This window comes from Nicotiana sylvestris, chromosome 11 (genome assembly GCF_000393655.2).
Source record: "Nicotiana sylvestris chromosome 11, ASM39365v2, whole genome shotgun sequence".
Taxonomy (NCBI): Eukaryota; Viridiplantae; Streptophyta; class Magnoliopsida; order Solanales; family Solanaceae; genus Nicotiana; species Nicotiana sylvestris.
In genome coordinates, this window is record NC_091067.1 from 87,712,912 (window position 1) to 87,785,000 (window position 72,089).

The following is a 72,089-nucleotide window of genomic DNA, read 5'->3' on the forward strand; positions in this document are numbered from 1 at the left end:
TGCTATGACGTGGAATTATCTATTTTCTTTCTTCTCAGCTTGCATTTACTTTTATTACTTATTGAGTTGGCGTATTCACATTACTCCCTGCACCTTATGTGCAGATCTAGGAGTTGCGGGTCGAGATAGTGAGTGCTGATCATTCTTCCAACAGGTCTTTAGAGTCGGCAAGGTAGCTGCTTGGCATTTGTAGCTCGTACTTCTCTTTGTTACCTTATTCAGACTGTTCTTATTATTTTATTTCTAGCTATGATAGCCTTTGTTGTACTTAGACAGATATTGTAGTTGCTCGTGACTTGTGACACCCCGATGTTAGGCTTGTGTTATTTTCTTCCACACAGGTTATTTAGACTTACGTTATGAGATTTTTGTTAATTAATAGCTTAAAATGACTGTTTATGAATTACTGGTTGATTTGGGAATTGTGTCAGCTGGCTTAGTTTCATGATAGGCGCCATCATGACCGGATTAGTTTTAAGGGTCGTGACAAGTTGGTATCAGAGCCTAGGTTACATAGGTCTCACGAGTCATGAGTGGGTTTAGTAGAGTCTCACAGATCAGTACAGAGACATCTGTACTTATCCTCAGGAGGTTGCAGAACCTTTAGGAAAAACCTGACATTCTTGAATTCCTGTCGTGCGACTCTGTTGATTTTGCTAACTAAACTTTTATTTTTCTATTCTCGCACAGATGGTGAGGACACATACTACCGGTCAGGATGGACGACCACCAGTTGGGGCCACTAGAGGTCGAGGACACGGTCGAGGTCGTGGTAGGGGCAGGGGTGTAGCCCGCACAACTGCTAGGGCAGCACCTACAGAACCACCAGCCGCCCCAGTTCAGGATCAGGTCCTAGTTACGGACGCTCCAGCAGTACCAGCTCAGGAACTGGTTGTGCCTACTGTTATTCCAGGCCTTAAGGAGGACCTGGCCTAGATTCTATCAGTGTGCACTGCCCTATCTCAGGAGGTATCAGTTACTACGACCACAACTACTTCTCAGGTTGCGGGAGGCACTCAGACTCCTGCCGCTCGCACACCTGAGCATGTTGTGTAGGGACTTTAGACACTGGGGACACCTCCAGCCCAACCGGTTGTAGCTTCTCAGGAATATATAGACTGGTTATGCCAGAGGATGAGCAACGCAGATTGGAGAGGTTTGGTAGACTTCAACCTCTGTCATGTAGTGGTGCTGAGGGTGAGGATGCGCAGGGTTTCTTGGATAAGTGTTAGATGATGCTTAAGACCGCAGGTATTCTAGAGACCAGTGGGGCCTCATTCACTACTTTCCAGTTCTCTGGGGCTGCACTTAGTTGGTGGGAGGCTTACGAGAGGCGTAGTCCGGTTGGCATAGTGCCCCTTTCTTGGCAGCAGTTCTCCGTTCTATTCCTGGAGAAGTTTGTACCTGAGTCTCACCGAGAGGAACTGTGCAGGCAGTTCGAGCAGCTTCGTCAGGGTGATAGGTTTATTATAGAGTATGAGATGTGATTCTCCGAGTTGGGTCGTCATGCAGTCTGGTTGGTTCCCACAGACCGAGAAAGGATCAGGAGGTTTATAGATGGCCTCAGTTTTTAGCTTCGATTGCTCATGACCAGAGAGAGAGTATCTAGTGCTACTTTTGATTAGGTTGTTGACATAGCTCGACAAATTGAGATGGTTCATGGTCAGTAGAGGGTTGAGAGGGAGGCTAAGAGGCCTTGTGGTCAGGGTGGATTCAGTGGTGCTCCTCATGGGGGTTAGTTCCAGCACGGTAGAGGCCGTCCATTCAGTCATGCTCAGTCAGCTCGCCTAGCTTATCGTGGGGCATCATCGGGCCATGGTTCTCACAATTCTCATCAGGTCCATTCCTCACTAAGTGCCCTTCCAACCTAGAGTTCATCCTGTGCTCCATTAGTTTAGGGCTATTTCATGCTAGGTTCTTCTACTAGTCATCTCGATACTAGGGGTTCCCTTCAGTCCCTGTCTCCAGCACCAGGGGGTTGTTATGAGTGTGGAGAGCTGGGGCATATGTGGAGGCAATGTCCTCGTCGTCTTGGGGGTCCGTCTCAGTAGAGGAGTCAGCCATCGACTTCAGCACCAGTTATTTCACCACCCACCCACCCAGCTAAGGGTAGAGGACACTCAGTTAGGGGTAGCCCTAGAAGAGGAGGTCGATAAGGTGGTGGTCCGACCCGTTTCTATGCACTCCCAGCCAGACCCGATGCTATTTCTTCAGATGCCGTGATTACAAGTATTGTCTTAGTTTGCCATAGAGATTTCTCTGTGTTATTTGATCCAGGTTTCACTTTTTCATTTGTATCGTCATATTTTGCTCGTTATTTGGATACGCCTCGTGAGTCTCTTGTTTCATCTATTCGTGTATCTACTCCGATAGGCGATACTGTTGTTGTGGACCGCGTATATCGGTCATGTGTGATGACTATTGGGGGTTTGGAGACCCGAGTGGACCTTTTGTTGCTTTATATGATAGACTTTGATGTGATATTAGGCATGGATTGGTTATATCTGTGTCGTGCTATTCTGGACTATCATGCTAAGATAATGTTGTTGGCTATGCCGGGTGTGCCACGGATTGAGTGACGAGGTTTGACTGATTTTGTTCCTAGTAGGGTGATTTCATTTTTGAAGGCCCAGTGGATGGTTGGGAAAGGTTGCCTTTCTTACTTAGCCTTCGTGAGGGATGTCAGTACTAAGACTCCTACCATTGATTCAGTCCCGGTAGTGAGGGACTTTCCGGATGTGTTTCCTGCAGACCTATCGGGCATGCCACTGGACAGAGATATTGATTTTGGTATTAATTTGGTGCTAGCACTCAACCCATTCCTATTCCACCATATCGTATGGCACCGGCAGAGTTGAAGGAACAACTTCAGGAACTCCTTGATAAGGGGTTTATTCGGCCTAGTGTGTCGCCTTGGGTGCGCCTATTCTATTTATGAAGAAGAAGGATGGCACGATAAGGATGTGCATTGATTACAGGCAGTTGAACAAAGTTACAATCAAGAATAAGTATCCTTTGCCTCGCATTAATAATTTACTTGACCAGCTTCAGGGAGAGAGGGTGTTATCCAAGATTGATCTCAGGTTAGGGTATCACCAGTTTAAGATCAAGGACTTGGATATTCATAAGATGACCTTTAGGACCCTCTATGGTCATTATGAGTTCCTTGTGATGTCTTTTGGGCTGACCAACGCCCCAACAACGTTCATGCATTTGATAAACAACGTATTTTGGCCCTATCGCGACTCGTTTTTTACTGTTTTCATTGATGATATTCTATTGTACTCGCATAGTAAGGAGGAGCACGCTGAGCATTTAAGAGTTGTATTGCAGCGGTTGAGGGAGAAGAAGCTTTATGCAAGTTCTCCAAGTGTGAGTTTTGGCTCAGTTCAGTGGCTTTCTTGGTACACATGGTGTCCAGTGAGGGTATTCAGGTTGATTCGAAGAAGATAAAGGCAGTTCAGAGTTGGCCCAGGTCGTCTTCAGCCATAGAGATTCGCAGCTTTCTTAGTTTGGCGGGTTATTACCATCAGTTCGTTCAGGTATTTTTATCTATAGTATCACCCTTGACCAAATTGACTCAGAGGGGTGCGCCTTTCATGCGGCCGGATGAGTATGAGGTGAGCTTTCAGAAGCTCAAGACTACCTTGACCACAGCTCTAGTGTTAGCTTTTCCATCAGCTTCAGGTTCATATGAAGTGTATTGTGATGCTTCGAGAGTTGGTATTGGGTGTGTGTTGATGCATGAGGGTAGAGTGATTGCTTATGCTTCTTGTCAGTTGAAGCCCCATGAGTAGAACTACCCGGTTCATGATCTAGAGTTAGCTGCCATTGTTCATGTGTTGAAGATTTGGAGGCATTATCTTTATGGTGTGTCTTGTGAGGTGTTTACTGATCATCATAGCCTCCAGTACATGTTCAAGCAGAAGGATCTCAATTTGAGGCAGCAGAGATGGTTGGAGCTACTAAAGGACTATGATATCACTATCTTGTACCATCCGGGGAAGGCCAATATAGTGGCGATGCCTTGAGTAGGAAGGCGGTGATTATGGGCAGTTTGGCGTATATTCCTGTTGGGGAGAGACCTTTTGCAATTGATGTTCAAACCTTGGCCAATCGGTTTGTGAGGTTGGATATTTCGGAGCCTAGTCGGGTCTTAGCTTGTGTGGTTTCTCGGTCTTCCCTGTTTGATCGCATCAGAGAGCGCCAGCATGTTGATCCTCATTTGATTGTACTCAAGGACGGTTTTCAACATGACGATGCCAGAAATGTGACTATTGGTGATGATGGGGTATTGAGGATGAAGGGCTAGATATTTGTGCCCAATGTAGATGGGCTTCGGGAGTTGATTCTGGAGGAGGCCCATAGATCGCGATATTGCATCCATCCGGGTGCCACAAAGATGTATTAGGATTTGAGATAGAATTATTGGTAGAGAAGAATGAAGAAGGATATTTTAGGATTTGTAGCTTAATGTCTCAATTGTCAGCAGGTGAATTACGAGCATTAAAAACCGGGTGGCTTGCTTTAGCAGATAGATATTCCAGAGTGGAAGTGGGAGCGGATCACCATAGATTTTATAGTTGGACTCCCACGGACCTTGAAGAAGTTCGATGCGATTTGGGTGACCAATTCTGCGCACTTCATTCTTGTGTGTACTACCTATTCTTCAGAGCAGTTAGCACAGATTTATATCCAAGAGATTGTTCGTTTGCATGGTGTCCTAGTTTCCAACATTTCAGATAAAGGTACTCAGTTCACTTTGTAGTTTTGGAGATCCGTGCAGCGAGAGTTGGGTACTCATGTTGAGTTGAGCACAACTTTTCACCCTCAGATGGACGGGCAGTCCGAGAGCACCATTCAGATATTGGAGGACATGTTGCACGCTTGTGTCATTGATTTTGGGGGTTCATGGGATCAGTTTCTACCGCTCGTGGAGTTTGCATGTAATAACAGTTATCAGTCAAGTATTCAAATGGCTCCATATAAGGCTTTATATGGGAGATGGTGTATATCACCAGTAGGTTGGTTTGAGTCGAGTGAGGCCAGGCTTTTGGCTATAGACTTGGTGCAGGATGCTTTGGACAAGGTGAAAATGATTCAGGAGTGGCTTCGTGATATGCTCAAATTATACTTTAATTAAATAATGTAAGGCGGACGGTGTCAAATATGATAACCCAACAAGGTTGGGGTCGAATCCCACAGGGAATAGGTGGGAAAAGGTTACTCAAATAGTGTGTTACTTGACTAAAGTCGTAATTCTATTCGGTTAATGGTAACAAGAGTATGAATTGAGTTTGGTTTAAAGAACTAACTAGTTGTCATATTGAGAATGTAAATAATTTGATTAAAGAAACCAAGGTTGTGTCCCCTTCAATGAAGTGTAATGCTATCGGTATTAATATGATATATTTCTAATGGAAGGTTCTTTTGATATGCAAATAATTTCTAAGTGACTACCCAATATTTTTCAATAGTTGGGTAGTATTTCCTCTTTATGATTTTTACAAATATAAAAGAGTTGCAATTAAGAACAATCAATATATGCCAAATAAAACCCAATTGTTCCTAAGCGATTCTATTAAACAAGGTTTAAATCCTTGAGTCTTTGATATTTACTTCTACCAAATTCTAACCCACTTTCCCAAGCAAAGTAATAATTTAATGGCACTTGTTAATGTTTGCAACCACCAACAATAAATGAAGAATGAGAAGTAATAAATATCAACCAACTATTATACATATATTCAATATTAAACACCCATTAACATAACACCCATTTAGGGTCCACAACCTTAGTATTTAAAGCTAGCTACACATACTAGAATACAAAAGGAAGAGAATATTTAATGTCATAAAGCTTACAAAGTGAAAGATTCTTGACCCAAAAGCTTCCAAAAGAGAGGAATATTAAAGCCTTGTATTGTAGCTCCAAAATCAGACCAGATGCCCTTACAAAACCCCAATAAATCTATTTATAGTGGGTCAAAACTCGGGATAAAATTTGGAAAAAAATGCCCTTTCCGTTTAAATATGCGACCGCATATCTATCACATAACAGACATGCAGTCCGCATTCTTGACATAGCCATAACATCTTCAAACCCTAGTTTTCAGGCCTTCATCGCATTGATATTTTGCGGTCCATATTGCAGATATGCGATCGCATTTCGCGTCGCATTTTCTACCTTCAACTGCCTTTATGTCGAGTTTGCGGTCCATTATGCAGATCACAAACAGGTTATGCCATCGCAGACTGGACCGCATTTCTTGCACTAGACTTTGCCCAGAAATCTGTTGTGGTTTGCGATTCCCTTGAGCATTCTGCGGCTCGCATGTTGGATTTGCGATTGCATATCCATATTTGTGATGCCTTTTTGCTCTTTTCTTGTCTTTTTGTGGATTTTTGATTTCATTTCCATATTCTTAAGTCCTTAAACCTCATACACTATAAAAACGTTAAAATTACATAAGTATAAAAGATAATTGCATCTAAAACAAGCTAAAATCTAAGCAATTTGTATCAAATGTGCCGAAATTCTTCGGCATATCACTTCGTACAGCGCAATCGAGACAAAAGAGTTATGATGATAGGAAGGTTCGTGATGTGTCTTACATGATTGAGGAGAAAGTTCTACTAAAGGTTTCACCCATATAGGGTGTTATGAGATTTAGGAAGAAAGGTAAATTGAGTCCTCGGTTCATTGGACCTTTTGAGGTGCCTCGAAGGATTGGGAAGGTGGCTTATGAGCTTGATTTTCCATCTAGCTTATCAAGCGTGCATCCGATATTTCATGTTTCTATACTCCGAAAGTATACTGGCGATCCGTCTCATGTTTTGGACTTCAGCACGATTCAGTTAGGCAGTGATTTGACTTATGATGTGGAGTTAGTGGCTATTTTGGAGCGGCAGGTTCGAAAGTTGAGATGAAAGGATATAGTTTCAGTGAAAGTGTAGTGGAGAGGTTGGCCCATGAAGGAGGCTACCTAGGAGACCGAGCAGGAGATGCGGAGCACATATCCTCACCTATTTGAGGTTTCAGGTATGTTTCTTGACTCGTTCGAGGACGAACATTTGTTTAAGAGGGGGAGGATGTAACGACCCAACCGGTCGTTTCATGAGTTACCGCTCCATTTTTTCCCCATTTCTGCTTCCTTGTGTGGTTCAACTGTATTTTACCATATCGCATTGGTTGTGTTGTGTTCGGAGTGATCTTATAGTAGAATGAGATACTTAGTCTCTTATTTGGAAGCTTTAGTTGAAAAAGTCAACTGGAAGTTGACTTGTGGGTAAATGATCTCGGAATTTAGTTTTTATGGTTCGGATAGCTTCGTTAGGTGATTTGGGACTTATGAGCATGATCAGAATGTATTTTGGAAGTCCGTGGTAGATTTAGGCTTGAATTGGCAAAATTGGATTTTTGGCATTTTCGGTTGGCAGTGGAAATCTTGATATTGGGGTTAGATTGGAATTTCGGAAATTGGAGTAGGTCATTGTGTCATTTGTGGCGTTTGTGCAAAATTTTAGGTCATTCGGATGAGGTTTGATAGGTTTTGGGATCGGTTGCGGAATTTGGAAGTTTGGAAATCCTTAGGCTTGGATCCGAGGGTGATGTGATGTTTAGATGTTGTTTTGAGTATTTTGAAGGTTGGAAAAAGTTTGAATGATGTTATATGACTTGTTGGCGTGTTTGGTTGAGGTCCCGAGGGCCTCGGGATGGATTTGGGTGGTTGACGGAAGGTTTGGAGTGGATTTGGAGTTGCAGAATTTTTGTTGCTTCTGTTGTTTCTGCACCTGCGGAGTGGGGACCGCAGGTGCGAGGATCGCCGGTGCGGTGAGATGACCACAAGAGTGGAGATTGTCACTGGAGCGAAAGGATTAACCACACATGCGAGCCCGCAGGTGCGAGGACTGGGGCGCAAGTGAGGAAGCAGGTGCCTTAAGGGAAATCCGTAGAAGCGGAAGCGCAGGTGCACTTATGGGACCGCATGTGCGGAAACCCCTGGGTAGAACATATAAATTCTTTCCTTCACGAAATTTGGTCATTTTTCCACCATTTGTGTTCGGTCTTAGAGCTTTTTGAAAGGAATTGAAGAGGCATTCGAGGGGTAACACTTTGAGGTAAGGTTTTTGAACTCAATACTCGATTCTACGGTAATTTCTAACTGATTAGACATGAAATTAGTGGGATTCAAGGGTTAAAATTGAAGTCTAGGGCTTGAGTTTTTAGAGATCTTTGAGTGGGGATTTGAGGGGGAATTTGAGGTCCGATTTCGATGTTTTTGGTATGCATAGACTTGTGGGAGGATAAGGATTCTAGTGATGTGATTTTTTTTGGATTTTGAGACGTGGGCCTAGGGGTCGGGTTTGGCCAATTTCGGAATTTTTGAGTTAATTTGATTATTTTCACTTGGGCTTCGTTCCTTTAGCATGTACTACTGATTTTTTGTTAGATTCGAAGTAATTGGAGGCCGATTCGAGAGGCAAGGGCATCGCGTGTTAGAGTTTGGACCGGTTTGAGGTAAGTAATGATTGTAAATATTGTCCTAAGGGTATGAAACCCCAGATTTTACATCGTTTCACTACTTTGAGGTGACACACATGCTAGATGGCGAGCGTGGGGGTGTGCACTATTGGAGATTATGAATTGGTCTGTCTCGTACGACTAATAAGTCGCATATTTGACTAAAAACTATTTGATATCATTGTGTTTTTGAAAGTATTACTATGTTTTGGGCTAAATGCCATATTTGGGCCTCGTGCCATGCAGTTTGGACTCTTAGGGGATTTTTATTACTATTCCTCACTGTTTTGATTTAATATTTGTACTCAGTCATGGCGTGATTTACTGTTTTCACAATTCAGTCTTATTACTTTGTTTTGAAAATTATAAATGATATTTTTGAGCTGAGCATCCTGTTTTACTGTAGCCCGAGTGTCTTGAGAGGTTTTTGACTAAGTGAGGCCGAAGGCCTGTGTTGTGAGGATATCATAGGATCGGGTTGCGCCGCAGCATGTTGTACTGATTGTGATATGTGAGAGGCCGAGGGCCTGATTTATTATTCCACGAGATGGCTTGTTATAGAGCTTGGGCTGTATGAGCCCCTCCGGAGTCTAAACACCCCTAGTGAGCGTAGGTACCCAGTATGAGTGATGTGATGTTGCCCGAGGGGCTGTTTCTGATTTATGTTGTTGCCCGATAGGCTGGTTCTGTGGATATTTTGCCTGAGGGGCAGTTATGGTACATGTCTTGCCTAAGGGGCTGTTTACGTTTTGATCATTTTACTCACTGTTTCATCACTTATTTGAAACTATTGAAAGATGTTTTTTTCTTAAACGAAAAGGTTTTTTTATTGAAACTGAGTTTGTTTTACAAGGTAATCGATTTCTATACTATTTTGGAAATTTACTGTATTTGTTGTAGTTCTATGATATGGAATTATCTGTTTTCTTACTGCTCAGCTTGCATTTACTTTTATTTCTTACTGAGTTGGCGTAGTCACATTACTTCCTACACCTTTGTGCAGAACCAGGAGTTGCAGGTCACGATAATGAGTGTTGATCGTTCTTCCAGCAGGTCTCCGGAGTCGGCAAGGTAGCTGTTTGGCGTTCACAGCCCTGCACTTCTCCTTATTACCTTATTCAGACTGCTCTTAGTATTTTATTTTCGGCTATGATAGCCTTTCTTGTACTTAGACAAATCTTGTAGTTGCTCGTGACTTATGACACCCCGATGTCGGGCTTGTGTTATTTTCTTCTGCACTAGTTATTTAGATTTATGTTATGAAATATTTGTTAATTAATAGCTTAAAAATGATTTTTTATGAATTACTGGTTGATTTGGGAATTGTGTTGGCTGGCCTAGTTTCATGATAGGCGCCATCACGACCGGGTCGGTTTTAAGGGTCGTGACACTCTTGAACCTCAAGCAAATAGACGAGGTTGGCCTCCTCAAGAGAACATTCTCGTTACATCCCCATCTCCTCCAAGAGCGGCGACACACCGCGTGTTGCCGAATGAAGGATACGCAAGTTCCATAGTCCCACCCCGCATTAGGGCGGGAAATTTTCAAATCATAAATGTCATGCTTACATTGTTAGAACAACATGGATTCTTCACCGGGGCTCCGAATCAAAATCCGTATAAGCACTTGAAAGGGTTTGTTGATACTGGCTGGGGGAGTAAACAGACAAACATCTCTGAGGATGCTTTAAGATTGAGGCTATTCTCTTTCTCTCTATGGGGGAAGGCTTTGGATTGGTTAGAGAGGTTGTCAAATCATTCTATCCATACATGGGATGCATTAGCTGAGAAATTCATTTCCAAGTTCTTTTCTCCTAGGCATATGGCAACTCTTAGGGACAAGATTCTAGCTTTACAACAAGAACCCAATGAGCCTTTGCATGAGATATGGGAAAGGTGTCATACTATAGTGAAAGAGTGCCCGAACAATGACATGACGGGGGCTATGATTCAACAAACTTTCTATAGGGGATCAATACTACCAATCAATGTGTGGTCAACCAACTTGCCGGTGGAAATTTTATGACAATGCCGTATGAGGAAACTTGTGAGATTCTTGATGAAATGGCAGATACTTCATCGGTATGGCAAAGTAGAGCAAACGTTCCTCAAGGCGATCCAAATGTGATTCACTTGCATAAAGAATTACATGATCATGGACAAGCAATTGCTGAGTTGATCACCACAATGAATCAACTAGCCAAAGATAAACTTCAATAAGTGCAAGGTCCCAAGCAAGTAAATGCAATGAAGGGAGTTAGTATGATGGTAAACAAGAGAAGGCAAAAGGGTCCTCAAGTGCAAAACTAGATTGAAAACTGTGTGCAAGATGATAGTGGATTTAATCAAGATGGACAATACAATGAGCCTGAGGAAGAAGTGGTACAATATGCGAACAACTTCCAAGGGCAAAGAAACAACAATCAAGGCCCAAATCAACAACAATGACGACTACAAAGAAATCAATGAAATTGGAATTCAAGCAATCAAGGTAGTTGGTACAATCAAAACAACCAATGGAATTGGAACAATCAACACAATCAAGGAAATTAGAATGGTCAAAATAACCAAGGCAATTGGAGTGGCAATATGATGATAGGTTATAATTGCATATTTTAGTCGCTTATTACACTCTAATTTACTGCACTTTAATTTAGTTTGAGCTTTAATCGCTAGCGTTTTGCACTAAATATATGTTTTATGCCTTGCAGGAGTGATTTCGAGCTATGTAGGCATTATGGAATGAATTCAAGTGATTTGGAGCTTTGAAGTCTGAGTAAAAGACTGTCACGACCCAAATCCCGATCGTGATGGTGCCCAGCATACTACTAGGCAAGCCCGACCATTATTCAACACTTAACCCAATTTATCAAAAATAGCGGAAAGAAATATCAATTAAGCAAGATTAAAGTACTGAATAATTTAACAAAATACACAATATAATCTCACTAGGACCCGGTGTCACGAATCTGAGCCTCTAGAATACAGAATATCATCCTAATACATGGTATATCCAAAGTCTGATAATGCGGAAATAAAGAGATAGGATAGGAGGGAGAAGATCAATGGCTGCGAACGCCGTGCAACTACCTCGATACTCCCAGAAGCTGGATCTGCTGATCAACTGGATCTACTGAGCCTGAGACTGCCCTGGATCTGCACACAAGGTGTAGGGAGTAAAGTGAGTACTCCGACCCAGTGAGTAATAAAAGTAACTACAGTCCGAAGATAAGAAAATTCAGTAAATACACAAAGTAAGATAAAATCCAAATATACAGCAACATATAGAACTGAGCAGCTAAACAACAGTATAAATAGAAATACATGAATGCAATGCATATGATGGTACATTCCAGTACCCACTGCGGCGTGCAGCCCGAGCCATCCATATTTATTTATCGTCGACGGCGCTCACTGGGGGTGTGTACAGACTCCGGAGGGGCTCCTACAGCCCAAGCGCAATATCTTGGTCAGTCATTGTTACCTGACCGGTCAGCCATTGTTACCTGACCAATTTATATCATACAGTGCCATTGTTACCACTGTTCAAGTATATCATCCAGTGTCATTGTTACCACTATTTCAAGTATATCACACAGTGTCATTGTTACCACTGTTTCAAGTATATCACACAGTGTCATTGTTACCACTGTTTCAAGTCACTTTATAATCAGTCCAGAAAATAATATAATAAGCCCCTTGGGCATTTACAAAACAGAAGTTCCCAGCCCGGAATACATTTAAAAATATCATTTAAGTTTTCAACACTTAGAATTATGGCTGAGTTTGCAAAACAGCATTTAAAACCTTGGACTGAAATTAAATGATATGCAAATCATGCTAAGCAGTAATATCAATCCTCGAAGGATTTTACAAATCGGTACAAGGCCCCAAACATGGCATCAAGCCCCGTAATATCAATGAAGTATGTGTATCAATCACCAGTATAGTATAAACATCACACGGGATGGACCAAGTCACAATCCCCAATAGTATCCGACCCCGCACTCGCCATGGAGTGCGTGTCACGCCTCAATATAGCATTACGATGTGAAAGTCCGGGGTTTCAAACCCTCAGAACATCATTTACATCTATTACTCACCTCAAGACGGCCAAAAGTCTACTCCGCGATGCCCTTTCCTTTCGAATCGACCTCCTCGCGCGTCGAATCTTGCCAAAACCACAAGGAATATATTACAATAGGCTAAGGGAATATAACACAATCAAAAAGACTCGAAAAATATCGAAAATCACGAAATTTGCAAAACCCGAGCCCCGGGCCCACTTCTCGAAAATTACGAAAGTCAAATCACCGAATTCCTCGTCTCGCCACGAGTCCGTACATATAAAATTTACCAAAATCGGAGTTCAAATGACCCCTCAAATCTCCATTTTAGAATTTCAATCTCAAGCCCTAATTTCTTATAATTTGGCTATGTTTTCATGGATTTCAAGGATGATTCTTCAATAAAATCATGTATTTAACTCATAAAACTTACCTCCAATCGATCTCAGTTGAAACTCCCTTCAATCCCCGTCCAAAAGCTCTCAAAATGATTGAAAATGGTGGAAAAATGACCCATAATCGGATATAAACTCACTGCTCAGATTTTCGCAATTACTGTTCACCCGCGCGGTACTGTTCACGCGTGGGTTACTGTTCACTGCTGCTAAAAAATGCACCAGCAGCCAATTTAAATTGCAGCACAGCTATTTTTTACTAAAATGGCTCTAACTCCATCATACAAACTCGGAATTAGACAATTCTTGTTCCTATGAGTCACAAATAATAATACGAACACAGCCCTTCAATCAAAACTCAATTCGGAGCTCATTTTCCCAGTGCGATATCCATTTCGCTCGTTAAACAATTACTCATATTTCGCGTCAAAAACCTAATCGCGACTTGATGAAATTAGACAAAAATTTCCAGATCAGTCCTATAATTCATTATCAAAATTTCGGAAGTCTCGGAATCAAATTTGGATCTCTAGAACTAAAAATGAACCTTTAGATCATTACATTTATGCTCAAAACGGCAAAAATCTTCCAAAAACTCTTCCAAAATTTGTCCGAGCCTCATGGGATCCCAACAAAGTATACTAACAAGTCCCATAATATGACACAAACTTAGTTGTTCCTTCGAATCACCAAAAACAACGCAAAAATACTAAATTCACCACGGATTCAAGCCTATGAACTTTGAAACTTCAAATTTTCACATTCGATGTCGAAACACGTCAAAACTAGTCCGAATGATCTAAACTTTTGCAGACAAGTCCAAAATGACATAACGAAGCTACATCAACTCTCGTAATTCCGTTCCGAGCATCGGATCAAAATCTTACCTATCAACCGGAATTCGCCAAAATACTAACTTTGCCGATTCAAGCTTAATTCTACACCGGTCATCACAAAAATATTCCGGACACACTCCTAAGTCCCAAATCACCTAAAAAGGCTATCCGAACCATAAAATTTGCATTTCGATCGCTCTAACACATAAGTCAATATCCGATTGACTTTTCCAACTTAAGCTTCCTTAAAAGAGACTAAGTGTCTCAAACCTTACCAAAATCATTCAGGAATGACTTCAAATTTTGCACACAAGTCACATTCGACATTACGGACTTGCCCCAACTTTCAGAATCGCATTCCGACCCCGATATCAAAATTTCCACTTCCGGTCGAATTTTCTCAAAAACCTTCAAATTTCTATATTTAGCCAAACGGTTACAAAATGACCTACGGACCTCCGAATTCACTTCCGATCGCCCTCCCAAATCCAGAATCACCATACGGAGCTACTCCCAGTCTCGAAATTCCAAACGGACATCAATAACACTGAAATGCATTTTAAGCCAAACTGATGCAATTTCTTCTAAAATGCTATCTTCCACAATGGGCGCCAAAACGCTCCCGGGTTATCCAAAACTCGATCCGGGCATACGCCCATGTACGAAATCATCATACGAACCTGTTGGAACCTTCGGATCCCAATTCCGAGGTCTTTTACTCAAAATTCCAATCCTAGTTCATTTCATCAATTTTAAGCTTTTAAAATGAGAATTTCCATTTAGATTTGACTCCAAACTTCCTGAATTTTAATTCTGACCATACACTCAAGTCAATATACCTGAGATGAAGCTGCTCATGGCCTCAAACTGCTGAATGACGCGTTGGAGCTCAAAACGACCGATCGGTCGTTACAATCTCCCCCACTTAAACATAGGTTCGTCCTCGAACGTGCTGAGAACTACACTAAAGTAGTCTGAAATCACTTTTTTAATACCTCATGCACCTTCCCATGCTACCACCACTCAGTTTAGCACATTAGCTCGACAACTCTGTAGGTATACTCCCTTATTCAAGCAAATAAGCCATTAGCTCCAATTCCAACATCCTGAATTTCTTGCCAAGCCTGTTTCCATCATACGACCACCATATCAATCTCCACACACTATACCCCACATGGCTGCATAACTTTGTTGAATTCACACTTTGCATCACTTTACTCATAGGACCACAATAATATTCTTTAAACATAATAGTCGAAATTTCACTAATCTGATGCTCCCATTGCATCTCATGACCTACATAGGTGTTGCTCTAGTTTTTACAACACCGATACGACTGAAGAGATGAGCCAAAATTCATAATCAACTGTTGAATCAACAATTCATTGGATCTATACTCCTGACAAGTTCCATTACCTTGTCTCAAACCAAAGAATGATCTTTGCTCTATAATATACTTCATATAATCAGTTTGCACTGACCCCAAATCTAGTAACCTCGTCTCACCCAGTACGAACTACTCAGGCAATAAGTCACCTCGGACATAATAAAAAAACCCACAAGACGCCACAATGTGCCAGTGGGCTACCAATTCGAACGCGATACAAAAGGAAGGCGAACTCTGGGAGGAACTACTCAACTCGCACACTAACATGGACTTCCTCAGAAAATAGGGAAACAGAACACATAAAAGGAAATATGGGCAATGAACTGAACATCACACTGTTGCGGCGCACAACCCGATCCAAACAACATACTCATGGGGGCGTGCCACCCGATCCACATATAGGACTCACATAAGGAGATACACGTCGAGCTGAATAGCTCACCACATCCAAATACCGAATATCGGTCATAAACACACTAAGGTGCATAATACCATTCCCAAGGAAACATATAGCGTTATAGGCTACAACTAAAGCACAACTGAGGTGCGATACATGATCTAAGTCTCAAGAGCCATCCTGCTCATATAACATCACCGCTGAGCGGAACCTCAACACGTAAGGAATTTACCAAGCCATCTCACAACTCATATATCGCAATATATCTTTACATGAATTATCTGACCACGAAATAAGACTGCGACTATCCTTCCATAAAGAGCGCATTGCTGAAATAAACACAACTGGCCTGACGTAAGGCTCACTTCCACATTTAAATCTATCCCCCGACCTCAAGTCGATCCTGATAGTGCCAAGCTAGGCCAATAATATTTCACAGGTCTATAACCCAATAAGCAGAGTGCCCTCCAGGCATAAATTCTCAAATGGATAATATTACCAATATCCTCATACTTGGTTTAAATTTCTAATTAATCAAGTGACTACATGTCACACTTATACAATCTTCTCGCGGGACAAGCTCCCACTATCTTCCGAAATAATTAACAGGCCTGCACATTCAAACTACCGGCTGCACTAACACTGAAAAGCGATGAGGAATCCCTAACCAGGATGCAAGCCTTTCTCACAGAACACCGATCTCAGGTGATACTGACGCCAATACCCATCTTACTCAAAACACTGAAACTCCTTTCCTGCTCATCCGAGCTCTTGACATCACATTCATTGACCAAACTACGACCTTGGTCCTTACTTCAAATTCCATACCACTCACTGCACCTCATGTGCCGATATACGATAGACACGATCTCCATCACAACTCTGGAACCGACGATAGGCTAATACTTCATCACATAAGACCTTCCATTTAACTCACTTCAGGAGAACTATAGCAACATACAGGCGAATTCTCATAACCGTCGAATATGCCAATTTCTAAGTAGTGGTCCAAGCCGCCATAACTCTTTTCGGGATCCGCCTACTCATAACAGGCCCTAACAGAAGAATGATTCAGAATAACATCAATCACTACGGCCGACAAGCCTCACACGCACCGCCACAAATCACATGCATAACTCGATCACGCTGAACGAACCGATCACTAACACCAATATGCCAACTCAACTATGGCTAATCAATCTACTTCCTTCCATTTTATCCTTGATTTCCTTAGAAATAATAATATCTCCCTTCAACACCTAACTTATTCCAACCGCACTCACCCCGAGTGACCTTAAATCATGAGACCATGCTGTCTCAAAAACCATGACCATTTCATGTCTCTCAATGCTACACCGCAAGTCAAAACATCATAGAACATTCTGTGTCTTTCTTCATAAGCTGCTTCAAAAGCTTGACTCTTAACTGTACTTATAGACTCAGAATCATCAGGCACCACACTTTGCCTCTTGAATTCACTAGGACCGCTATTGAGAGCCACCCAGCTCTGACTTGGCCCCGAATGCAACCAACTCTACTGAATTTTTTAACATATGAATACCATCTCGATAAAGCACCCAACGGAATCACTTCCCTCGAAGCCTACACCTATACGAGGCATAAATCATGAATCTTCCCTCAAGTCTAAATATGAGCCAATAAGGCTAACCATAGCATGCATCCAACAATTCATTTACTCAAATTACCACTCATGGTCCTTTTCCGTAGCTGCAATAACCCACCAATACGCCAATAACCAGAATTCACGCAGGTAATAAACCGTGCAATCAGCTAATCAACAGCAAGCTCCCCAACTTGGCTCGAAGCCATAGATCACAACACATATACTCTATTGCTGTCGTAATATCATGGTGAGATTAAACTCACTCCATCATAAGCTCGTGGAAACACGAATCATCTGGAATTTTAACTCTTCTGCAATTCTTGCATTTACTCATACAACAGTTAAGCACACTCTCTAGGCGACCAATATATTTTTTTTTACTAAGTCCTAAATTTTTCAAAAATTTCGGCAGAGCCTCCTTTGTAATTGGTCCTATCCACCTGCCAGAGAATCACCAAAACCATCCTAACAACACATCCACAACTTGACAAAGCATCACAATGCATATCAATTACATAAATCTAAATTGATACATGGACATGCGTTGCACCTATTTGAATCATAACACATAGAAAATACCCTTCAACCCTCCATTATTGGGCTATTCAACCAAGTAGGAACATATTCTTTCTTTAATATTTTCGACCTTCAAGGTGGTCTCCTTGACTCAACGATTTCGTCATAATACATTTACGGAAGCGATCTCAGCTCCCAGGCTTATCTAACGAGGAGACACAAAAAATATTCTTCACGCGCCCATAACTCGGGCTACTCAATAGATCACAATAAGAAACGAATCACTTAACAGTTCATCTACTATCCAGTAGGCTTCTTCGCCACTACCAAGTCGTACAAATACACCTCGCAACACTAATATACTCATCACGTGGATATCCAACCGCCATTCCGGCTAACAAGGACAATAATGAACATATAAGTTCAAAACACTTGCTCACAAAATCAGCACCTCGGTGCTCAAGCCATTAGCAAAGATTTGGCCTCAAGTCCTCCAGACTGGTCTAATTTCAAACTCACAGAGATTACACCTCGCCCCTCGATCGGGGAATCAAAGCCATAGAGACACATCTGATACTGAGTGCCCGTTGGTGCATACGATCACGTAGAAGGAATCTCAAAAGTTTCTTTTCAAGCTGAATCAAGGACGCACGATAAGAATTCAAGAATGTGAAGTTTTCCTAAAGGTTTGGCAGCCTCTCGAGGATAAGTACAGACGCCTCCGTACCGATCCGCGAGACTCTACTAAACTGGCTCATGACTCGCGAGACCAAGTAGCCTAGGCTCTGCTACCAACTTGTCACGACCCAAATCTCGGTCGTGATGGCGCCCAACACACTACTAGGCAAGCCCGACCATTATTCAACACTTAACGTAATTTATCAAAAATAGCGGAAAGAAATATCAATTAAGCAAGATTAAAGTACTGAAGAATTTAACAAAATACATAATATAATCTCACTAGGACCCGGTGTCATGAATCTGAGCCTCTAGAATACAGAATATCATCTGTATATAAGGTATATCCAAAGTTTGATAATGCGGAAATAAAGAGATAGGATAGGAGGGAGAAGATCAATGGCTGCGAACGCCGTGCACCTACCTCGATACTCCCAGAAGCTGGATCTGCTGATCAACTGGATCTACTGAGCCTGAGACTGCCCTGGATCTGCACACAAGGTGCAGGGAGTAAACTGAGTACTCCGACCCAGTGAGTAATAAAAGTAACTACAGTCCGAAGATAAGAAAATCCAATAAATACACAAAGTAAGCTAAAATCCAAATATACAGCAACATATGGAACTGAGCAGCTAAACAACAGTATAAATAGAAATACATGAATGCAGTGCAATGCATATGATGGTACATTCCAGTACCCACTGCGGCATGCAGCCCGAGCCATCCATATTTATTTATCGTTGACGGCGCTCACTGGGGGTGTGTACAAACTCCAGAGGGGCTCCTACAGCTCAAGCGCAATATCTTGGTCAGTCATTGTTACCTGACCGATCATCCATTGTTACCTGACCGGTCATCCATTGTTACCTGACCAATTTATATCATACAGTTCCATTGTTACCACTGTTCAAGTATATCATGCAGTGTCATTGTTACCACTATTTCAAGTATATCACACAGTGTCATTGTTACCACTATTTCAAGTATATCACATAGTGTCATTGTTACCACTGTTTCAAGTATATCACACAGTGTCATTGTTACCACTGTTTCAAGTCACTTTATAATCAGTCCAAAAAATAATTATAATAAGCCCCTTGGGCATTTACAAAACAGAAGTTCCCAGCCCGGAATACATTTAAAAATATCATTTAAGTTTTCAACACTTAGAATTATGGCTGAGTTTGCAAAACAACATTTAAAACCTTGGACTGAAATTAAATGATATGCAAATCATGCTAAGCAGTAATATCAATCCTCGAAGGATTTTACAAATCGGCACAAGGCCCCAAACATGGCATCAAGCCCCGTAATATCAATGAAGTATGTGTATCAATCACCAGTATAGTATAAACATCACACGGGATGGACCAAGTCACAATCCCCAATAGTATCTGACCCCGCACTCACCATGGAGTGCGTGTCACACCTCAATATAGCGTTACGATGTGAAAGTCCGGGGTTTCAAACCCTCAGAACAACATTTACATCTATTACTCACCTCAAGACGGCCAAAGGTCTACTCCGCGATGCCCTTTCCTTTCGAATCGACCTCCTCGCGCGTCGAATCTTGCCAAAACCACAAGGAATATATTACAATAGGCTAAGGGAATATAACTCAATCGAAAAGACTCGAAAAATATCGAAAATCACGAAATTTGCAAAACCCGAGCCCCGGGCCCACTTCTCAAAAAATTACGAAAGTCACATCACCGGATTCCCCGTCTCGCCACGAGTCCGTACATATAAAATTTACCAAAATCGGAGTTCAAATGGCCCCTCAAATCTTCGTTTTAGAATTTCAATCTCAAGCCCTAATTTCTTATAATTTGGCTATGTTTACATGGATTTCAAGGATGATTCTTCAATAAAATCATGTATTTAACTCATAAAACTTACTTCCAATCGATCTTAGTTGAAACTCCCTTCAATCCCCGTCCAAAAGCTCTCAAAATGACTGAAAATTGTGGAAAAATGACCCAAAATCGGATATAAACTCACTGCCCAGATTTTCGCAATTACTCTTCACCCGCGCGGTACTGTTCACGCGTGGGTTACTGTTCACTGCTGCTAAAAAAATGCACCAGCAGCCAATTTAAATTGCAGCACAACCATTTTTCACTAAAATGGCTCTAACTCCATCATACGAACTCGGAATTAGACGATTCTTGTTCCTATGAGTCACAAATAATAATACGAACACAACCCTTCAATCGAAACTCAATTTAGAGCTCATTTGCCTAGTGCGATATCCATTTCGCTCGTTAAACAATTATTCATGTTTCGCGTCAAAAACCTAATCGCGACTTGATGAAATTAGACCAAAATTTTCAGATCAGTCCTATAATTCATTATCAAAATTCCTGAAGTCTCGGAATCAAATTTAGATCTCTAGAACTAAAAATGAACATTTAGATCATTACATTTATGCTCAAAACGACAAAAATCTTCCAAAAACTCTTCCAAAATTTGTCCGAGCCTCATGGGATCCCAACAAAGTATACTAACAAGTCCCATAATATGACACAAACTTAGTTGTTCCTTAAAATCACCAAAAATAACGCAAAAATACTAATTTCACCACGGATTCAAGCCTATGAACTTTGAAACTTCAAATTTTCACATCCGATGTCGAAACACGTCAAAACTAGTCCGAATGATCTAAATTTTGCAGACAAGTCCAAAATGACATAACGAAGCTACAACAACTCTCGGAATTCCATTCCGAGCGTCGGATCAAAATCTTACCTATCAACCGGAATTCGCCAAAATACTAACTTTGCCGATTCAAGCTTAATTCTACACCGGTCATCACAAAACTATTCCGGACACACTCCTAAGTCCCAAATCACCTAAAAAGCTATCTGAACCATAAAATTTGCATTTCGAGCGCTCTAACACATAAGTCAATATCCGGTTGACTTTTCCAACTTAAGCTTCCTTAAAAGAGACTAAGTGTCTCAAACCTTACCAAAATCATTCAGGAATGACTTCAAATTTTGCACACAAGTCACATTCGACATTACGGACTTGCCCCAACTTTCGGAATCGCATTCCGACCCCGATATCAAAATTTTCACTTCCGGTCGAATTTTCTCAAAAACCTTCAAATTTCTATATTTAGCCAAACGGCTCCAAAATGACCTACGGACCTCCGAATTCACTTCCGATCGCGCTCCCAAATCCAGAATCACCATACGGAGCTACTCCCAGTCTCGGAATTCCAAACGGACATCAATAACACTGAAATGCATTTTAAGCCAAACTGATGCAATTTTTTCTAAAATGCTATCTTCTACAATAGGCGCCAAAATGCTCCCGGGTTATCCAAAACCCGATCCGGGTATACGCCCAAGTACGAAATCATTATACGAACCTGCTGGAACCTTCGGATCCCAATTCCGAGGTCTTTTACTCAAAATTTCAATCCTAGTTCATTTCTTCAATTTTAAGCTTTCAAAATGAGAATTTCCATTTAGATTTGACTCCAAACTTCCTGAATTTTAATTCTGACCATACACTCAAGTCAATATATCTGAGATGAAGCTGCTCATGGCCTCAAACTGCTGAATGACGCACCGGAGCTCAAAACGACCGATCGGGTCATTACAAAGACCAAGGAATCAAGCCGGGATCGTGTTCGGGGATCAACGGATGATAGTTAAGAAGGACACGGAGAATCGAGCGGGCATACGGCGCATTGTCTAGTAAAATGTACATAACGTTTTCTTAGAACTCCGTTTGGGCTCCAAAATATATCGTTGGAAAGCTATTTGAAAGGTATACAACTTTCATGCTTTGCATTTTTGCAAATGCTCAATGCCACACCACATAGGATGTCGCAGGGTGCGGCACAATAGTGTAAAAGCTAGCCTGACAAAAAATGCAAGGCTGCTGATAATCTGCACTAGCGCGCCGCCGGGTGCGTCGCGCTTGTACAAATTTTATAGATCCAGAGTCCTATTTCGAGCAGGAAAGAGTGTTTCGTCTGGGCCCGACCCTACTTGGTATAAATACATATAAAATGCTATTTTTGGGACCTTTGACACATCAGAGACCTAGGGAACATGATTTTGAGAGGAAAACAAAAGGGCAAAACACTAGGGAGCACGGATTTGATGAATTCTTCCATCTCTTTTCTAGTACTCATTGATTTTATGTCTGAAACCCTTATTTTTTATGATTGCATGAACATGAGTGGCTAAGAACCCTATTGTTCTAGGGTCATGGGAGAAACATGAATGTTGACTTTTGAAGATTAATTTGACGAAGTTGATTTTATCATATTGGGTTATTTATTTAACTTTGTTTTTAAATATTTTGCTGAGTACCTAACAGTGAAATACTATCTATGATTTTGGAGTTGAACTAAAAATTGAGAACTCTAGATTGCATATGGAATTAAATAGAGCAAGTTCTTAAACTCGGGCATCGGGGAACGGATTCGCAATTAGGATAGATATATACCTAATTGTCTTGCTTGATTGAAATACAGGAATTGTAAATACATTCTCGTTAATCTTAATTTCAGAGACATATAGGCATTAAGTTAACTTGAATAGGCGAGTAAGTACTCGACAAATTCTTATAAGTAATATCAACCCTGTCAATCAACAATCCAGATAAATCAAATAGTCATTTTAAGCCAAGAACGCAACATGATTGTTAGCTAACTCGTGACCCTAGAATATTCTCTCCTACTGATTGTTAATCGAAATTATTTATTTGTTTTGGTTGATTTCTAGTTAATTCATTGCTTGTTAATTTTAGGTAGTAAATTAGTCACTTCTATATCTTGTGAAAAATCTCTTGAATCAAAAAGTTTATTGAGTTTGAATCAGTCAAAAGTTAATCATAAGTTTTCGTGGGAAACGATACTCTACTCACTACTTTATTACTTGACAACCGTGTACACTTGCGTGAGTATTTTTGGTCGTAACAAGTTTTTGGCGCTGTTGCTGGGGACTTAATAATTAGCTACTTGATTGACTTAAGCTTTTATTAGTTATTTTTTCAAGTTTTAATTTTCAGTTTACCTTGTTTGTGTTAACATAGGGTCTTCTCTTGAATGCGGAGGAGTGGAAGCGCAAATAATCTCCTTCCTCTTGATCCTGAAATTGAACGAACACTTCAGAGAGTGAGGAGGGAAGTCGAAGCTAGAATTAGAATTTAATGAGAGTTGGACATCGTAGTTCAACCATAGCCAATAGAGATGGCAGGTAACGTAGAGCGTGCAGTGATAGAAACTGCAAGGCTCAATCTCGCTAATATGACTCAGGCTATTGTGAAGCCTGAGATCACAAGGCATTTTGAACTCAAACAGTACGTAGTACAACTGATTCAGTCCATAAGACAATATGTTGGTCTATCTCATGAAGATCCACAGAGGCACATTCAGAATTTCTTGGAAATTACGGATACCTACAATTATCTGAACATTTCCAAGGACTATGTCAGGCTGACACTTTTTCCCTTTTCACTGCTGGGGGAAGCTAAGGAATGGTGGCAAAAAGAGCCTGTGAACTCAATCCACACTTGGTATAATCTAGCTAGGAAATTCTTAATCAATTTTTTCCCACTAAGAAGACAAAGTCATTGAGGAGTCAGATTCTTGGGTTCAAATAACGGGATGGTGAGACACTTTGTCAAGCTTGGGAAAGATACAAGAAGCTACTCAGAGACTGCCCGCATCATTGCCATACTGATGAGATATTGGGACACACTTTTGGTGATGGGCTAGATGAGGCATCAAAGATGAATCTTGATTCAGCTTGCGGGGGTAGTTGCATGGTGAAACCGTATAGTGAAATCCAACTCTTGCTAAATAACTTTACTTCTAATGATCATAACTAGCAAGGAGATGGGCATTCACAAAGGGCAATTAAATAAAAGGCAGCTGGGTTGATTGAGCTTGACGACTTCTCAGCCGTGAGAGCTAATATATCAAAATTGGCTTATCAGATGAATAGAATGACAATGCAACAAACACAACAGATGCAACATGTACAACAGTTGTCTCTTTGTTACGAACTATGTGGTGAAAATCATATGAGTGACATGTACCCCATGAATCCTGAATCTATATACTATGTTGGACAATAGAGCAGGGGTCCAATGAATCAGAATGCACAATATGGGAATACTTACAACCCAAATTGGAAGAATTATCCCAACTTCTCATGGGGTGGAAATAGGCCGAATCAAAATCATTATAGACCCCAAGGAAATTTCAATCAACCTCAGAACCCACCCCAACAAATAGAAGAGAGTATGAATGACTTGCTAAAGAAGTTGTTGCTTGACAATCTACAACTCAAGACCGATTTTATAAATCTTGAGAAACAAATGGGGCATTAGCAGCAAAAATACTAGACCTGCTGAAGCTCTCCCGAGTGATACTGAGCCTAATCCTAAGGCTCAAGTCAATGCGGTTACCTTGAAAAATGGAAGAGAATTAGAAGAAGTTCCCAAGAAAAAGAAGTATACAGCTAGACCTGAAGGAGAATTGGTTCTTAAGCCCGTTGAGGAGAATAAGAAAGAAAAGCCACAAATTGTGACAAGACCACCACCTCCATTTCCACAAAGACTTCAAAAGCAAAAAATGATGCTATGTACAAGAAATTCTTAGATATTTTGAGCCAAGTGCATGTGAATTTGCCATTGGTGGAAATTTTGCAGGAAGTGTCTAAGTATGCAAGGTATCTTAGGGATATTGTGGCAAACAAGCGAAGACATACAGAGTTTGAAATAGTTTCACTTACTGAAGAGTGTCGTGCTAGAGTTCAAAGTAAACTTCCTCCTAAGTTGAAGTATCTTAGGTGTTTCACAATTCCTCTGTCTCTCGAAAAACAAGAAGTTGGTAGAGCCTGTGTGATTTAGGGGCTAGTATAAATTTGATGCCATCCTCTTTGTTCAAGCAACTCGGATTGGGGGTGCTTAAACCTACTACAATCACTTTGCAGTTGGCTGATAGATTACTAGTTATGCCAGAAGGAATTATTGAGGATGTGTTAGCTCGAGTGGGAAAGTTTATTCTTCCTGTTGATTTTATTATTCTTGATTACGAGGCAGATGAGGAAGTACCTATTATTATGGTGCGGCCATTCTTAGCTACTGGTGGAGCACTTATTGATATTAGGGAAGGGAAGTTGAAGATGAGAGTTGGCGATGAGGAAATCACTTTTAATGTGTACAAGGCACTTAATCTCCCTAAGCATTATGAGGACTTGTGCATGATTACTTAGGTAGAACTGAAGGGAATAAAACAAAGTCCTTATGCGAATTGTAGTGATTCGTATGGGACAACTGAATTGGAGGAGGAGGTGTTGCAAGCTGAGTGTGTAAGGATGATTGAGAAAAGATCCAGAGATGAAAGAGGAGACCTTCTCAGAGTGTGTAAAAAGTCTAGGCTTAATGGGTGAAAGAAGAAGAGAAAGCGCCCAGCCTGAACAGAGTAGCAGTGTCGTGCCGCGACGTTAAATCAGGCGCTTGTTGAGAGTAAACCCATCTTTTCTATTTTCTTTTATTTTTATTTTTTTCTAATTATTGTTGTAGTGTTGTTTTTGTTTTGTAGGATTATAAACATAGGAGTCAAAGTCATTGGAAGAATGCAAAAGTGAGTTAAATAGTGAGAACTAAGTGTGGGGTGCCACACAAAGGACCATATATGGGGAAAGTCTGAGTACCCCATGAGCCGCTATTGCTTCGGCTTTTGGCCTTTTAGGGAGTTACTTGTCCGCCCTTGTTATTATTTTGCTTTATTTGTTCATTGGGGACACTGTACTTATTTAAGTGTGGGGTGGGAGAACTCTCTATATGATTAGTAGTAAGATATAGAAAAATGTTAACTTCTTATTTTTGTTTTAGTAGTTGTGTAGTATTTTAGTAGCTATGAAAATCGAAAAAAAGGTTAAAAAAAATATACAAAAATTGAACTTTCTCCGATGATGGATCTCCTAGACAGTTTTCTTGAGGGATTTAAGTCTAAAAAAAAGGACAAAAAGATTTTCTTTGTCGGTAGTGTAGCGATTTTCCATTGGTTTTTCTTTGTGCCGCGGTTCTTTTCCAAGGGTTTTGTTTGAACCGGGTATATTTAGTTTTTATATTTTTAGAACTAGGAAAACTTGTGCTGTGTTTTGAATTGAATCAATATCTCTTGACTTTGTTATGCCTTGAGAATAGTCAGTACCTTAAATTGTATGATCTTAACTTTGCTTAACTTCTTTGACTCGAGTGTCTTGATGAGTCCAATCCTGAGTGAGTTATATGCCATGTGTGTATAAGGTTTTGTGTTATTCTGTGCATTATATTTGATGTCTAGAACTTGCCCCGTGTATTTACAAAGCGAAATAGTAGTTTTGTTCAGTCTTGGAAGTCATATAAGCGTTTCTTTGTTGAGTAAGATATATATATTTTACCTCCCTAATTGTTATGTATCATAGTTAACCCCTTTGAGCTTGTAATCTTGTTTCTTTGGCAACCACATTACAAGCCTTACCCATTTGTTTGAATTAACCATCTATTTGAACCTTTTCACCTCTCATGAGCACTTGAATTGTTGTGAACTTTGTAATAGTTAAAGCGTGGGGTGGTTGGTTTGGCTTTTGAGTGGAACTAATGAAATAAGGAGAAAGGTGCATTGTTTTGAAAAAGTAAGAGCCACTTGAATTGAAAAAGAGAAAAATAATAGTTGTATTACTATGAAAAATTGATAGTGGTGACTCTTGATATAATTGTGCTTAAAGACGTGGGGAGTTAATATATATTGATATAAATGTGGAGTTATGGTTTGACATAAGTGTGTGGTTTTAAATGTTAAAGTGTATGTATTAAAGTGCTTAGGGAGGCGTAGTCACTCTTATATCTAAATGTATACTACCCGACCCACAACCTACATTACAACCAAATAATATCCTACTTGATCATAGACTGAATAAGCCCAATTAGTAGAGCAGTACACTACGTGCAAGCCTATGGTGCATCTTTTGTGGCATATGAATGTTATTTCTGAGAGTGAGTGAATTTTTCTATCTTGAGTTCCTAATTGTTCTTAAATTTTATTGTTTGTGGAACTACTCTCTTTTGTTGTGTGAGGGCACTTGATTCATGAAGGAAAGGTAATGTCAATGACCTCTATGTTAGAGTAAGTGGGTGGGTTGCAAATAATGCGTGGTACTTGTGAGTCAAATCTTGAGGTGAAGATGTTACACTCTTGTGCTTAGTCTATTTTAAATATTCTTGGTGTGATGAGTTAGGAGAATTGTTTAAAAAGGTCGTGTCTATATAAAGTGTAGTTTGCTTGCTCGAGGGTGAGTAATGGTTTATGTGTGGGGTGTTGATGATAGGCTATAATTGCATATTTTAGTCGCTTATTACGCTCTAATTTACTGCATTTTAATTGAGTTTGAGCTTTAATCGCTAGCAGTTTGCACTAAATATGTGTTTTATGCCTTGTAGGAGTGATTCCGAGCTATGTAGGCGTTATGGAATGAATTCAAGTGATTTAGAGCTTTGAAGTCTGAGTAAAAGCCCAAGGAATCAAGCCAGAATCGTATTCAGGGATGAACGAATGATAGTTAAGAAGGGAACAGAGAATCGACTGGCATACAATGCATTTTCTAGTAAAATGCACATAACTTTTCGCTCAGAACTCCATTTGGACTCTATAATATATCGTTGGAAATGTGTTTTATGCCTTGTAGAAGAGATTCCGAGCTATGTATGCGTTATGGAATGAATTCAAGTGATTTGGAGCTTTGAAATCTGAGTAAAAGCCCAAGGAATCAAGTCGGAATCGTGTTCGGGGATCAATGGATGATAGTTAAGAAGGACACAAAGAATCAAACGGGCATACAACACATTGTCTAGTAAAATGCACATAACGTTTTGCTCAGAACTCCGTTTGGGCTCTGGAATATATCGTTCGAAAGCTATTTGAAAGGGCTACAACTTTTTTTTTTTGAATTTTCGCAAGTTCTCACTACCGTGCTGCATAGGATGCCACAGGGTGCAGCGCAACAACATAAAAGCTGGCCTGACAAAAAAATGCAAGGCTTCTAATAATCTCCACTAGCGCACCGCAGGGTGCGGCACGCCTGTACAAATTTTAAAGAGCCAGAGTCCTATTTTGCGCAAAAAAGGGTATTTTGTCTGGGACCGACCCTACTTGGTATAAATACATATAAAACGCTATTTTTGTGACTTTTGACACATCAGAGACCTAGGGAATGTGGTTTTGAGAGGAGAACAAAAGGGCAAAACCCTCGGGAGAACGGATTTGATGAATTCTTCCATCTCTTTTCTACTACTCATTGATTTTATATTTGAAACCTTATTTTTGATGATTCCATGAACATGAGTGGCTAAGAACCCTATAGTTCTAGGGTCATGGGTGAAATATGAATGTTGACGTTTGAAGTTTAATTTGACGAAGTTGAATTTATCATATTGGGTTGTTTATTTAATTTTGTTTTTAATTATTTTACTGAGTAGCTAATAAGGAAATACTATCTACGAATCTAGAGTTGAAATCGAAAGTGGAAACTCTAGATTGCATATAGAATTAAATAGAGCAAGTTCTTGAACCCGGGCATCGGGGAATAGATTCGCAATTAGGATAGAAATATACCTAATTGCCTTGATTGGTTGAAATATAGGAATTGCAAATACGTTCTTGTTAATCTTAATTCCAAAGACATATATGCATTAAGTTAACTTGAATAGGCGAGTAAAGACTCGACAGATTCTTATAAGTAATATCAACCCTGTCAATCAACAATCCAGATAAATCAATTAGTTATTTTAGGTCAAGAACGCAACACGATTGTTAGCTAACCCGTGACTCTAGAATATTCTCTCCTACTGATTGTTAATCAAAATTGTTTATTTGTTTTGGTTGATTTCTAGTTAATTCATTGCTTGATAATTTTAGGTAGTAAATTAGTCACTTCTATGTCTTGTGAGAAATCTCTTGAATCGATAAGTTAATTGAGTTTGAATCAGTCAAAAGTTAATCATAAGTCTTCGTGGGAATGATACTCTACTCACTACTTTATTACTTGACGACCGCGTACACTTGCGTGAGTGTTTTTGGTCGCAACACAATATCAAGGCTATTGGAGAGGTAACAACCAAGGAGGGCGTAACAACAACAACAACTAGGGTTCAGGCTTTTAAAGACCCCCGAAGTTATAACAACTGAGTAACCTGCCTCCTTATCCTTCTCAAGGTCCGAGCTCTTCCAACAATGTGATGAGATGAATTGAGAATATGTTATAACAAATGATGGAGAAGAATTCCGACTCCGACCCTCAATTATCCTCTCACAACACTTCAATTCGCAATTTGGAAGTTCAATTGGGCCAAATATCGCAAGCTTTGAACACTCCTCCTAAGTGGGAACTACCAAGTGATACGGTGGTGAACCCAAAGGGTGGGAACAACATAGTACATGCCATGGCTGTGACTACAAGGAGGGAAAAAGGTGGGGATGCAACCACCTCAAGTCAATAGAAAATTGTGGAAGATGAACAATTGGTATAAGAAGATGAGATGCCGAGCAATGAAGTGCAAGCAAATGATGAGGTGAGAATTGATATTGAAGACAATGTGGAGGAGATTCAAGAAGAAGTGAACCCGTCTAGGGAGCACATTGTTTACATACCAGAACCGATAGTGCTAAAGGCTAAGGCACCAATTCCAAGGCCTCATCCTCCATATCCTCAAAGGCTTGCCAAGCAAAATGGTGAGAACCAATTTAAAAAGTTCATTGACATGATGAATAGTTTATCTATTAATGAGCCATTGGTTGAGGCCTTGGAACCAATGCTGGGATATGCAAAGTTCATGAAGGACTTGGTGATAAAGAGGACGTCGATGAATTGTGAGACTATAAATATGACACATCAAGTAAGTGCAGTTGTGCACTCAATGTGTCCTAAATTGGAAGATCTAGGCGTTTTCACAATCCCATGTACAATTGGAAATGCCGACTTTGCCAAAGCTTTAAGTGATCTTGGGGAGAGTATCAACTTGATGCCCTATTCGGTGTTCAAAACTTTGAGAATTGGGCAACCAAGACCCAAATTCATGAGGTTACAAATGGCGGATCGTACAACGAAGAGACCTTTGGGTATTATTGATGATGTGTTGGTTCGTGTTGACAAGTTCATCCTCCTGGTAGACTTTGTGATTCTTGACTATGAAGTGGACTATGAGGTGCCTATCATTTTGGGTAGACCTTCCCTTGGTACGGGGAAGGCTCTTGTTGATGTGGAATACGGTGAGTCACCTTCCAGGTGGGTGATAAAAAGGTGGTCTTCCATGTGTGCAAATCTATGAGGCAAATAGCAATGAAGTTTGTTTGTTCATGAATTTGGTGACCGATGTGATTATTGATGATGTTAGTACCACAATGAATATCGAGGATACTTTGGAAGCTATTTTGCTCAACCTTGATAATGATGAGGAGAAAGAAGGATATGTGTAATGGGTTAATGCATTGCAAGGACTAGGGTCATACACTTATGAACCTCGCAAGTTATCCTTGGATCTTGAAAACCGGAAGACTCCTCCAACAAAGCCCTCAATCAAGGAGCCTCTCACTTTGGAGTTAAAGCCATTACCTACGCATCTCAGGTATGAATTCCTTGGCCATTGTTCTACTTTACTAGTCAATCTTTCCTCTTGTTTGACTAACGTGCAGGTAGACTCCACATTTGCAGTGCTACAAAAAAGGAAGAAATTTATAGGATGGACATTGGCGGATATTCAGGGCATAAGTCCTGCCTTTTTCATGCACAAGATTATTTTGGAGGAGGGTGCCAAAACCTTTGTTGAACATCAAAGGAGGCTAAATGAAGAAATGCAAGAGGTGGTTCATAAAGTGGTTAGATGTCGGGGTTGTTTACCCTATTTCTGATAGTTCATGGACTTCTCCGGTACAATGTGTCCCAAAATAGGGGGCACGACTGTGGTTACGAATGACAAGAACGAGTTGATTCCTACAAGAATGGTGATTGGATGGAGAGTATGTATGGATTATCGCAAGATCAACAATGTCATACGGAAAGATCATTTCCCACTTCCCTCCCTTGATCAAATGCTTGATAGGTTGGTCGGTTGTGCTTTCTATTGTTTTGTTGATGGATATTCCGGCTATAATCAACACTCTGGAGGGCCAAAAGAAGACTACTTTCATGTGTTCCTATGGTACTTTTGCATTCTCACGGATGCCATTTGGGTTATGCAATGCACTGGTGACTTTTCAAAGGTGTATGATGGCTATCTTCACTAACATGGTGGAGGATTTTCTTGAGGTCTTCATGAATGACTTTCCATGGTCGGGAATTCTTTTGATGATTGCTTGAAAAATTTGGATAAGTTCTTAGCAAGATGTGAAGAAATGAATTTGGTATTGAATTGGGAGAAACGTTACTTCATGGTCGAGGAAGGCATTTTCCTTGGCCATAAAATTTCAAAGAATGGTATTGAGGGCAACAAGGCCAAAAGAGAGGTGATTTCTAAACTTCCATCCTTGCATCCGTGAAGGGAGTGAGGAGTTTCTTGGGTCATGTGGGGTTCTATCGCTGTTTCATCAAGGATTTTTCTAAAGTGGTGAACCCCTTGTGTAAACTTTGGAGAAGGATGTCAAATTCCATTTCAATGAGGATTGCATGAAGGCATTTGAATTTCTCAAGTTCAAATTAACAACTACCCCTATTATCATTGCACCGGATTGGAGCTTGCCTTTCGAGCTCATGTGTGACGCAAGTGATGTGGCGGTTGGAGCAGCTTTGGGGTAGATAATCAATAAAAGTTTCCATCCGCTCTAATATACTAGTAATACCATGAACAATGCCTAAGTCAATTACACGGTGACTGAAAAAGAGCTCCTTGCTATTTTCTTTGTTATGGAGAAGTTCCGCCCATACTTGAAGGGTACAAAGGTGATTGTCCACACCGATCGTGTGGTGCTTCGGTACTTAATGAGCAAGAAGGAATCAAAGGTGAGTTTAATGCGGTGGGTGCTTTTATTACAAGAGTTCGATCTGGAGATTCAAGACCACAAAGGTAGTGAAAATCAAGTGGCGGACCACTTGTCTCGATTGTAGGAGGAGGAGAGGTCACATGATGGCCTTGAGATCAATGATTCCTTTCCGGACGAGTAGCTTCTAGCAATTTCAATGACTGAGATGCCATGGTTCACCAATTCAGCAGATTATCTTATAAGTGGCATTGTACCGAATGAATTCAAAGATGTGTGACGGAGGAGGAACAAGTGCAAATTCTTGAGGCTTTCCACTCTTCGCCATATGGTGGTCATCATGGTGGAGCTAGAAGTGCGGAAAAAGTGTTAAGTTGTGGATTTTATTGTCCTACTCTCTACAAGGATGCTAGTGAGCTTGTCAAGCATTGTGAAAAATGCCAAAGGGCCGGGGGAATCTCAAAGAAAAATGGAATGCCCCTTATCACCATCCTGGAGATTGACATTTTCGATGTGTGGGGTATTGATTTTATAGGTCTATTTGTGAGCTCTTGTAGAAGCGCTTACAGTCTAGTCGCGGTTGATTATGTGTCTAAATGGGTTGAGACTGCTGCTTTGCCCAACAATGAAGCGAGGAGTGTGGTGACATTTTTAAAGAAAAACATTTTTACAAGATTTGGCACCCCAAAGGCTATCATAAGTGATGGGGGCTCACATTTTTGCAATAAGGCTTTTGATACCTTACTCGCCAAGTATGGTGTCACTCACAAAGTCTCTACCCCCGATCACCCTCAAGAAAGTGGTCAAATGGAAGTCTCCAACAGGGAGATCAAGAGTATTTTGTCAAAGATAGTGAATGCCAACCGGGCGGATTGGTCGAGAAAACTAGATGATGCTTTATGGGCTTATAGGATGACTTACAAAACACCGATCGAAATGTCTCCATACCGGTTGGTGTTCGGGAGAGCTTTCCTTCTTCCGGTGGAACTTGAGCATAAGGCCATGTGGGCTTTGAAGAAGTTGAACCTTGAATGGGATGTTGCCGCCAACATAAGGGTGACACAATTGAATGAGAGTCGCCCCCCCCCTTTTTCTCGCAAAATCGGGTTTCGACATTTGATGACTCCCTTTGAGAGAGTAGGGGGAAGGAATTGATTAGAGTCGTCACCTAACGGATTAAGGTGTGTTAACTTAGAGCTGATAACTCATATTAAACCAGTTTTCATCACCACAGATCTGGTAAGGGCTCGAAATTACCTTGAGAGGAAGGTGTTAGGCACCCCTCGAGGTCCATAACGGTGGATCCCGTTCGAACTTAACTTATAAATTTGTCTAATAAATAAGCGAGAGGATTATTTAATATGGATGGGGGGTCCTAAATTTTTTTTCCTAAAGGATCACCCCATGCAACATAACTAATACTTTTGTAACTGCCTCGAGTCGGGCTATTACTCATATTATTCAGCGGGCACAGAATATCATCTCCTGCTACCCGATTACTATCTTTAAGTTGTTACCTAAAGCGCTCTAATTGATTCTAGTTCGATTCCTATGTGTGCACTACCCGTCCCTTCTTATGGCCCTGAAGGTATTAGGACCTCTATTTGGGATTGTTCTAGACTAAGCCTAGGTTGTTCAGAATATAAAAGACTAGACGACAAGCAAAATAGTTAGGACTTTTAACATAAAAACAAAATACGTGCTCATATTGACCTCCACACATAAACAACAAATGCACGCGACTGATTAGCAGGTTTTATTAATCATAGAATCTTATAGACAAGATATCTATGTGAGAAATAGGCGAGTAGTGTTACATAGAAGTTGTTTCATTAAGGCGAGTATTAGCACCTATTATTTGCCTACTGATTTTAATGAATATCATCTGGGTACTTCAGATAGTAATGAATCACAGTTACAGATCCAGAATTATTATTAAGTCCTATAGGCATATTGTCTAAGTGATTAATAGTGGCGATTGTATTCAAAATCAGTTAGTAGAATCCTATAGGCATGATGTCTAATGTTGAACTAGTTTTAACCCTATAGGCATAATTTCTAGATGCTCACTGATTTCAACTTCATAGACATGTTTCATAGACTTGTATTTCCCTTTAATCTTATAGGCATGCTTTCAAATTACTGACCTGACTTAAATCCTATAGGCATGATCTCTAGGATTTGAAACTGATTTTAGTCCTATAGGAATAGTATGTAATACTGAATTGATTTAAATCCTATATGCATGATTTCTAGATTTGAAACCAGTTTTAGTCCCATAGACATGGTATCTATTGAATAATAATACGGGCATAAATGATGCACATTGAGGTCCTATAGGCATGATTGCTAACATATGTTTGTTGGACAAGTTAATACAACTTATAAGCAGGATTTCTAATGCAATTTAATTTCCTATAGGCAGGACTTATAATATGCAAGCATAGTACATCACTCACACGATTTCAATAGAGATGAGGTAGAACAAGATTAACAGAGCAAATAAAACCCTATTGGCAGGATTGCTACCTGGATTGCCCAAAGAGAATAAAGACCCTTCCCAATATTACTATATACCCCAGAATCTATTTGTTAAAAACGTATTACATGCAAGAGTAAATGAATAAATTACATAATAGTAGTAAGATAAACTATAGAGAGCCTTCATTAAGCCCAACTAGACCTTGGAACCTGGCCTTCACACCAATCAACTTTGAGGCTCATTACATAGGTACAACATAGCCAAAATATGAGTGATTCACACATAGCACATATAGAACCAGGTTTCTAGTGTGTCAAAGTTCTCAAGGGCCTCAGGGACCAGGGCAATACTCACACCAGAACCATGTATTCAGCAGATGATTCACAAGAGATGGGTAACCAGTTCCTAGTGTGTCGGAGTTCACAAGAGTCTCATGTGGACCCTGAGCAGTGCTCACATTGGGGTAGTTGAGAACCTAAGGGACTAAGAGTGAGGTTTTAAAAATCAGCATATAAAAGGGAGTAGGGGCAGATTTCAAAATAGTTTGATTTATGAAGAGATAAGGTTTAGAACACTGAATTGCATTCAGAAAATAACAAAGTTTGCAAAGTAAATAGTTTCAAACATGTCAATTCAGAAGAGAGACTTAGTTGCACTAAGGGAGCATGCTGACATTTAAGACAATGTTTAATCACAACAATAACTTAGGCAAAGTAGTCAGATCATCACATGACATATTAACAGACAGAGCACATGTGTTTAGCAACAAATTAGGACAAATTAGCTAATTACATGCTTGTAGTATCCTAAGAATGCAAGGTTCAAAACAGTGCAATATTAACAAATAGTGTTCCCAGACAAATTTGAACATTAAGATAACTTATAAAAGGATTCATATTATTCGAAATAGCTAATCTTAAACTAACAGTATTAACCATAAGATTAGAAGAGAGTCACAGGAGCATAAAAAGTAGAATCATGCTAAACGTATAAGGTTCAAGACATGATGTTCAAGTAACACTAATTATGAAAAACATGGAGAATGAAACGACAAGGGATTAGGGCTTACCAGTTAAGCAAGAAAGCAAGTAGATATGATACAACAGTTAAGTTCCAGAATCACTTAGCCTTGGCTTTCAGCCGTCCAAGACCAGAACAACAAGCACAAAATTAAAGTAAAAGAACTAAGTTTTAGTGAGAGTATGAGAGGACGAGTCTGTTCTAAAGGGAAGAGGGGAAATAGTTTAAATAGTGTTTAATTAGGCAGACAAATAAGGGAATAAATTAAACATACACAAATAAGGAAAGAACATAAATCCAGAATCAGTTGAAGTCAAAGTTCCGTCAATTAATGAGTAATCAGGAAAGTACTACTTGGAATAAAGTAAGTATCATATAGAATCAATTATCAATCAGCAAATAAGGTAAAGAAGTAAAGGAACAAGATATGGTGAACAAAATAAGGAAAATATCAGTACTATACGATAAAGGAAAGAGTAAACGGAAGTCAGTAAAAGGTTTCAACCGTAATTTTCGGGTAAAACCATAAAATCAATAGATATAAAAGGTAAGAGTCTCATGCTTCATAGTATGAACATAGACGGGAACACGTTTACAGAATACACAATCGAAATAGATCTGGCCCCAGAATAAAAAGGTTTGAAACCCTAATGTTAGGTAAGCCATAATATTGATAAAAACAAAGGTAAAGAATCAAGTATATTAGTATAATTAACATAGACAGGGGTTATTCATAGAATCGAACCAGATCTAGTTCGATTAAAGAAGATTTGGAACCCTATATTGGGTAACTAAAAGATTTAACAAAAAATAAGAAAATTATACAGAATAACATAAAAATAACGTTAAAACTAGTTTTGAGTTCGAATAGGAAAGATTTGGAATCCATAACCTTAGGTTTAAATAAGAATCCACAAGATATATGAAAATATTCGTACTTACAGAGGTTAGAGTGAACACGGTCGGAAATAATCAACAGGTTAGAGATTTTGAACCAGATTTGGTTCGGATCTCTCCAGATTTGCTTGCCATTTTAGGTATGCTACTATGTAACACCAAAGAACGGGTAGCCAGTAAGGAAATAGGACCAAATAAGGTAAGGAATCACAGGTTGATTCCATTTCAGGGGTTAGAATCAGAGGGGAGATGAGTGAGTCTCTAGGGTTTCAGAAGGGAAGGGGGGAGATGAGAGAGATTTAGGGCAGCGGAGTGGGTGAAATAGGGTTAGGGTTAGACCGGGTAGGATATAATTAAAAGGGGTTGGGGTGCTATGAGTTGTTGATCTTCAGATATCAACGACTTTGATTTTAAAAAGGGAATTGGATTAGGTTTTTAAACGGCTATGGTTCTAGGTTAATGGGTATTTGGTTATTGGGTATTAGGGTATTGGGCTGATGTATTGGGCTGGGGTATTGGGCTGATGTATTGGGCTGGGGTAATGGGTAGTGTATAGGTCCAAAATTAATACAGAAAAAGGCTAGATTTTAAATACCCAATTAAATTAGTAAATAATTTATAAAATAATTAATAAATAGTATAAATGTCATTTTGTGCACGAATCTAATTTAAAATAATTAATTAATATTATAAAAATATAAAAAGTCATTTTCCATATAACTAATATAATTATGCATATATATATGGTTTATTATTGCAAAATATGCAATTTTAGCCTAAGGGTGCAAATACAATTATAATAAGTATATATAAAAAAATATTCAAAGCTTAATATGAATATAAATTATAAAAAACTAAATACTAAATTATTATAAAATTATTTGTGATGCCATTAATAATTATTTATGCAAGAATAAATTGATTTAAAAAACCCTTAAAAATTATGGAAAATTATGGAAAAATACTTGATGATGCTCATGCACTATTTTGAAGGTATATATGTATATTTAAAAATATAACACGGAAAAATTAGGTATCAATAGTTGCCCCTCTTTAGCTTAAAAGGATGAAAGAGTTGTCGAGTAAAGTCATGATGATCAATTTTGACCGAATAGGGTGATTTGAAAGATATAGGCCGCACTCTGGTTTCTGAGCTTCCTATATATCCTTCGTTTTATAGGAATCAGGCCGTGTGTAGTTCTGGACCCAACGATGAATGAAATCGATGGAGTTGTTATAGGAATAGTCGTACATTTCGGAAAAGTTTCTTTTGGGAAGGATAGTATCGGATGGATTTATGCAGAGTTATGAATGTGAATCTGAAGCGTAACGGATGTATCACAGGGCACATATTTGAACGGTCATAGAGTAAAGGCGAGTAATTGATGGGAGTCGGTTACATTTGAAATAGTGGCAGAGTGTAAATGGTATGAGCAGAAACCGGAGCGAAGGTTGCTCATGTTTAAAGAATGGTTCACTTCTGAATTACCTGCAAAACTTAAGATACGATGCAAATATATATGGATTACTGCGAGAATTTAAACATGATGCAAATTCCCTTTGGACTATGAAGGTTGTCTTTGGACAGTGAGGATGACGTCCTTAGACCATGATGTCCCGGGCCATGAATCATGAGATTAAGGATTTGCAGGCCATGAAATGATGTTCTCGGGCCATGCGAATGGTGCCTCCGAACTATGATGCCTTTTAAAAATGATGGGCAATATTGAGAGATTCTCAGGCCATGACATGGTGTCTTCAGGCAATGAGGCTGATGCCTTCGGACTATGACGTATTCGGACAAAAACATGGTGATGCATATGAGAAAAACAAGACAGAGCTTTGTCTTGTAAATGATCAAGACAGAGCTTAATCCCGGAAAATGTAAAATAGTGCTAGATTTCAAGTGGAGTAGCATTCGGCATTAGACAAGGAAAGGCAGAGCTTAGCCTTACGCAGGAGAGGAGGCAGGGCTTAGTCTCATGCAATGGAAGGCAATGCTTATCCTTATGCAGTTGAGGTGGTAGGGCTTAGCCTCATGCAAGAAGAGGACACAGGGCTTAGTCTCATGCAATGGAAGACAATGCTTAGCCTTATGCAGTTGAGGAGGCAGGGCTTAGCCTCATGCAAGAAGAGGTGACAGGGCTTAGTCTCATGCAAAGAGAAGGCAATGCTTAGCCTTATGCAAATAGGGAAGTAAGGCTTAGCCTCATGCAAGAATTGAGACAGGACTTAGTCTCATGCAAAGAAAAGGCAATGCTTAGCCTTATGCAAATAGGGAGACGGGGCTTAGCCTCATGCAAGAATTGAGATAGGGCCTAGTCTCATGCAAAGAAAAGGCAATGCTTAGCCTTATGCAAATAGGGAGGCGGGGCTTAACCTCATGAAAGATTTGAGACAGGGCTTAGTTTCATGCAAAGAAAAGGCAATGTTTAGCCTTATGCAAATAGGGAGGCAGGGCTTAGCCTTATGCAATATTTGAGACAGGGCTTAGTCTCATGCAAAGAGAAGGAAATGCTTAGCCTTATGCAAATAGGGAGGCAGGACTTAGCCTCATGCAAGATCTGAGATAGGGCTTAGTCTCATGTAAAGAGAAGGCATTGCTTAGCCTTATGCAAATAGGGAGGCAGGTCTTAGCCTCATGCAAGATTTGAGGCAGAGCTTAGTCTCATGCAAAGAGAAGGCAACGCTTAGCCTTATGCAAAGAGAAGGCAATACTTAGCCTTATGCAAATAGGGAGGCAGGGCTTAACTTTATGCAAGATTTGAGATAGGGCTTAGTCTCATGCAAAGAGAAGGCAATGCTTAGCCTTATACAAACAGGGAGGCAGGGCTTAGCCTCATGTAAGATTTGAGACAGGGCTTAGTTTCATGCAATGGACAAATAGCAAATAGGAGCAGAATATTTCTTAGCTGGAGATATATTTGCGATTGGTGGTCCGATTGTTATGAAGATAATGATTTTAAGGCGCACGTACTTGTGGCTATTCCTTGTTCCTGCACCCAAAGAAAAATCATGATTTTTGCCGGGGAGTGGGTTCGCGCCTTTGTCTTCTTGTTTTGCTTTGCTTTGCTCTGGAAATCCTGTTTGAGTTATCTTGGGTAACACCCGGCTGCCATAGAAATAGTTTTCAAAAAATATGCACTTATTTGATCAAATAGAGTTATTTTAGAAAACATAGTGGTATATAATATCAAGTAAATTAGATGAACTAATAACTCCGACACTTTTAGAAACATTTTGGCTTTCTTGGCGTTAGAATTTTTAGGGTCCTCCTCAAAATTTTGCCCCAATTTAGTAAGTGATCCTTCAGTCATTCTACATGTAACGAAGTTTGTTGGACCTACTCCGAAATTTTGAGAATCCTTCTCAAAATTCTGCCCCAGTTACTTTACCGATTTTCTGACTATCTTACACATAATGACGTTGGCTGGACTTGCTCCGGAATTTTGAGGGTCCTCCTCAAAATTTGGCCCCAGTTACTAGTTCTGTTAAAATGAAGATTTTATTAAGATGTGACCAAACCCATAGGGCTACCTACGTATCCCCTCTTAAACGATGATCAGGTCAAGCATAGTTTAGTTACATCAGATAAAGAAATGTAAACAATCTAAACATAGATATTTCTTAACTGCATCTGAATTGATAGGTTTTGGCCAAACTTCTCCGTCCATTTCTCCAAGTATGAGTGCTCCTCATGTTAGTACCATGTGAACAATGTAGGGCCCTTGCCAATTGGGTGAAAATTTTCCTTTGGCTTCATCTTGATATGCGAAGATTTGCTTCAGCACCAACTGCCTCGGTGTGAATTGTCTTGGTTTGACCCTATTGTTGAAAGCTCTAGACATTTTGTTCTGATAAGCTGACCATGACACACTAAATTCATCTTTTTTTCATCTATGAGGGCTAATTGCACATAGCGGCTCCTTATCTATTCTGCATCACTGAGTTCGGCTTCTTGTATGATCCTTAAAGAAGGAATTTCTACCTTAGCGGGAATGACAACTTTGGTACTGGAAACCAGCAAATAGGGAGTTGCCCCAGTTGATATGCGGACTGTGGTATGGTATCCCTATAAGGCGAATGGTAACATCTTGTGCCATAGCTTGTGATTTTCTACCATTTTCCTTAGTATCTTCTTGATGTTCTTGTTGGCAGCTTCCCTGGCTTCGTTCATTTGAGGCATGTATGCTATGGAGATTTTGTGCTTGATTTTGAAAATTTCACACATGTCTTTCATCAGATCACTATTGAGATTAGCAGCATTATCTGTGATGATGGACTCGGGAACCCCGAATCGATAAACAATACGATCCCTGACAAAATCTGCGACAACTTTCTTGTTTACAACTTTGTAAGATGCAGACACTACCCATTTTGTGAAGTAATCGATGGCCACTAAAATGAATATGTGCCCATTTGAAGCAGTGGGTTTGATCGGACCAATGACATCCATTCCCCAGGCAGCAAAAGGCCAAGGTGCACTTGTTGCATTGAGTTCATTCAGTGACACTCGTATCATATCTGCATGTATATGAATTGGTGGCATTTATAGACATACCACAATAGTCATCTAAAAATATCCGGCTCTGAGTATTTTCTTGGCTAGAACGAAACTGTTCATATGTGGACCGCAAGTCCCGGCGTGTATTTCCTCGAGCAATTTGGAAGCTTCTTTGGCTCTAACACACCTTAATAGTCTTAGATCAGGTGTTCTCCTAGACAGGATTCCTCTGCTTTGGAAGAAATGATTGGACAACCTACACATTGTGCATTTCTGAGTATGGTTCGCCTGCTCTGGGTAGTCTCCTTTCGCCAAATATTTCTTGATGTCGTGGAACCATGGATTTTTGTCCATTTCATCTTCAACATGAGCACAATAAACTGGTGGACTATGGATCCTAACTGATATGGGATTGATGAAATTCTTGTCTAGGTGTTGTATCATAGAAGACAGAGTAGCCAGTACGTCCGTCGTTATGGATTCTCGGAACATGTTTGAATTCTATTTTTGTGAACCTCTTTATTAGTTCTTGCACATGGTACAGGTATGGTAGTATCTTAGTGTTTTTTGTAGCCCATTGTCCTTGAACTTGATGTACCAGAAGACCCGAATCACCAATTACCAGCAACTCTTGTATATTTATGTCGATGGCCAAATTGAGTCCCATGAGGCAAGCCTCATATTTTGCCATATTGTTGGTGCATGGAAACCTAAGATTTGCGGATACCGGATATGTTGACCTATCTCTAACACCAAGATCGCTCAAATACCCACTCCTTTGAAGTTTGAAGTTCCGTCAAAAAACATTCTCCAACCGTCGTAGGCTTCAGCAATGTCTTATCCCATGAATGACACTTCTTCATCAAGAAAATACATTTTAGTGGTTCGTATTCTCCTCTTATAGGATTTTCAGTAAGATGGTATGATGACATTTGTCCTTTGACTACCTTCTGAGTTACATAGATGATATCAAATTCACTCAGCAATATTTTCCACTTAGCCAACTTCCCGTTAGGCATAGGCTTCTGAAAGATGTACTTCAGAGGATCCATCATTGATATGAGGTATATGGTATAGCTAGAGAATTAATGCCTCAATTTTTGATCCGTCCATGTCAAAGCACAGCAAGTGCATTCTAGTAGAGAGTATCATGCTTCATAAGGTGTGAACTTCTTACTCAAGTAATATATGGCTTGCTCCTTTCTTCCTGTCTCATCATGTTGTCCCAAAACACAGCCGAAAGCCCCGTCTAGTACAGCAAATAGAGTATCAAAGGTCTCACAGGTTCTGGAGAGACTAGGACTGGTGGCGTGGACAAGTATTCCTTAATTTTTTCAAAAGCCTTTTGACAATCTTCAGTCCAACTGGTTTCAATATCCTTCTTTAACATTTTGAAGATGGGTTCACATATTACTGTGGACTATGCTATGAAGCGACTGATATAATTGAGACTTCCCAGGAAACTCACCACATACTTCTTGTTCTTCGATGGTGGTAACTCTTGGATAGCTTTAACCTTTGAAGGGCCCAACTCGATTCCTCGGCGGCTGACGATGAATCCCAACAATTTTCCGGTAGGAACCTCGAATGCACATTTTGTAGGGTTCAGTTTTAAATTGTACTTCTGTAGCCTGTCAAAGAACTTCCTCAAGTTTGCTATGTGATCTGTGGCTCTCTTGGATTTAATGACGATGTCGTCAACATATACCTATATTTCTTTGTGTATCATATCATGGAAGATGGTCGTCATGGCCCTCGTAAAGGTGTCCCTAGCATTTTTCAGACCGAATGGAATCATTTTGTAGCAGTACACCCCCATGGTATAATGAAATCTATTTTCTCTGTGTCTTCTTCGGCTATCTAAATATGATGATAACCCACGAAGCAATCTACAAAGGATTGGAGTTCATGCTTGGCGCAATTGTCGATCAGAATGTGTATATTTGGCAGTGGAAAATCGTCCTTGGGACTTGCTCTCTTTAAATCCCGATAGTCAACACATACCATGACTTTCCCATCTTTCTTCATAACTGGTACGATGTTGGCTAACCAGGTTGGGTACTCAACTACCCTGAGGACTTTGGCTTTGATCTGCTTAGTGACTTCCTTCTTGATTTTTAGGCTCATGTCTAGTTTGAACTTTCTGAGTTTCTGCTTCACCAGCGGGCACATTGGATTGGTAGGCAACTTATGAGCCACTATGGACGTGCTCAGGCCAGTCACGTCATCATATGCCCACACAAAATATCGTCATATTCTTTCAAGAAATGAGTGTATTCTTCTTTCTCTAACGGTGACGAGTGAATACTTATGCGATTTTCTTTGATGGTTTTAGAATCTCCCAAATTAATCAGCTCGGTTTCGTCTAGGTTGGATTTAGGCTTGTTCTCAAAATTCTCAACTTCTCTGATAACTTCCTCAGGTATCTTATTTTCTTCTTCCGAGTCACTATCCTTACATTGTATTGTCTCATCACATGTCACAGTCGTTGTTTCATCAAGGTAAGAAATAGTAATAATTAGTAGCCATGCTACCCCGGGACTCATTTGGCCCTTGATGGTGTGGCGATCCAGTTCTTGAGAAATGTCCCCTCTCTATTTCCTAAATGGTGAGGCCTTCTTCCTCCTCCTCCTCAACTATCACATTGCAATCCATATCTTTGTCTTCTAGAAACAGGCTCCTTAGCCCAATCAAAGCTTCGTCTTCTTCAGATCCCCATATTGTATCGGTCTGATGAAAGGTCTGACTGAGATGCGGCATTGGCTACTCAGGAGGGTAATAGGGACCACGCCATGGGGGAGACCAATCATCATATCCTTGCCATGCATACTGATATCCAAGCCTAAAAGTTGTACCATGACGTTTCAACTGTATTGGTTTGGTAATGCCCTGGAGTTTCTTCTCAAGCCCTTTATCGGGTTCATACTCTGACCATGCCAGTATGCTTTCTATTTTGTTGCTCTACCATTTATCTTTCTCAATTATATTGACATGCTCAATGTGCTGTTAAGTTTCTACCCCCAACTTTCTTCTATTCTTGATGATCAGGACAGTTTGACTGGTGTAAATGGGATTATTTTCGTCTCCGTGGATGATTACCTCCTGATGGTTCCATTTGAACTTCACGGCATGGTGTAGTGTAGAAGCCACAGTCCAGCGGCATGTATCTAAGGTTGTCCCAGTAAAAGATTGTACATAGCAGATATGTCCAATACTTGAAACTCAACATCGAACCAAGTCGGGCCCATTTGCAAATAAAGGTTGATTTCCCCAATTGTGGCCCTTTGAGACCTATCAAATGCTTTCGCATTCATACTCCCTGCTCGTATATCATGGAAATCTTTACCCAACCTTTATAGAGTAGTCAATTGACAAATGTTGAGGCTTGAACCCCCATCTACTAAGACTTTGGCGATGAAGTTGTCCTCAAGCTGTACTGTGATGTGCAGTGTCCTGTTGTGACTTAATCCTTCAGGTGGTAGTTCATCTTCGTGAAAGGTGATCTTGTGGCTTTCCAGTACTTGCCCTACCATGTTTGCCATCTCTCCACTGGTGATGTTGTTGGGCAGGTTTCCTTCATTCAACACCTTCATCAGAGCATTCCTATGCGCCTCAGAATTTTCCAACAGTGACATGATGGATATCTAGGCGGGAGTCTTGTTCAGATGATTAACGACAAAGTATTCTCTTGCTTGTACTTTCCTCTAGATATCATCTGGACCAGTTTCAATGACGGGTTGTTTGGTAGCAGCTTCCTTGCTTGTTCCTCTCAAATATTCGGGTGTATAGATCCTTCCAGTTCTGGTCATCCCCTGTGCAGCACCAGACTCTTCCATTTTTGCTTTTCCTTTTCTCCTAGCTTCAGCTACATAATCCCAATATATGGCGTTGGAATTGAAGGGTGGTGTGGATACTACCATCAGAGTGAAGGGTGTGGCTACTTCTACTTCAAATGGAGTAGGTGTAGTTGTAGGTACTATCACTTTGATTTCAAACGGAGATGATGCGGCTACCTCAACTTCAACTGGTGGCTGTATCTATACCACAATAGAAGTGAGTGTGACTGCAGGTTTAAGGTCGTCACCTTCCCGAATAAGCCCAATTGACCCTTCAGGGTCCTATTCTTCATTAGTTTCTATCACATTTACTCCTTCGCCCCTATGATCTGGGAAGAGATTGTTGCGAACATTTGGTGCGGCTTCCTTTACTTATATGACTTTTATATCAATCAGGGTTTGAATCTTGTCTTTTAGAGTGTGGCATTCATCAATAGTATGCCCCTTCATGTTGAAATGGTACACACATGTTTTGTTCGGGTTGACCCATTAGGAGGAGTTTTCCATGGCGATAATGGGAATAGGGGTGACATATCTGGCAGCCTTCAGTCTTTCATATAGCTGGTCGATGGGCTCAGCAATAGGGGTGTATTATCTGGACGGCCTGCGATTGAAATTGGGTTTGGGTTTGATAGTTTTGATGGGTTGGAGGTGAATGGTAATAGGCTGGCTGGATGTTATAAGTGTGATAGGCGGTAGCAGGTTGAGAATATCTGAAAGGTGAAGGTTGGTATGTAGGTAGGGGTATTTGGTATGTGAGTGGGGATTTTGGACCTTGGGCTACCATCACTGCCCATACTTCTTTCTTCTTTGATATACCCCTTGACAACAATGCTTTGTTTGTAGCCTACAATGCCTTAAATTAGTTACCATCCCGCTTTTGATCCCTTCTTCAATCCTTTCCCAGAGTTTAATGATGTCGGAGAATTTGTGATTTTCGATGACCATTAACCTGTCATAGTATTATGGATCCTAGTCCCTAATGAAGAATTTGTTCAGCTGCTCTCCTCTAGTATTGGCCTGACCTTTGCAACTTCTGACCTCCATCGAGTAGCATACTCTCGAAAAGCTTCCGTTGGTTTCTTCTTGAGGTTCTGTATGTAGAAAACATTCGGTGCATTCTCTGTATTAAACCTGAATCGGTCTATGAAGTCTGATGCCATTCTTACCTAATTAACCCACTTCTTGGGATTCTGACTGATATACCAAGATAGGGCATCTCCAGTGAGACTACTCATAAATAGTTTCATGCGAATTCTTTCATCTTTACTAACTCCCATGATCTTATCACAGTACATTATCAAATGTACCTTCAGGTCACCTGTTGCATCAAACATCTCGAACTTAGGAGGTTTGTAACCCTCCGACAGTTCTACGTATGGCTGAATGCATAGATCCTCATAATTTATACCCTCAATTTCTTTGCCTCCTTCAATACCCTGGATACAGCTTGCTAGCTTCTTGAGATCCTCCGCCATACTCTTAATGAGAAGGTCCTTCTCGATGGATTCTGGAGTGTATGAGATTGGCTGAGTATAGTGAGGTAAGGTTTCCACGTATATGGGATTGTTTTGGTGGGTGCTGGGGGTTGGAGTGTAGTGGTGATCATTAGTTGAATTTTGCGGATCAGGGATAGGTTGTGGGGTATTCTGAGGAGTATGGTAAGTGGTTTGTGGGTACTGAGTAGGAAGATGTTGGTGTTGAGGAAAAGTGGGTATTGGTGGAGGATTAGGATTTTGGGGAGCTGTTGCATATTGATGGGGTGCGGGAGGATTTTATGGACATGGGTTTGGTGTGTTCAGAGGAGGTGTTGGATTTTGAGCATTTTGTTATTTAATGTTTGGGATGTTTATGGTGAGGAAGAGGTTTGCCAAGTTACGGACTTGCTCAAGTTCCCCTTGCAATTCCAGTATTTTCTATTCTAATCGTAGGACCAAATCATTCTGGGCCAGAGTACTCTGACCGTCTGAAGTTTCAACATTTTCCACGTGCACATCATTTTCTTTTCGGATATCACCCATATCATCCATCTTAGCTTTTCCCTTACCTTTCGAATTACTTGGATGAGGAGGAGATGGAGGGCCTCTAGATCTGGTGTGATATGCTGACGATGTCGTATATGCGAACCAACCTTAGGGGATGGGAATAATCAAAATAAAGAAGAATGCAAAAAGGTAAATAAGTTAGTAAGGATTCTAAAAAGTATTTGTAGTATTTAAACACGATTGCAGAAATGTAAATTCACGTCTTAATTTAGGAAACTTTGTTGTGCCTAAGGTAAGCCTAGCGACAAGTAGATTTGGAGAGATTTAATGCTGATAAATGCTTCATTTCATTAATGTAATAAATACGACAAAATGACAATAAATAAACGAGTTATTAATGGCATCTACCTTATTACATTCGAATTTCAAAATGACTCAAAACAGATAACCTAATCTACTTGGTCCCATAGGGACCTTCCCCATATTTGATCCTCTTGGCTCTATCAATTAGATTCTCGAGGTCGTACATGTCCAGTAGCAGGTACCCAGCTGCAGTTCGTCATGGTAGGGGTTATATAAGTCTCCCCGTTCATTCAGCTCTTCCAGAAGCCAGTGGTATTACAGATCCTTCTAGACCTCAGGAACCTTATTATGCCCTCTAGTATCTAATGCGCCTCCTGCACGGAATGCTTTCAGTGGTTAGTCCAACAGACCTAGCCCGAGCCAGTCACAGCTGCCACGTCCTCCCAAAGCTTATTTTGTGTATGGCGACACATGCCATATGGTGAGAGATTGCCCCGAACTTAGGAGGGGTACACCTCCACAAACTTCTCAGCCACAGCGTGCTCTGCAGAGTTCCCAGTCTATGATCACAGCACCAGTTGTTGCCCCACCTACCTAGCCAACTAAAGGTGGAGGTCGGGGAGGTAGAGGTCGCCCTATAGAGGGAGGCCAGGCGAGAGACTATGCCCTTCCTACCCGTACTGAGGTTGTCGCCTTCGATTCTGCCATCACAGGTATTGTCCTGATTTGTCATATAGATGCATCGGTTTTATTCGATCCAGGCTCCACTTATTCTTATGTGTCCTCTTATTTTACCCCGCATTTGATCATATCTCGGGATTCTTTGAGTTCCCTGTTTATGTTTCTACTCCTATAGGAGATTCTCTTATTGTCGACCGCGTTTATCGATCGTGTTTGATTGCTCTTAGTGGTTTTGAGACCAGAGCCGATTTATTATTGCTCAGCATGCTAGATTTTGATGTTATCTTGGGTATGGACTAGTTGTCAACTCATTATGGTATTCTTGATTGTCACGCCAAAACCATGACGCTGGCTATGCTAGGTATACCGCGAGTACAGTGGAGGGGCACTTTAGATCACACTCCCAGTAGAGTTATTTCATTTCTTAAAGCTCATCAAATAGTTGAGAAGGGGTGTGACGCATATCTAGCCTATATGAGAGATGTCAGTATTTATACCCCTACAGTTGATTCAGTCCTAGTAGTGAGGGATTTTCCTAATGTGTTTCCAGCTAATCTTCTGGGTATGCCACCCGGTAGAGATATTGATTTCGGCATTGACTTGTTGCCGAGCACTCAGCCTATTTTTATTCCTCCTTATCATATGTCTCCCCCTGAGTTGAAAAAGTTGAAGAAGCAGTTGCAGGAATTGCTTGACAAAGGTTTTATTCGGCCCAATGTATCACCTTGGGGTGCTCCTGTCTTGTTTATGAATAAAAAGGATGGTTCTATGCATATGTGCATTGATTATCGCCAGTTGAACAAAGTTACAGTGAAGAACCGGTATCCTTTGCCTCATATTGATGATCTGTTTGACCAGTTACAGGGTGCATGAGTGTTTTCTAAGATTGACTTGTGTTCATGTTATCATTAGTTGAAGATTCGGGAGCGAGATATCCCGAAGACTGCTTTCAGGACTCGGTATGGTCACTACGAGTTCCTTGTTATGTCAATTGGGATGACCAATGCCCCAGCAGCCTTTATGCATTTGATGCACAGCGTGTTCCAGCCATATCTTGACTCGTTCGTCATTGTCTTTATTGATGATATTCTGGTATACTCCCGGAGTCGAGAAGATCATGAGAACCACTTGAGGATAGTGCTTCAGACTTTGAAAGAAAAGAAATTATATGCGAAGTTCTCAAAATGTGATTTTGGTTGGATTCTGTGGCATTCTTGGGTCACGTGGTATCAAATAAAGAGATCAAGGCGGATCCGAAGAAAGTGAAAGTAGTGCAGAGTTGGCCCAGACCATTCTCAGCTACAGAGATCCGTAGTTTTCTTGGCTTGGCGGGTTATTACCATAGATTCGTTGAGGGATTTTCATCTATTGCAGCACATATGACTAGGCTGACCCAGAAGGGTGCTCTGTTCTAATGGACGGAAGAGTGTGAGGAGAGCTTCCAAAATCTCTAGACAGCTTTGACTACATCACTAGTATTGATATTGCCTACAGTTTTGGGGTCTTATACTGTCTATTGTGATGCCTCAAGGATTGGACTTGGAGCGATATTGATGCAGGATGGTAGGGTGATTGCCTATGCGTCTAGACAGATGAAGGTTCATGAGAAGAACTATCCTGTCTATGATGTCGAGTTAGCTGTTATTGTTCACGCCTTGAAGATCTGACGTCATTATTTTTTGTACGGTGTGCCTTGTGAGATTTATACTGATCACCAGAGTTTGTAGCATCTATTCAAGCAAAAGGACCTTAATTTGCGCCAGAGGAGGTGGTTAGAGCTGCTGAAGGACTATGATATCACTATCTTGTATCCCCCGGGCATGGCCAATATGGTGGCTGATGCTTTGAGTCACCAAGCAGAGAGCTTGGGGAGTTTGGCTTATCTACCGGCAGTGGAGAGGCCCATGTTGACGGATGTTAAAGCCTTAACCAACCAGTTTGTGTGATTGGATCTTTCGGAGCCTAGTCGGGTTCTAGCTTGTGTGATTCTCGGTCTTCCTTATTTGATCGTATTAGAGAGCATCAGTATGATGACCCTCATTTGCTCGTTCTCAAGGACAAGGTTCTACATGGTGATGCTAGATATGTGACCATTGGTGATGGGGGGTATTGAGGATGCAGGGTCAGATATGTGTACCCAATGTTGATCGGCATCGGGAGTTGATTCTAGAGGAGGCCCATAGTTCGTGGTATTCCATCCATCTGGGTGCCGCGAAGATGTACCAGGATTTGAGACAGCACTATTGGTGGAGGCGGATGAAGAAAGATATAGATGGGTTTGTAGCTCGGCTCCTTAATTATCACCAGGTAAAGTATGAGCACTAGAGACCAGGTGGTTTGTTTCAGGAGATAGAGATTCCTGAGTGGATGTGGGAGAGGATCACCATGGACTTCATAGTTGGACTCCTGCAGACTTTGAGGAAGTTCGATGCCATTTGGGTAATTGTGGATCGGCTGACCAAGTCCGCACATTTCATTCTTGTGTGTACTACCTATTCTTCGAAGTAGTTAGCGGAGATTTATATCCTGGAGATTGTTCGTCTGCATGGTATTCTAGTTTCCATCATTTCAGATAGAGGTACTCATTTACCATCACAGTTCTGGATAGTCGTACAACATGGGTTGGGTACTTGGGTGGAGTTGAGCACAACATTTCACCCCCAGACGGACAGACAGTCTGAGCGCACTATTCAGATTCTTGAGGATATACTCCGTGCGTGTGTTATAGAGTTTGGAGGTTCTTTGGATCAGTTCTTACCACTGGCGGAGTTTGCCTACAACAACAGTTATCAGTCCAGCATTCAGATGGCATTGTATGAGGCTTTGTATAGTAGGTGGCGTAGATCCCCGATGGGTTGGTTCGAGCCGAGTGAGGCTAGATTATTGGGCACAGACTTGGTTCAGGACGCCTTGGAGAAGGTTAAGGTGATTCAGGATAGACTTCGTATAGCCCAGTCCAGATAGAAGATTTATGTGGAGCAGAAGGTTCGTTATGTTTCCTATATGGTTGGAAAGCGGGTCTTGCTTCGGGTTTCGCTTATGAAAGGCGTTATAAGATTTGGGAAGAAGGGGAAGTTGAGTCTAAGGTTTATTGGTCCTTTTGAGGTATTGCGACGTGTTGGGGGGTTGCTTATGAGCTTGCCTTACCTCCCAGCTTGGCAGGAGTTCATCTGGTATTTCATGATTCAATGCTCCGGAGGTATCACATTGATCTATTGCACGTGTTGGATTTCAGTTCAGTCTAGTTGGACAAGGATCTATCCTATGTTGAGGAGCCAGTGGCAATATTCGACAGGCAAGTTCGAAAAGCTGAGGTCAAAGAACATTGCATCAGTGAGGTTCAGTGGCAAGGTCAGCCGGTCGAGAAGGAGACATGAGTGACTGAGCAGGATATGCGCAGTCGTTACCCTCATCTTTTCACCACTTTAGGTATTTCTCTATGCTCGTTTGAGGACAAACAAATGCTTTAAGAGGGGGAGGATGTAACGACCTGGCAGGTCGTTTTGAGAATTTACGCCCCGATCTCCTATTAATTGCTTTCCCTATGTTTATTTCTACTATCGTGAGTTTCCGAGAGGATTCGTTTGGAATTTCGGAGTGTTTCGGGACACTTAGTACCTAAATGAGAGTTTAAGTTTTAGAAGTTGTACCATAGTCGGAATAGTGTGGAGACGGCCTCAGAATGGAATTTCGTCGACTCTGTTAGCTCCATTGGTGATTTCGGGCTTAGGAGCGTGTTCGGATTGTGTTTTGGAGGTCCTTAGCTTATTTAGGCTTGAAATGCCGAAAGTTGAATTTTTGAAGTTTCCGGATCGATAGTGCGATTTTCATATCGGGGCCGGAATCCGATTTTGAAAGTTGGAATAGCTACGTAGTGTTGAATGTGACTTGTGTGCAAAAATTTGGGGTCAATCGGACATGGTTTGGTTAGTTTCGGCATCGGTTGTAGAATTCTTGAGATTTCAAGTTCATTAGGCTTGGATTGGAGGGTGAATCGTGGGTTTAGCATTGTTTGATGTGATCTGAGGGTTGGATTATGTTTGTATGATGTTTTAGGATTGGTTGGCATGTTTGGTTGAGGTCCCGGTAGCCTCGGTTGTGTTTCGGATGCTCAACGGGTCATTTTTGGACTTAGAGAAGTGGCAAATTTTTCTGGTGTTTTGCTGCAGAGAAATTCTTCATCGCATCCGCGAGAGGGGTCTCGCGTTCATGAAGAGCATCTGGGAGAGGCAGCTAAGTTGTGCTTCATGTTCGTGATGATGATCCCGAATTCGCGAAGGAGAGGACCCTTTAGCCTACGCATTCGTGACAAGGTCCTCGCATTCGCAAAAGGTCCACCAGTGCAAGCTACGCGTTTGCAAGTGGACCCTTGCGTTCGCGAAAGAGGAAATTGGTCAGTGGGATTTTTATGCATCGCGTTTGCGAAGAAGAATGCGTCTAGGCAGAATTTAAATTCCAAAATCGAGGGTTTGAGTTCATAAATCAAAAATTGGATTGAGAGCTCGGTAGGAGACGAAATTTGGAGAGATTTTCAGAGGAAGTTTTTGAGTAATGATTCCTAACTCCTTTTTGATTATAACCCATTAATCTAAACATAAATTCATCATCTAATTTCATTTGGGGTGAAAAATTGGGGAAAATTGAGAAAAGTTCTTAGGCCTAATTTTGGAGTTTTTATTAAGATTTTGGTATCGGATTTGGGTGAATTTGGTATGGTTAGACTCGTGAGTGAATAGGTGTTCATAATTTGTGACTTTTACCCAATTCTGAGACGTGGGCCTGGGGAGGATTTTTTGGCATTGTTTTTTATTCTCTTACCTTAGCTTCGATTCTTTTAGCTAAACTCGTTGTTTGTAGTTATAATTACATTATGATATTGATTTGATTAGATTTGGGCCACTCAGAGTTGGATACTTGTGGCAAGAGCATGATTTCGGATTGATTTTGAGCGTGTTCGAGGTAAGTGGTTGCCTAACCTTGTGTAGGGGAACTCCCCTTAGGATTTGGTATTGTTGTTATATGAATGTCGTGTACGTGAGGTGACGAGTGCGTACACATGATAATTGTTGGAAAACCCCATTTTCATTAAGTAAATATTTGTGTTTCTTTCTTGTTGAATACTACTTGTATTTTAAAGCCTACTGTTTAGCTTAGGAAAGCATGCTTAAGTGACTTGGCTGTTCTATCTGCTTAAATTGTTTACTTGAATTCTGTGCAGCATGTTTAGAATAGAAATCTCTGCTTTTCTTGGTGCGAACTTGGATAGAACTGTAGATTCTTTCTTGAGACTGTTGTGTGTTTACTTTGGGATTACGGGGCGATATCCCAGGAGATCCCCCTGCATGTTTACTTTGAGACTACGGATCGGTATTCCGGGAGATCCCCCTGTACATTTATATTTGGGACTACGGGATGACATCCCAGGAGATTCCCCTGTACTGGATACTTACTTTGGGACTACGAATTGGTATTCTGGGAGATTTCCCTGCATATTTATGATTCTGACTACGGGACGAGATCCCGGGAGATCTTCTACACATTTACGTTTAGGACTACGGGACGATATCCTAGGAGATCTCCTATTGCTATCTCTGCGTACTGAGTTATATTCTGTCACGACCCCAAATACCTGGTCGTGATGGCACCTATCATATTACTAGGCAAGCCAACCCAAACCATTAACTACAACAAATTCCTTTTATAAAACCAATTTCTAACACAGGTTTAAATACCAATTTCCATAAGAAGTGTTTAAAAACAACAAAATATAAATGGAAGTCAAATAAACATGAACTACACAGCCCCAAATATCTGGTGTCAGGAGTCTAGAGCCTCTACAACATAACTGACTATCTGATACAACATAAGTCTAGCAAATGCAGAAAAGAACAAGATAAGAAAGAGAAAACAGGGCTGCAAACGCCATGCAGCGACCTTGAAATCTCCAGCAATCTCTGGATTAGCTGAGGACCCTCACTCTGCCACTCGGGCACCTGGATCTGCATATAAGGTGCATGGAGTAATGTGAGTACGCCAACTCAGTAAGTAACTAAAGTAAATAAGGTCTGAAAGCAATGACGAGCAGTTAAAAATCATATAACTAAATAAGCAACAGGATAACAGGTCAATGTCACAATTTAAAAATCGGTTCAGTCGTAAAATCATCAATTTCAGTTTAAAAACACTTGAAATCATATACTTAGCAATTTTCCAACGGAGGCAATTTTTAAAAGAAGAGTGAAATCAGTGAAAATATCATAACTAGGCCCCTCGGGCAAGGTATCACTTAGAATATGGCCTCTTGGGTAGCCTCTCAGTCACTTGTCACTCAGTACTCACTCTCAGCACTCAGGCTCATTAATATCTCATAATAATAGAAGTCATAGTAACCGCTACGGCGTGCAACCCGATCCATAATTTATAGTCGACTACGCTCACTAGGGGTGTACAGAATCTGGAGGGGCTCCTACAGCCCAAGCGTCATATCGCTGCGGCGCGCAGCCCAATCCAATATATATATATATCGCTGCGGCGTGCAGCCCGATCCAATATATATATATATATATATATATATATATATATATATATATATATATATATATATATATATATATATATATATATATATATATATATATATATATCGCTGCGGCATGCAGACTGATCCATAATATATACATATAATATCCTCACCATTAGGTTCTCAACCTCTCTCGGTCATTAACCTCACAGCCTCTCGGGCACAACAATAGAAATTAGGGATCTCAGCCCAAACAGCCCTCACAATTAGAAGTGGAGTAAAAAAACCAGTTTTAAACATTTAAACAGGTATAACATGACTGAGGATATGCTTTCAACAAGTAAATTGAGGAAAAAAGTAAAATTGCCCTAAAGGTCTCAACATGTCGGCACAAGGCCTCAAACATGGCATACAACCCATAATACAGTATACATGACTAAAGTATGGAATAATATAAGATTCCAAATCAAATACGCAGCTTAATAGTCGCTACGGGATGGACCAAGTCACAAATCCCTACCGGTGCACGCCCACATGCTCGTCACCTAGCATGTGTGTCACCGCATTTATCAAAACAAGTAAAATACCGGGGTTTGTACCCTTAGTTCTAGATTTACAATGGTTACTTACCTCAAACCAGTGAAAATACTACTCCACGACGTCTTTGCCCCTTTAATCGGCCTCTACTCGCGTCGAATCTATCCAAAATCAGAATCACGACATCAAAATATGCTAAGGGAATGAAGCCCAAGCGAAAACAATCAAATAATACCAAAAATCTCGAAATTGGCCAAACCCGACCCCCGGGCTCACATCTTGAAACTCAATAAAAATAACATCAACGGAATTCTTATCCTCCCACGAGTCCATACATACCAAGAACACTAAAATCGGAGTCCAAATGACCCCTCAAATTCTTATTTAAAGTCTCTTAATCTCAAGCCCTAATTCCTCAATTTTAGGCTTAGATTCTATGATTTATTAGGTAGATTTCACAATAGAATCGAGTTTTAAGTCTAAAATTCTTACCTCCAAGTAATTCCCCTTGAATCCCTCTTCAATCTCCTTCAAATAGCTCAAAAAACGACCAACAATGGAAGAAATAAACCCCACATTCGTGGACAAGACGACCTTTTAAACCTTCTGCCCAGGCCTAAAAATCCTTCTTCGCGAACGCGGTCAAAGCCTCGCGTTCGCGAAGCACAAAAATAACCTTGACCAAATTCCTCTTTCGCGATCGTGACCACCACATCATGAACGCGATGCTTTACTCAGGCAAGCCTTCGCGATCGTGTTCCACCTATCGCGAACGCGATGAATTAAATCTACTGAAGCTCAGCCGCGCATTTTCTTTTATGCGAACGCGACACTACCCCGCGAACACGATGCATAAACACTTAGCCCTTCGCAAATGTGTAGCCATCCTCATGAACGCGAAGGCTTAAATTCCACCTTCCTCAACTGACTCCTCCTGAATGTGAGGGTCCACTCGCGAACGCGAAGAGTAAAATACCTGCAACAACTGAACAGAAATCTACAACTTTTCTTTAACTCAAAATGGATCGTTCAACCCTACTAAACTCACTCGAGGCCCCCAGAACCTCAACCAAAGGTACAAACATATCCCAAAACCTTATTCAAACTTGTACCAATCCTCAAAACACCTCAAACAACCTCAAATCGACCAAAACACATCGGATTCAAGCCTAATTTTCCAAAAACTTCTAAATTCCGCTTTTGATCAAAAACTCGACCAAACCACGTCCGAATGACCTGAAATTTTTCATACATGTCACAAAGGACACAACGGTACTACTGCAACTCTTGGAATTCCATTCCGACTCCTATATGAAAATCTCACCTATCAACCGGAAATCGCCAAAAATTCGATTTCGTCAATTCAAGCCTAAATCTACTCCGAACCTCCAAAACTCATTCTGATCATGCTCCTAAGTTCCAAATCACCTCCCGAAGCTAACCGGACCATTAGAACTCACATCTGAGCCCTCTAATATACAAGTCAACATCTGGTTGACTTTTCCAACTTAAACTCACTCTAAAGAGACTAAGTGTCTTAAGCCTTACCAAATTCTTTACGAACTCGATCCGACCAACCCGATACCACATAACACAAATAAAAAATCATAAAGAAGCAGAAATAGAGAAACAGATCGGTAACTTATGAGACAACTGGCCGGGTCATCACATCCTCCCCAACTTAAACAAACGTTCATCCTCGAACGAGTCAAGAAACATACCTAAAACCTCAAACAAGTGAGGATATCTGCTCTGCATCTCCCGTTTGGTCTCCTAGGTAGCCTCCTCCACGGGCTGATCTCTCCACTGCAGTCTTACCGAAGCTATATCTTTTGACCTCAACTTTCGAACCTGACGACCCAAAATAGCTACTGGCTCCACATCATAAGCAAATCATCATCCAACTGAAGCGTGCTGAAATCCAAAACATGAGACGGATCTCCAATATACTTTCGGAGCATAGAAACATGAAATATCGGATGCACACTTGACAAGCTGGGTGGCAAAGAAAGCTCATATGCCACCTCCCCAATCCTCCGGAGCACCTCAAAAGGCCCAATGAACCACAGACTCAATTTCCCCTTTTTCCCAAATCTCATAACACCCTTCATGGGTGAAACCTTCAACAGAACCTTCTCGCCAACCATGTAAGACACATCTCGAACCTTCCTATCAGCATAACTCTTTTGCCTCGACTGTGTGGTACGAAGCCTCTCCTGAATTACCTTCACCTTTTCTAAAGCATACTGCACCAGGTCTGTCCCCAATAGCCTAGCCTCACCGAGCTCGAACCAACCAACTAGAGATCTACACTGCCTCCCATACAAAGCCTTATACGGAGCCATCTGAGTACTCGACTAGTAGTTGTTGTTATAGGCAAAATCTGCAAGCGGTAGAAATTTATCCCATGACCCTCCGAAATCAATGACACAAGCACGCAACATGTCCTCCAATATCTGGATAGTGCGCTCGGACTGCCTGTCCGTCTGAGGGAGAAAAGTTGTGCTCAACTAAACTCGAGTACCCAACTCTCGTTGCACAGACCTCCAAAACTGCGAAGTAAACTGAGTGCCCCTATCTGAGATGATGGAAACTGGGAAACCATGCAAACGAACAATCTCCCGGATATAGATCTCCGCCAACCACTCTGAAGAATAGGTAGTACACATAGGAATAAAGTGCGCGGACTTGGTCAGCCGATCCACAATCACCCAAATAGCATCGAACTTCCTCAAAGTCCGTGGAAGTCCAACAACAAAGTCCATAGTGATCCTCTCCGACTTCCACTTGGGAATATCCATCTGCTGAAGCAAGTCATCCGGTCTCTGGTGCTCATATTTCACCTACTGACAATTGAGATACCGAGATACAAATCCCACAATGTCTTTCTTCATTCTTCTCCACCAATAATATTGTTTCAGATCCTGATACATCTTCGTGACACCCGGATGAATGGAATACCGCAAGCTATGGGCCTCCTCCAGAATCAACTCCCGAAGCCCATCCACATTGGGCACAAAAATTCGGCCCTGCATCCTCAACATCCCATCATCACCAATGGTCACATCTCTTGCATCATCATGCTGAACTCTGTCCTTAAGGACAAGCAAATGCGGATCATCATACTGGTGCTCTCTAATGCGATCATATAAGGAAGACCAAGAAACCACACAAACCAATACCCGACTAGGCTCCGAAATATCCAATCTCATGAACCAATTGGCCAAGGCCTGAACATCAACTGCAAGAGGTCTCTCCCCAACTAGAATATATGCCAAACTCCCCATACTCACTGCCTTTCAGCTCAAAGCATCGGCCACCACATTGGCCTTCCCCGGATGTTACAATATAGTGATATCATAATCCTTAAGCAACTCTAACCATCTCCGCTGCCTCAAATTGAGATCCTTCTATTTGAACAAGTGCTAGAGGCTACGATGATTAGTAAACACCTCACAAGACGCAACATACAAGTGATGCCTCCAAATCTTCACCGCGTGAACTATGGAAGCCAACTCCAAATCATGAACGGGGTAGTTCTTCTCATGGGGCTTCAACTGACGAGAAGAATAAGCAATAACTCTACCCTCCTGCATCAAAACACAACCAATACCCACTCTCGAAGCATCACAATACACGGTATATGAACCTGAAGCTGATGGCAAAACTAACACTGGAGCTATGGTCAAAGTTGTCTTGATCTTTTGAAAGCTCCCCTCACACTCGTCTGATCATACAAATGAAGCACCCTTCTAAGTCAACTTGGTCAAGGGCGATGCAATATATGAGAACCCCTGAACAAACCGGCAATAATAGCCTGCCAAACCAAGAAAGCTGCAAATCACTATGGCTGAGGATGGTCTGGGCCAACTCTGAGCCGCCTTTATTTTCTTCGGATCAACCTAAATACCCTCGCTGGACACCACGTGCCCCAAGAAAGCCACTGAACTGAGCCAAAACTCACACTTGGAGAATTTTGCATAAAGTTTCTCCTCCCTCAATCTCTGTAACACAACTCTCAAATGCTCTGCGTTCTCCTCCTGACTACGCGAATACACCATAATATCATCAATGAAGACTATGATAAATGAATTGTGATAAGGCCAGAATACGATGTTCATCAAATGCAGGAACACTACTGGGGCATTGGTTAGTCCAAATGACATTACTAAGAACTCATAATGACCATATCGGGTCCTGAAAGCTGTCTTAAGAATATCCGGATCCCTGATCTTCAATTGGTGATAACCCTAACGGAAATCAATCTTGGAGAACACACTCTCTCCCTGAAGCTAGTCAAATAAATCATCATGCGAGGCAAAGGATAGTTGTTCTTAATTGTTACTTTGTTCAATTCCCTATAATTAATGCACATCCTCACAGTGTCATCCTTCTTCTTCACAAATAGAACCGGTGCACCCCAAGGTGACACACTAGGCCAAATGAACCCCTTATCGAGGAGTTCCTGAAGCTGCTCCTTTAACTCCTTCAACTCCGCTGGTGCCATACGATACGGCGGGATAGAAATGGGCTGAGTGCCCGACACTAGGTCAATACCAAAATCAATGTCCCTATCCGGTGGCATGCTCGGCAGGTCTGCAGGAAACACATCGGGAAAATCCCTCACAACTAGAACAGAATCAATACTGGGAGTCTCAGCTCCGACATCACTCACAAAGGCTAGATACGAAAGATATCCCTTGAAGAATGAGATCACTCTACTAGGAACATAATCAGTCAAACCTCACCACTCAATCTGTGGCACACCCGGTATAGCCAATGTGACTGTCTTGGCATAATAGTCCAGAATAGCACGACATGGAGATAACTAGTCCATGCCTAAAATGATATCGAAATCCACCATTCACAGTAATAAAAGATCCGCTCGGGTATCCAAACCCGTAATACTCACCACACACGACCGGTACACATGGTCTACAACAACAGTATCGCCCACTAGAGTAGATACATGAACAGGTAAAACAAGAGACTCACGGGGCATATCCAGATAATGGCCAAAGTATGATGACACATAAGACAAGGTGGAACTGGGATCAAATAATACAGAGGCATCTCTATGGCAGACTGAAACAATACCTAAAATCACGGCATCTGAAGCAGCAACATCTGGTCTACCTGGGAGGGCATAGAAACGGGCCTGACCACCACCTGATCGACCTCCCCCTCTAGGGTGACTCCTGGCTGACTGACCTCCACCCCTAGCTAGTTGTGCGGGTGGTGAAGTAACTTGAGCAGAAGTCGAGGGTTGACCCCTCTGCTAAGACTGACCATCATGAAGATGAGGACACTGCCTCCTCATATGCCCAAACTCTCCACTCTCATAACAACTTCCCGGTGCTGGAGATGGGGACTGAAGGGAACCCCTGGCACCGGAATGACCAGTAGAAGGACCTGGCATGGAAGAACCCTACAGTGATGGAGCACGGGACGAACTCTGGGCTGGAAGGGCACCGAGTGATGAGTGGCCCTGATGAGAACTATGAGAACCATGACCCGATGATGCCCCATGATAACCTGGGCGAGCTGGATGAGCCTGTCTGAATGGGCGACCTCTTCCCTGCTGGAACTGACCTCTCGAAGGAGTACCACTATAACCAGCAGATCCCAGGTTCCTTTTGGCCTCCTTCTCCTATCGCTCCTAGCGACGAACAAACTCAATCTCATGGGCAATATCCACAACCTCCTCAAAGGTAGCACCTGTTACCCTCTCCCTAGTCATGAGATTCTGAAGCTGATATGTGAGACCATCAACAAACCTCATAATCCTCTCTTTATCTGTCTGAACCAACTAGAACGTATAACGAGCTAACTGAGAGAACCGCATCTCATACTTTGTCACAGTCATCTCTCCTAGATGTAACTGCTTGAACTGCCTGCACAGCTCCTCTCGGTGAGACTGTGGCACATACTTCTCCAGAAAGAGAACGGAGAACTGCTGCAAAGTAAGGGGCGCTGCACCAACAGGCCTACGCCTCTCATACGTCTCCCACCAAGTGAAGGCAGCCTCAGAAAACTGAAAAGTGGTAAAAGCTACACCACTGGTCTCTAGAATCCTCGTTGTACGAAGCATCCTCTGGCACTTACCAAAGAAACCATGGGCATCCTCGCCCTCTGCACTGCTAAAAGTTGGAGGCTTGAGTCTGCCAAACCTCTCTAGTCGATGCTGCTCGTCGTTCGGCATAATTGGTACCAAAAACTCCTTAGCTGGTGCAACCGGCTAGGCTGGAGGTGCCCACGGTGTCTAGAGTTCCAACACAACCTGCTCAGGTGTGCGAGCAACGGGATTTTGGGTGCCTCCCCCGGCCTGAGAAGTAGTTGCGGCCATAGTAACTGAAGCCGCCTGAGCCAAACTGGTACACACTGATAAGATCTGAGCTAAAGCCTCCTGAAGGCTTGGAATCACAATGGGCACAGTTGGTGCCTGAGCTGGTACTGCTGTAGTATCCATAACTAGGACCAGATCCTGAACTGGGCAACTGGTGGATTTGCAGGTGCTTCCCTAGCTGCTTTGCCCCTACCACGGCCTCGACCATGTCCTCGGCCTCTGGTGGCCCCAACTGGTGGAACTAGTGGTCGTCCACCCTACTCGGTAGCACGTGTCCTCACCATCTATGAGAGAATGGAATAATAGAAGTTTAGTATTCTGATCAACAAGTTCTGACGACAAGAATTTCAAGAATATGAAGATTTTCCTAAAGATTCTGCAGCCTCTCGAGGATAAATACAGACGTCCCTGTACCGATTTGCGAGACTCTACTACACCGGCTCATGACTCGCGAGACCTATGTAACCTAGGCTCTTATACCAACTTGTCACGACCCCAAATACCCGGTCATGATGGCGCCTATCACATTACTAGGCAAGCTAACCCAAACCATTAAGTACAATGAATTACTTTTATAAAATCATTTTCTAACACGGGTTTAAATACCAATTTCCATAATAAGTGTTTAAAAACAACAAAATATAAGCGGAAGTCAAATAAACATGAACTACACAACCCCAAATATCTGGTGTCACGAGTCTAGATCCTCTACTACATAACTGACCGTCTGATACAACATAAGTCTAAAAAATGCGGAAAAGAACAAGATAAGAAGAAGAAAAACAGGGCTGCAGATGCCATGCAGCTATCTTGAAATCTCCGGCAACCTCTGGATCAGCTGAGGACCCTTACTCTGCCACTCGGGCACCTGGATCTGCACACAAGGTGCAGGGAGTAACATGAGTACGCCAACTCAGTTAGTAACTAAAGTAAATAAGGTCTGAAAGCAGTGACGAGTAGTTAAAAATCATATAACTGAATAAGCAACAGGATAACAGGTCAACTTCACAGTTTGAAAACCAGTTCAGTCGTAAAATCATCAATTTCAATTTAAAAACACTTGAAATCATATACTTAGCAATTTTCCAACGGAGGCTATTTTAAAAGAAGAGTGAAACCAGTGAAAATATCATAACTGGGCCCCTCGGGCAAGGTGTCACTCAGAATATAGCCTCTCGGGCAGCCTCTCAGTCACTCGTGACTCGCTCTCATCACTCAGTACTCACTCTCAGCACTCAGGCTCATTAATATCTCATAATAATAGAAGTCACAGTAACCGCTGTGGCGTGCAACCCAATCCATAATGTATAGTCGACTACGCTCACTGGGGGTGCACAGACTCCGAAGGGGCTCCTACAGCCCAAGCGTCATATCGATGTGGCGTGCAGCCTGATCCAATATATATATATATATATATATATATATATATATATATATATATATATATATTGTTGCGGCATGCAGCCCGATCTAATATATATATCATTGCGGCGTGCATCCCGATCCATATAAGTATCGCTACGGCGTGCAGCCCGATCCATAATATATACATATAATATCCTCATCATTAGGTTCTCAACCTCTCTCGGTCATTAACCTCACAGCCTCTCGGGCACAATAATAGAAATTAGGGAACTCAGCCTAAACAGTCCTCACAATTAGAAATGGTGTGATAAAACCAATTTTAAACATTTAAATAGATATAACATGACTGAGGATATGCTTTCAACAAGTAAAGTGAGGAAAAACAGTAAAAATGCTCCTAAGGGTCTCAATAGGTCGGCACAAGGCCCCAAACATGGCATACAGCCCATAATATAGTATACATGACTAAAGTACGGAATAATATAAGATTCCAAATCAAATACGCGGCTTAATAGTTGCTACGGGATGGACCATGTCACAAATTCCTATCGGTGCATGCCCACACGCTCGTCACCTAGCATGTGCATCACCGTATTTATCAAAATAAGTCAAATACCGGGGTTTGTACCCTTAGTTCCAGATTTACAATGGTTACTTAACTCAAACCGGTGAAAATACTAATATGCGATGCCTTTGCCCCTCAAATCGGCCTCCACTCGCGTCGAATCTATCGGCCTCCACTCGCGTCGAATCTATCCAAAATCAGAATTACGGCATCAAAATATGCTAAGGAAATGAAGCCCAAGCAAAAACAATCAAATAATACCAAAAATCCCGAAATTGGCCAAACCCGACCCTGGGGCTCACGTCTTGAAACTCGATAAAAATCACTCATTATCCTCCCACGAGTCCATACATACCAAGAGCACTGAAATCGGAGTCCAAATGACCACTCAAAATCTTATTTAAGTCTCTTAATCTCAAGCCCTAATTCCTCAATTTTAGGCTTAGATTCTATGATTTATTAGGTAGATTTCACAATAGAATCGAGTTTTAAGTCTAAAATTCTTACCTCCAAGTGATTCCCCTTGAATCCCTCTTCAATCTCCTTCAAATAGCTCCAAAAACGACCAACAATGGAAGAAATAAACCCCACATTCACGGACAAGACGACCTTTTAAACCTTCTGCCCAGGCCTAAAAATCCTTATTCGCGAATGTAGTCAAAGCCTCACGTTTGCGAAGCACAAAAATAACCTTGACCGAATTCCTCTATTGCGATCGCGACCACCACATCGCGAACGCGATGCTTTACTCAGGCAGGCCTTCTCGATCGCATTCCACCTATCGTGAACGTGCTGAATTAAATCCACTAAAGCTCAGCCGCTCATTTTCTTTTATGCGACCGCGACACTACCCTGCGAACACGATGCACAAACCCTTAGTCCTTCGCGAATGTGTAGCCATCCTCGCGAACGCGAAGGCTTAAATTCCACCTTCCTTAACTGAATCTTCACGAACGCGAGGGTCCACTCGCGAACGTGAAGAGTAAAATACCTGCAACAACTTAACAGAAATCTACAACTTTTCTTTAACTCAAAATGGTCCGTTCAACCCTCTAAAACTCACCCGAGGCCCTCGGGACCTCAACCAAAGGCACCAACATATCCCAAAACCTTATTAAAACTTATACCAATCTTCAAAACACCTCAAACAACCTCAAATCGACCAAAACACATCGGATTCAAGCATAATTTTCCAAAAACTTCTAAATTCCGCTTTTGATCAAAACCCGACCAAACTATGTCCGAATGACCTGAAATTTTGCACACACGTCCAAAGGACAAACAGAACTACTGCAACGCTCGGAATTCTATTTCGACTCCTATATTAAAATCTCACCTATCAACCAGAAATCTGATTTCGCCAATTCAAGCCTAAATCTACTCCGAACCTCTAAATCTTATTCCGGTCATGCTCTTAAGTCCCAAATCACTTCCTGAAGCAACCAAACCATCGGAACTCACATCCGAGCCCTGTAACACACAAGTCAACATCTGGTTGACTTTTCCAACTTAAACTCAATCTAAAGAGACTAAGTGTCTCAAACCTTACCAAATCCTTTCCGAACTCAATCCGACCAACCGGATACCACATAACACGGATAAACAAAGCATAAAGAAGTAGAAATGGGGGCAATAGAGAGGTAACTCATGAGAGGACTGGCCGGGTCGTCACATATTTTTTCTGTGATTTTATTCTTTATCAACTATTAATATTTTAATTATACTGTCACATTTCATACTGTTTTACCTTATTTTATATATATATATATATATATATATATATATATATATATATATATATATATAACCAGTAGGGCCCTGACCTTCCTCGTCACTACTCGATCGAGGTTAGGCTTGGCACTTACAGGGTACCGCTGTGGTGTACTCATGCCCTTTCATGCACATGTTTTTGTGTGTAGATCTAGGTTTTCTGCTCAGCCATTCTACCAGTGAGGTAGGCAATATTAGAGACTTTGAGGTATATCTGTCGCGTCCGCAGACCTAGAAGTCCCTCTCTATTCTCCCATTTAGCTTTAGACTTCCTGTATTTACTTTTGATAAGACATTCTAGAGTTAGAACACTACGTAGTTTTCTATAGCTTATGATTTCATGAGATTCCAGATTTTGGGAGTGTTGTTATTGGTCGAGAGTGCTATTATTGTATATGTCGAGCGGCATTTTTAAACACTTTATCTATATTTACCTGTTAGATGTCTAGTTATACCTTTAAATTCCTCTTTCCGCAAATTGTTAGTCTTACCTAGTCGTAGAGTCTAGGTGTCGTCACGACAGTTCACAGAGTGAGAACTTGGGTCGTGACACTACAAGTAGGATTTCTAATGCAATTTCATTTCCTATAGGCAGGATTTCTAATATTCAAGTATAGTAGTACATCACTCACACGATTTCAATAGAGATGAGGTAGAACAGGATTAACAGAGCAAATGAAACCCTATTATAGGCTAGAGTAAATGAATAAATTACATAATACCCCAGAATCTATTTGCTACAAACTTATTACAGGCTAGAGTAAATGAATAAATTACATAATAGTAGTAAAATAAACTACAGGGAGCCTTCATTAAGCCCAACTGAACCTGGGAACCAGGCCTTCACACCAATCAACTTTGAGGCTCATTTCATAGGTACAACATAGCCAAAATAAGAGTGATTCACTCAAGCACATATAGAATCAGGTTTCCAGTGTGTCAAAGTTCCCAAGGGCCTCAGGGACCCAGAGCAATGCTCACATTAGAACCATGTATTCAGCAGATGATTCACAAGAGATGGGTAACCAGTTCCCAGTATGTCGGAGTTCACATGAGTCTCGTATGGACCCTAAGCAATGCTCACACTGAGGTGGTTGAGAACCGAAGGGACTAAGAGTGAGGTTTTAAAAATCATCATATAAAAGGGAGTAGGGGCAGATTTCAAAACAGTTTGATTTCAGAAGAAACAAGGTTTAGAAAACTAAATTGCATTCAGAAAATAGCAAATTTTTCAAAGTACATTGTTTCAATAGGTAATTCAGAAGAGAGAATTAGTTACACTAAGGGAGCATGCTGACATTTAAGACAACCATTGTTTAATCACAGAAATAACTTAGGCAAAGCAGTTAGATCATCACATGACATATTAAGAGATATGGCACATGAGTTAAGCAACAAATTAGGACAATTTAACTAATTACATGCTTGTAGTATCCTAAGAATGCAAGGTTCAAAACAAGTGCAAGATTAACAAACAGTGTGCCCGGACAAATTTGAACATTAAGCTAACTTATAAAAGAATTCATATTATTCAAAATAGTTAATCTTAAACTAACAGTATTAACCATAATATTAGAAGAGAGTAATAGGAGCATAAAAAGTAGAATCATGCTAAACGTAAGGTTCAAGACATGCTGTTCAAGTAACACTGATTATGAAAAACATGGACAATGGATTAGGGCTTACCAGTTAAGCAATAAAGCAAGTAGATATGCTACAGTAGTTAAGTTCCAGAATCACTTGGCCTTGGCTTTCAGCCGGCTAAGACCAGAACAATGAGCACAGAATTAGAGTAAAAGAACTAAGTTTTAGTGAGAGTATGAGAGTTCGAGTCTATTCTAAAGGGAAGAGGGGAAAGGATTTAAATAGTGTTCAATTAGGCAGACAAATAAGGGAATAAATCAAACATACACATATAAGGAAAGAAAATAAATCCAAAATCAATGGAAGTCAGAGTTCAGTCAATTAATGGGTAATCAGGAAAGTAATACTTAGAATAAGGTAAGTATCGTATAGAATTAATTATCAATCAGAAAATAAGGTAAAGAAGTAAAGGAAAAAAGTAGGGTGAATAAAATAAGGAAAATATCAGTATTATACGAGAAATGAAAGAGTAAACGGAAGTCGGTAAAAGGTTTAAACCCTAATTTTTGGGTAAAACCATAAAATCAACAGAGTTAAAAGGCAAGAGTCTCATGCTTCATAGGATGAACATAGACGGGAACATGTTTACAGAATACACAATCGAAACAGATCTGGCCCCAAAATAAAAAGGTTTGAAACCCTAATTTTAGGTAAGCCATAAAATCGATAAAAACAAAGGTAAAGTATCAAGTATTTTAGGAAAATGAACATAGACAGGAGTTATTTATAGAATCAAACTAGATCTAGTTCGATTAAAGAAGATTTGGAACCCTAAATTGGGTAACTAAAAGATTTAACAAAAAATAAGCTGATTTATATGGAATAACATTAAAAAAAATAAGGTTAAAACCAGTTTTGAGTTCGAATCGGAAAGATTTGAAAACCCTAACCTTAGGATTAAGTAAAAATCCACAAGATATATGAAAATATTCGTACTTACAGAGGTTAGAGTGAACACAGACTGAAATAATCAACAGGTTAGAGATCTTGAACCAGATTTGGTTCGAATCTCTCCAGATTTGCTTGCCATTTTAGGCAAGCTATTATGTAATACCAAAGAACGGGTAGCCAGTAAGCAAATAGGACCAAATAAGGTAAGGAATCACAGGTTGATTCCATTTCTGGGGTTAGAATGAGAGGGGAGATGGGAGTGAGTAGCTAGGGTTTCAGAAGAGAAAGGGGGAGACGAGAGAGTTTGAGGGCGGAGGAGTGGGTGAAATGGGGTTAGGGTTAGACCAGGTAGGATATAATTAAAAGGGGTTGGGGTGATGTGAGTCGTTGATCTTTAGAGATCAACGGCTGTGATTTTAAAAAGGGAATTGGGTCGGGTTTTTAAACAGGTATGGGTCTGGGTTAATGGGTATTTGGGTATTACGTATTAGGGTATTGGGTTGGGGTAATGGGTAGTGTATAGGTCCGAAATTAATTAAGAAAAAGGGCTAGATTTTAAAAACTCAATTAAATAAGTAAATAATTTATAAAAATAATTAATAAATAGTAAAAATGTCATTTTGTACACAAAAATGATTTAAAATAATTACTTAATATTATAAAAATATAAAAAGTTATTTTCCATATAAATAATGTAATTATGCATATATATGAATTATTATTGCAAAATATGCAATTTTAGCGTAAGGGTGCAAAATACAATTATAATAAGTATATATAAAAATACTCAAAGCTTAATATGAATATAAATGATAAAAAATTAAATAATAAATTATTATAAAATTATCTGTGATGCAATTAATAATTATTTATTCAAGAATAAATTGACTAAAAACACCTTTAAAAATTATGGAAAACTATGGAAAAATACTTGATGATGCTCATGCACTATTTTGAAGGTATATATGTATATTTAAAAATATATGAGGAAAGAATTGGGTATCAACGATGAGCTAGATGAATTTCGATACCATTCATATACAAGCCCATCCTTATACAAGGAGAAAATGAAGTACCTCCATGACAAGCACATTTGGAACAAAGAGTTTAAAAAAGGTGATCTTGTGTTATTGTTCAATTCCCGGTTACGGATGTTTCCGGGAAAGTTAAAGTCAAAATGGAGTGGTCTGTTTGAAGTTGTTGATGTGACACCATTTGGAGCATTGGACTTGAAAAATGAGAATTATGAAGTGTTTAGGGTCAATGGGCACGGGGTGAAGCACTATCTTGAAAAAGTTGATGACGGCCACGTAATGGCGGTTCTTCATTTCAAATGATTGGTAATCTGTGTCATGTCGCGACATTAAATCAGGAGCTTCTTGGAAGGCAACCCATGTTTCTTTTTACTTTTCCTTTTCTTCTTTAGATAGTTTTAGTTTTATGCTAACTAGTTTTGAAGTGTATACAGGAATGAGTGTGCTCTACAGAAACTGTGCCCAGAAAAATGGTTAAGTGTTGGAAAAGTGCGGACCGCACAATAATTGTGCGGATCGCACAATTTTGTATGCTAAAACATAGAGGAATCTGCGGCAGCACAACTGGAAGCCCAACAATGCAACTTCCCTGAAGTTGGTCTGATAGAAAACATAGTCATTCCGCAGCCATACTTGAAATTGTGCGGTCCGCACATATTTTATGCGGCCGCACTCACTTTTGTGCAGACTGCAGAGCTTCATCAAGGTCCAAGTAAAGAGTATAGACCGCACTCAGCTTAACTTTTGGCCGACTTGGTCAACCTATAAATAGAACCTTAGTGCACTATTCACAACTTTAAACACTTTGAGTTCTTGAGACCTAAGCAAGCACAGTGCACAACAAATCAGTTCACACTCCTCATTCATTTCATCAGTGTATGTTCCTACTTGCATCATTCATCACTGGTATGTTCAATGCATTTTAGATTTTTCAACTTTTCTTAGTTTTTTTTCTTCAATAGTATAGTTATTTTTAGGCCTAAAATATCAAATGTTATTCATGTGTGCTTAAAACCATGTGGGTAATATTATATGTGTTTATTGGGGACTGGGTAGATCATTAATCATGTTTATTTGCAAATACCATGTCTAAATGTGTAAAAATTACAAAACATAAAGTCAGTGCTGTGTGATTTCAAATTATGCGGCCGCACACAAAATTCTGCGGTCCGCAGATCTTGAGTTAGGGCAAAATGTAATGCATGAAAAGTGCGGACCGCACTCAAAATTGTGTAGTCCGCAGAAAAATTGTGCGGCCACAGAAAAATGTTTACCACCGCACTTTTGAAACATTAGAGAACCAGTAGTTTGAACTTGGGATTGTGCAGCCGCACTCAAAATTGTGTGGTCCGCACATCAGGATGTGCCACCGCACTTTAAAATTATGTGGTACGCACATGGCAGTCTGCGACCGCACTCACTTTTGTGCGGTCCGCACTATCTCTTTTGAACACTATTTTGCTGCATCTGTTAACATTGTTTTGAACTATAACTGACTTATGTGCCTTGTATTCCAGACAATGGTTCGATCACGAGGTATAGACGATACTTCTAAAGGGAGGGGTGAACCCTCCCGAGGCCGAGGCAATCTCCCACTCTCAGTCCAAAGAGCAATAACCAAAAAGGCAACAGCCAGCAAAGTCCCTCAACCCTCAGAATCCAGTGAATATATCCCCTCTAGGGAAGCCTTAGAGGGCAACTCTGTGCAAGCACAACTCGATGCACAATCTCAACCAAAACAAGTTCCAGGTAGACTACAATTGAGAGATGAACCCTCCTCCTCTACCAGTTCTTCTGAGGGTTCGGAAGAGGGTATCCAAGATTTTGAGCCCTCTTCCTCACATGCCCTTGCAGCACCTACACCCATTGATGATGATGATGATGATGCTCCTAATGATGGTAGAGGGGATTACACTAGAGTGGGCAACCTAGAGAGGTTAAATAAGAAAGAGATATGGGAAGATAGATTTGTGAGCTTAACAACCTTCACAAGGTTCAGAGAATGGTGGCCCAGAGATCGCTCACACTTGAGCGGAAATTCTTAGTGAAGGTCTTGGATAAATACAATCCAAATGTCCTTAGGCAGTTTAGGAAGCGCAAGGGGTGGATGTGGTTCACCCAAAGTGTTATGGATGCCAATGAGCACTTGGTAAGTGAATTCTATGTCAATGTGGCACACATCAAGAAAGGTACCAAAGTGACCAAAGAGAGGAATTTGAAAGTTAGATTCGATCAATGCACTCTGAACACTTACATGGGATTTGAGGAGGTAGAGGCAATCCAGTACATGGAGAAGCTTGCTATGGGTGATGTAGCTCACCCTTGGCTAGCAGAGATCTTGGCAGCTCCAGGACCACCATCACCGTGGATCATAGCAGGAGTGTCTATTGCACAGAACACCCTCAATTTTAAAGCAAAAGGGTGTCAAACTTTTGTGTGCAGCCGGATAGACCCGAGTAGGAATGAGAACAATCTTCCACTTCACTGAGCAGTTCTAGTGGCATCTATCATGGCCGGGTACCCAATCAACGTGGGTGCCATCATGTCGGCCAACATGTCAGTGGTTGTTCGAAAAGGTGAAAGCTCCTATCCATATCCAAACACAATCACTGAATACCTTAAGGATGCCAAGGTGGAGCCGAGGAGATTTGATACACAAGTACGGGCTAAAAAACCCTTCTCATGGTACTCTTTGCAAGGACCGAGGAACCCAAAGTTTAAGGGTAAAGCAACTACCATCGGTGGTCAGTTTGATGAGCCAACGATAGTGGTTACAAATTCAGCTGCTGAGCCTTCTACAGCTGCCATGCTTTCCACAATAGCCGGTACTTCTACCGAGATAGTTGACATGCCACCACAGCCATCTTCTAGACCATCTACATCAGTACCAGTACCTGCCTCATCCACATATCCACTCACTGTGATGCAAGTCTTCCAAACATTAGTGAGTCTCAACAAATAGATGCAAACAGCTATTTCAAAGCTGTCTGACATATCCAGTGTTGTTGTAGAACAATTTTCTACCCTAGCAACATCACAGGTACCTCCGTTAGTAGAGGAAACATTGACGAATATCTTGGACAATCAGAAGACCATCATGGATACATTGGTGGTGCATGGTGGAGCTATTGAGGAGTTGGGAAAACAGGTAAAGAAGATGCGAAAATCTCAGGCTTCGAATAAATCAGTGGATAGATTGAGAAAAGAAGTGGTCATGATAGCATCCGTTAGGGATATACCACTTGATCTGCTAATGGAGTCAACACCAACAGCACCACCAGTACCTGAGGCATCAGAGGTAG

General features: G+C 40.9%; 1 protein-coding gene across 1 annotated transcript; it reads left to right on the forward strand.

The window, feature by feature from the left end:
- Positions 1 to 29,973: 29,973 nt before the first annotated feature.
- Positions 29,974 to 33,562, forward strand: LOC138881291 (uncharacterized). Its single transcript, XM_070161506.1, has 5 exons — positions 29,974 to 30,719; positions 30,829 to 30,904; positions 31,127 to 31,294; positions 31,346 to 31,533; positions 32,680 to 33,562. The coding sequence occupies exons 1-5, from the start codon at positions 29,974 to 29,976 to the stop codon at positions 33,560 to 33,562; spliced, it is 2,061 nt and encodes a 686-aa protein (XP_070017607.1).
- The last annotated feature ends 38,527 nt before the right edge of the window (positions 33,563 to 72,089 follow it).

Coding starts and splice junctions, on each gene's coding strand:
- LOC138881291 (XM_070161506.1), top strand. CDS start 29,974: ATGCCGAGCAATGAAGTGCAAGCAAATGATGAGGTGAGAATTGATATT. Junction 30,905..31,126: donor ATGAGGAGAAAGAAGGATAT/GTGTAATGGGTT, acceptor ACTAACGTGCAG/GTAGACTCCACATTTGCAGT. Junction 31,295..31,345: donor TAAATGAAGAAATGCAAGAG/GTGGTTCATAAA, acceptor TATTTCTGATAG/TTCATGGACTTCTCCGGTAC.